This window comes from Lutra lutra, chromosome 18 (assembly GCF_902655055.1).
Source record: "Lutra lutra chromosome 18, mLutLut1.2, whole genome shotgun sequence".
Classification (NCBI taxonomy): Eukaryota; Metazoa; Chordata; class Mammalia; order Carnivora; family Mustelidae; genus Lutra; species Lutra lutra.
In genome coordinates, this window is record NC_062295.1 from 17,473,192 (window position 1) to 17,545,280 (window position 72,089).

At 42.3% G+C, this 72,089-nt stretch overlaps 1 protein-coding gene across 5 annotated transcripts; it reads right to left on the reverse strand.

Moving 5' to 3' along the window:
* Positions 1–591: 591 nt before the first annotated feature.
* On the reverse strand, positions 592–32,233 carry RBBP6 (RB binding protein 6, ubiquitin ligase). 5 transcript variants are annotated; one of them, XM_047712977.1, is made up of 19 exons: positions 32,115–32,233; positions 30,956–31,136; positions 26,163–26,262; positions 23,839–23,875; positions 19,295–19,339; positions 17,118–17,206; positions 16,913–17,009; positions 16,376–16,515; positions 13,598–13,770; positions 11,789–11,892; positions 11,335–11,672; positions 10,182–10,278; positions 9,992–10,070; positions 9,844–9,898; positions 8,423–8,491; positions 6,180–6,542; positions 5,788–5,889; positions 3,181–4,941; positions 592–2,580 (listed from the first exon to the last, which is right to left on the reverse strand). In XM_047712977.1, exons 2-19 carry the CDS (start codon positions 31,119–31,121, stop codon positions 1,011–1,013), a joined length of 5,385 nt encoding a protein of 1,794 aa, XP_047568933.1. In that variant the 5' UTR covers positions 31,122–31,136; positions 32,115–32,233; the 3' UTR covers positions 592–1,010. The 5 variants fall into 5 exon arrangements, with proteins under 5 accessions (XP_047568933.1, XP_047568932.1, XP_047568934.1 ...); XM_047712976.1 differs by having other exon boundaries at positions 31,349–32,226; XM_047712978.1 differs by having other exon boundaries at positions 6,180–6,324; positions 6,403–6,542; positions 30,956–32,226.
* Positions 32,234–72,089: the final 39,856 nt, after the last annotated feature.

Genomic DNA, 72,089 nt, shown 5'->3' on the forward strand with positions numbered 1-72,089 from the left:
CCCTCAGATTGGACCTGGTCTCTTTTCCTCCTAGCTGCTGTCATCTCGATCGCTGTTTATACAGCTGTTTCGGAGATACCATTCTTACCCTAACTCCCCAAACCCTTCCAATAGCTTTTCAATGCCTACGATAACTTCTGAACCCCAGCCACAAAGGAAGAGCCCATCAGTCGAACCTAGTGCTCCTAGACCTGCTGCCGCTTGCTCTTGTCAATGCGGTAGACCAGATGCTCAAGGCTGTTTGTTTTAGCTGGCACTTTATCAAGGAATTTAACATTTATCAGGGTTTCAAGAAGACAGAATCATAAACCACAATTCCTCATCGCTAAAATTTAAGTCCAAACTTCGAATTACTATATATATTTACGACCCTTGATTTTTTCCAACCAATTCTCCAACTAATCCTGATTTCTTACTTCTGGCCACCTACCACCGGCCCACTGATGAAGTTTATCTACCACGTTTACTTCCTAATTTTGTTTATTCGGTGCAACATATACTACAGGCTCAAAGGCTATTTTAAATGAGGAAATGGAAGGGGGAAGAGACATGACACACTTCCTTCAAAAAAAAACCCACAAATATTCGACATTTGAAAAGTTTACTGAAAACTTTTATTGTAATCAAAAAGTGACATAACGGGGTTGTAATGAATTCAGCAAATCATTCTGCTGATATTTTAGAACTGATACCAGCTTTTGCCAGGCAATTAAAAAAATTCAAATGTGAAAATTTCACAGTACGGTAAACTCCACCCCAACTAATTAATGGTGGTTAAAAATAATAGGCCCTAGCAAAACCTCTTGTGTTACATGGTCACAACTCACAATTCTGTACAAAAGTTCGTGTTATAAAGCTCTGATGTAAAAATCAAATAATCAAGCAGCAATATTTTAAGTGCAGCACAGGGTCTTCCATATCATTATTTACAAGGCTTGAATCTCTTTACATTATAACAAAATTTAATACAGATGACTTAGTAATTAAGTCAATTTTTAAAATCTGTCCTTTTATACAGGGACAGATTTCACTTTTTGGTCATCTTTCTCCTTCTCCTTTTCTTTATCTTTGCTCTTCTTTGACTTCTTTTTCTTGTGTTTGTGTTTTTGGCTTTTTTCCAATTCTACTTCAGTGCCCGCATGCTTCTTATGCTTCTTATGTTTTTTATGCTTCTTGTGCTTTTTCTTCTCCTTTTTTTTCTTCTTCTTCTTGCTGTCCTGACTCTCTGCAGAGCTGGCACTACTGCTGTGGCTTCGGGTCTGGCTTCCAGAAGGGCTATGACTTCGACTTGGACTAACACTAGGGCTGCTCTGGCTCTGGCTCCTGGCTGTACCTATCTGGCCGCCTGCTGCCGGGTCCACGCTGTCTTTTGCTTTCTCCACGATTTTCTCTTTCACTTCCTTAGAAACTTTTCCCGAAGTTTCCTCCTCTTTCACAGACACATTGCTTTCACTGTCACTTTCATTATAGTCTGGTTCAAAAGCAGCTTCATCAGTCTCTCTAGTTAAGTCGGAGGAAAGTCGGGAGGAGTGACTTAACTGCGGTTTTGGCTTCACCGCATTCTTGTCAGTCTGCCCAGGAACTTGCTCTTTTTCAGTCTGTGGGTCTGGTGGGTTAAGCACACACGGTAATTTATTGCCACTTGACTCTTTATTGTTCCTTGCTTCTAACGTGTGCTTCTCACGATCTTTACAAGGATTTTTATCTACAGGTTTTGTCTCTTCACTTGGGCGTTTTGTATCATAAGTGGCTTTGTGATCATGAGGTTTTTTCTCTCTTGAAGGACTGGAATTGCTCTTTTTGGAATCTCCTGTTCCTTTTTTGGGCAAATCTCTCTCCTCCCTTGGCTTAGTTTTCTGTCCAGATGCAGAATCTTTACTTCGAGAAGGAGAGTCTTTCCTTCTTGTTAATTCATTTCTTTCCTCTCTACGTTTGGAACTTGAGTATTCTCTGTTGTCATAGTCGGTTTTTTTGTCTCTGTTGGGGGTAAAGTCTTTAGTTGAAGAACCTCGAACGGTATCATGCTTATCTGAAGTTCTTGTCTCTTTGGAAGATTGAGACAGACTTTTAAAATTTCCTTGTTCGTTCAGACGGTCCACGTTACTATCCTTCTCTGGCTGAGTGCTGTTCTTCCTCTTCTCAGGGTTTTCCTTCTCCAACACTGAATGATCTCGATCTTTGGTCTTCCCCTTTTCACTGGATGCAGAGTTTTTTGAACTTTTGATCTCATGCTGTATAAGTTCATGGCTCACTTCCTTGGTGAGTTTCTGAATTTTCTCTGATGACTCACTCTCTTTTTCAGTATACTTGACTGTATTTAACGGTTTAGTGCTGACATTTTTAATAACACTGGCAGGTTTTCCTACACTTGACACAGGCTGTGTGGTCTTAACATCTTCTTCTTCAGATTCAAAGTCATCTTTATCCCATTTGGACTGAGGAACCTGAATCATAATAATAACATCTTCAGCAGGAGCTGTATTGTCATTATTATATTCTTCCATAGTTTTAATGACAGTTCGTTTTGTATCTGTTTTCTCTTCAGATTTCCGCACAGGACTGCCTCCAGTTGAGCTCGTACTAAAAAAAAAAAAAAAAAAATTAAAATGCTGTTAATCTGTGATGAATTTAATGAAGAATTTACCTACTACTGAACACTACTAAGTATAAAAAGGCTACCTTAACCATAAATGTCCTTTTAATGCTCAAAAGCCAATGCCCTTATTCTTTTTTTTTTTTTTAAGTTTTTTTAATTTATTTATCCGACAGACAGAGATCACAAGTAGGCAGAGAGGCAGACAGAGAGAGAGAGAGGAGGAAGCAGGTTCCCCGCCGCGCAGAGAGCCTGATGCGGGGCTCGATCCAAGGACCCCGGGATCATGACCTGGGCCGAAGGCAGAGGCTTTAACCCGCTGAGGCACCCAGGTGCCCCAATGCCCTTATTCTGATAAGAGATTAAATGATTTAAATGTAGGATTGTGTTAAAAAAAAAAAAAAAATGTGGCTCATCCACAAAATTTAACCACCTTCAACTCCTTTCTTTAAAGACAGGAATTAAGCAGCCTAACCCCTTCTTAATTAACATATTACACTTTAGAAGTACAAGCATTGATAAAATTAAAGTAAAGTAAATTCTTTCCCAAAACAAGCATCCATACCCAACCACCCATAATCAGTTACCTGGTATAATCCACAAGCGTTGAGCTGGATCCCTCGGCTCCAGCTACTTTTCGTCTGACCTTTCCTTTGACTTTTTCTTGTTTAACTTTGCTAGATGTTGACTCCAATTTTTCAGAGGGTTCTTTTGTATTACATACATTTTCTGTACTTCCAATTTTCTTACCAGTTTCTCTGTTGAGCTTGATTTTTTTGGCTGGGGCAGTTGATGATGAAATTTTGTCTTTCTCAGGGGTCCTATCCATCTTTTCAATATCAGGTTCCATTTTACGCTTTGGTGATGGTTTCATTATTTCAGTTACTTCTAGTTTAGAGATTTTCGTTGAAGAGGATTCAAAATCTTTATCTGCACCCTTTTCTTCAGTTTTTCTTTTCCTTTTTTCTCCCTTGCTGTCAGGTGGCTTACTTTTTTCACTAGGCTTCTTGGCCTTTTCTTCCTTATTAGTGAGCTTCTCCGATTTGACATCTTTGGAGTAATCCTTTTTTACTTTTTCCTCTTTGACTGGTTTTGTCTCTTGGTGTTCTTTTGCCGACTTCGAGTGAGCTTTCCTGGGGGTACCAATGATCTTTTCATCTTTTTGGGAGGAAGATGATGATTTAGCATTGTCAGTCTTTGGAGTCTCCTCTTTGGCTTTTTTAAGTGGAGGTTCAGATCGAGGAGATTTTTCACGCTCTCCGTCTAGTTTTTCTTGAGGTCCCTTAGCAGGTTTTGCAACATTTTCCTTTTTTGACACAGTAGAGCCATCATTTTTTCGTTTGGTCTTATCACCTTTTGCTTTTGGTTTGTCTTTCTCCCTCTTGTCTTTTTCAGACACCGATTTAAAAGTGATAGATTCCGCATCCATTGGTTCATCTCTAACAGGTGTAGCATCATCTCGACTTGGGAGAACAAACAATGAGTCTGTTTTATTTTCTTCACCACTTGTAGGTTCTCTCGATTTTCTAGAAGTTTCTAACAACTCAGGGTTTAGAAAGCCTTCGCTTTCCTCCCCCTTTCTTCTTTTTCTATGTTTCTTATGTTTGTTTCCTTTACCATCTGCCGGAGCATTTTCACTCTCTTTCTCTTTTGACTTTGTGTTGTCCTTCTGATTGTGACTGTCTCTTGTTGAAAGCTTTTCTGGATAGTTGCCACCTAAATTTCGACTTCTATGACTTTGTCCACCAGCATAATCTTCCCTGCGGCCTCTTGTGAAGGGAGAATTCCTGATATTAAGAGGCAAAAACCTCTCTGGAGAAAAGTTCTCTCTATTTGCTGATGGTCTAGGCTGTGCTCCAGTAGCATAACCTATTTTATAATACTTTTCATACCACTCTCTATATTTTCTCTCCCATTCTCGGTAACGCTCTTTTTCAAATGGGTCTCTAAAGTCAACACTCCTCCCATAATAAGCTTTCATGTCATAAGGTGGCGGAACTTCTCTGTATCTATTAAAATATTCACGTTCTGTTTCCCCTTGAGGCACGTTACGTTTATTGGGAGATTGTCCCCTAAATGCTTGAGGAGATCTTGACCGTGAATGATATCGTCTATATGGGGGTGACCTTGATCTAGATCGATGATATCCATGAGATCTAGACCGTGAACGGTAATTTCGGCTCTTGCCTCTGCCTCTTCTGGGGTATGGAGGTGATCGTGAATAGGAACGAGAGTGTGAGCGGCTAAATGACCGAGAATAAGAACGTGAACGTGTTGAACCAGATCTTGACTTAGAATAAGTATATGAACTTCTTGAGTATGATGAACCACTATAGGGAGATTTAGACCTAAAAACAAAAACAAAACAATAGTTGATAGTTGAGAAATATATACAAAATAAAATATAGACTCAGATTCTAGCATGCTATCCTCATGGTTCCATCTTTCTTTATATCAAATTTCATCTTAGATGATCAAAGAGGCACAGTGACCTCTACTGGAATGGAACAAAGATCAGAGCAATCACTTGTTACAAAACAAAAGTGAAATCTTGACAATTAGAGAGTGAAGCGCATTAATGTACCGTGAGTTATATGAGCCAATTAACTTAACATTAAACAAAATGCCAATTAAGTTTAAATTTTACTTCCTATCTGATTATTTAAGTAGGAGTACTTTCTTTGTCCTATGTTGGCCAGTAGTCTAGCTTTGAAAGGAACCACATTTCAAATGTAAGCTTAAAAAATAAGTCTTTTAAAAACAAACTTCCAGGGAATTTTTATAATTCAGTTTTTCTATCGGTAAATCAATTTGTATTCTACCACTACTTCATTAATTACACAGGTTAATGTTCCAGCAAGAAGCTGTCGCCTCAGGTAAAAGGGTCCTCAGAAATATCCTTCGGCTATTTCTCTCTCTCCTTCCACAAACATTTCCCAATTATTTCATGCTACGAATAACTTTGAGGGACAAGGGCAATTTAATCCCCATAACTGCTAGTTCTACACAATAGAATTTACATTGAGACATTTCAATAAACAGATATTGGGAAATAAGCTACATGTCCATTTCTATAAACCTAGACCGAATCAGAAAAATTCCGTTAAGTGCAATGCTATTTATATCCATAGCTAATCCCTGGATATTCAAAGTCCCATTTGTAATTCTGTTGTGAAGGCTTGCAAAACACTAACCTGGAAAATGAGCGCCTACGCTCCTTTTGAATCTTTTTGTATTCCATCAATTCCTTAGCAAAATCATTTGTAAACTCATCTAGCTTGGACTTTTTCTTTTCCCTAGTAAAATAAAGTTAAAGAGTGAAAGTTAACAAAAACCATTTAAGAAAACTAACAAGACAAATGTAATTAGATCATGAATGAAATGAATGAAATTGCCATTAGTTTTCCACTTTAAAACTATAAATAACTAAGAATCCCTGAGGAAGTTGCTTGTATGGCTTTGGTTTAATTTGTAGGTGATTTTTCTTGCACTAACTGGAAACACTAGAAAATGTTTCCAAAGATACCTGGTTTAATGTTACATCAGAAAATGAAAGTGTAGGAGAATTTCAAATGAAAACACTCACTCTTCTTTTAGCCGTCGTTGCTCTCTATAGAATTCTTCCCTGGACAACGGGGGTGCTTGTGTTGTTGGGATGGTATTTGAGTGAGCTGTCTGCACTCCTGACGATACCCAAGTTGTCGATAAATTGGCCGGAGCTGGAGGAAAGCCTGGAGGAGGGACACTATAGCCAGCAGGTGGCGGCTGGCCGGGAGGAAACTGAGGAGAGAACTGTGGAGGAGGCACACCTGGAGGGAGAGGAAGTGTATGGGGTGGGGGTGGATACAGAGGAGGGGGTGGCACAGGCACAAAAACTGGAGTTGCTGGTAGTGACGGGCCTTGAGTTCGCTGTGATCTTTCGCTGTGGTGTCGTCCACGGTTTATACTTCTGGAGAAACAAATTCCAAGATATTATTCCTTCAAACTAAAATCACCTGAGACAGACAAGTAAGCCTGTCTTTTCTGTCCATAATTACCTTCAAACTTACAAAGGATGGGACAGAAACAACTATTCAAAATAAGCATAGGAACTTATTTATATGAAAACATAATTTTTAAGGCCACTTGGGGACCCAGATGATACAAGTTTACAGGGCCGTCTCCCTACGGAGACACTATATTTAGAAGTTCTCTTTTATGAAGTTCAGATTCATTATCACTCCCCAATGATCTTTTGTGACTTCCTAATCTGTCATTTCAAGGAACTGACAAGGTTAATGCCTCTCTGACCTAGACCATCCCAGAATACCCTTCAGACCAAAACTTTCAATGAAGAAAAACCACTTCCTATAATCCTCTGAGATAGGAAGTGTGGAAAGGATCCTTCTAAGTAGTACTTCAAAATACCTTTGATATTTATAATTTCGTATTTCACCTGACATTATTATATATACCATGAACTTTTCTCGAAGTCATTAAAATGTCTTTAGAAACACAGTTTTAAATGGTTTCATGGTTTTTTTGTTTTGTTTTTTGATTTAAAGTACTTTATATTAACTGGTTACATTTTTATTTTTATTTATTTATTTTAAAAAAGATTTTTATTTGACAGACAGAGATCACAGTAGACGGAGAGATAGGCAGAGAGAAAGAGGAGGAAGCAGGCTCCCTGCTGAGCAGAGAGCCCGATGCGGGGCTCGATCCCAGGACTCTGGGATCATGACCTGAGCCGAAGGCAGAGGCTTTAACCCACTGAGCCACCCAGGTGCCCCTTCTGGTTACATTTTTTAAAAACTGGAAGTAGAGTTTCAGGTGTGCAACACAGCGATTCATTAAGTCTACACCTTATGTGAGGCTAACAGTGTAACCTACTATCTGTCACCATAACACACCATCACAATACCATTGATTATATTCCCTATGCTCTACCTTTCATCCTCAAGAAAATAAGTATGACTCGTGACATTTGTAATTAACAACTAGAAATCGCCATGTTTTATTTCTAAGGGTTGGGTGAAAATAACAGTGTTAGCCAATGTTTCAGAACTGTCCCTCATTGAGGAAATAGTGGCTTCTTTAAAAGGTGGGCTTCTTTCTGTCAAGTTAAAGGTTTTTTAAATTATAAATAACAGCAGCAGCAGGGGTTCAGATTTTAAGCCTCTTTTCAGAGTCTGAATTAGTAAATATTATCTTCTATTAAACAAGTGATCTAGTAACAAAGTTATTACTTAGCAATTCTCAACAGTGCACTAAAGATACCCTTAATATATTCTTGTTATAGAGTTAATCTAGAGGCCCTTTACCCTGGTGGCGGGTGTGACCTAGATATTAAGACCTAGGGCTTACTTCCACAGAATAACATTGCTTTGGTCTGTCCTGGGAAAGAGCCCTGAACAATCTCTTTGTCTTTTCTTTTAGAAAAGAGAAGGTGGGAGAAGATAAAAACAATGGAGTCTAGAAGAGAAATAAATTCAAGTTTTCTTCACGCTTGGGAGGTGAACTAGTTACCTTTCACGTTAATATTGTCTGGGCCTTAATGACTCCCTTCTACCCTCAAAAGAGTAAATGTAAGCTAATACTCTGCTGTGTACTGGGAGAAAATAGTCATTGGGAAGGAGTATTAAAGATGTAGCCTAAATACATCATTTAAAAGACTAAATATAATCTATTCTTCTCTAAGCCTCAAGGGCAACTCCTGAGGACTTAAGTGAGATAAGCATAAACCAAATGACCTTCCTCCCCTGCCACTGCTGTGGCTTTAATTTCTTTGTGTTATATTTTTCAGCGGGTCATCAGATTACAGTTTTTCAAGATGTTTAACAAGCCTACCTGTAGCAGCTTCTCTCCCCCCTTCTAATTTGCTGCGGTGGAGAAACCAGATATCCAAGCTTATTGGAACTGTGCGGAAAGATAAAATGGGCTTGAGTATAACACATGATCTCTTAATGTGTAGACTTTAAGACACATATTTTAACTATTTTAGAAACTTTCTCCTCTCCCCAATCCTCATTCTGAAATTTGTTCCAGATAGAGGAGATATGGGCAAGTATTACATATACTTAAACTATTTTTTTTGATTAACTATTGTGACAATAATTAAACCTCAATGTACAGTATTTTTCATGAGATGGCATTCCATTTAGCATTCTACAAGTGACTGTGAACTTGTTACAGAAGAGAAATAGAGCCCTTTTATCTGCTGCGCACTGCACAACTGAGGAGTAAAACTGCATGGCCCAAGGTCATGTAGCTGTTAAGTTCAGGGGCTGGGATTCCAACCCAAGCCTACCTGTCTCCAAATTCTGTATTCCTTCTGACACAATCTGCTAAGTCTCTCACTTAGCATACTTTTGAAAATGAAAAATCTAACTTACCTTTCAAACAAATAGATCAAAGTTTTAGATTATAAGCCAGTTTACATATAAATATATCAGTCTGTTTATATAGATTATAGAAACAGAAATGATCATATAAAGACCATCCATAAATAAATATACTAATTTTTAATACCACAGACCATCATCAAATACAAAGATCAAAATCCTACAGATTTTAATATGCAATAAAATTTCACAAACACAGACCATTCAAAATGAGAAATTCTGTGTTTGGTAGCCTTAGTATGTGTTCACTCAAATCAAATTTCAAAAATCCCTATTAAGACTAGGAAAAAGTTTAATCTATTAGCACAACAAGTGATTTACTATTTAAAATAGTCTTTCAAAAGAAATACTTTCAATTACGTCTTATCTATTCATTAACTGAGATTCTGTCAAGATCACCATTTGATAAGACATTCAAGTAACAAGAATTGATAAGATTTTATATTTTACCATTTTAAGAGGAGAATTACTCAATTCTTTTAGAAAATAGTTTACCTAATCTTGAATTTATGACACTTTACATAAAAACTATGTTAATATGGCATACAAAAGAGGAGTTTACAATAAAAAATATTAGCAACACGCTAGACTCTAATTCCCATTACCTAGTTCAAAAGCAATCATCTGGAGATTTTTATTTTTATTTTTTTTAAGTATTTATTTATTTATTTGACAGAGAGAGATCACAAGTAGACTGAGAGGCAGGCAGAGAGAGAGAGAGGGAAGCAGGCTCCCTGCTGAGCAGAGAGCCCGATGCGGGACTTGATCCCAGGAGCCTGAGATCATGACCTGAGCCGAAGGCAGAGGCTTTAAAACCCACTGAGCCACCCAGGCACCCCATCTGGAGATTTTTAAACATATACTTACTGTTCCCAACCTGGTCGACCACCACCTGGACGGGCAGTATTTATTCTTACTGGACCTTGGAAACAAAAACAATAGGTAAATATGAAATCGCATGTTAAGTTACAACTGTTTTGAAAGAAAAAAATGTTCAGACCAGAATTTTACTTACCAGTTGTGGGGATCAACTGTCCATGCAATAGTGACTGTCCAAGCAAAGACGGGGTTCCAAGTACAGGCACCTGGTAACCCTGTAGGAAAAAAACATGAATAAAAAGAAACAGTTAAAAAAAGACCCAACAAGAGACCCAGAAGAACAACAGTAAGACAAATCTCCAAATTTAAAAGCCAATCAAACTTACCTTTTCCTCCATAAGAGCAGTAATTGCAATTGAAGAGGCCCCCTTTGAGTGCTCGGGTGCAAGGGCTGCAGCTGGCAGTATTTTACTATCAGAGTCCCTAGAAAACAATGTAGTTTGCAATACATTAAGAAGTCATCAGAAATGGAGAATTAAGAGCAAAAAGTAAGTCTGTTTGCCCACCACCTGCATTAAGGTGAGTTAAATCAAAGTTGATGAAAACTTTTGAGGAAAGTGAGGACTGGACCTTTACAGAGTTCCTCAAACACACAGTGGTAAGTAAAAAAATGGAAATCTCCATAAGCAGTCCCATCTATGATAGCTATGATAGAAACCAGCACGGTTGTAAGAATAGTAAAAGCTTAAAAAAAACAAACAGAAAGTCAAAGTGTGGGACCTAAAGAAGACAGAATTAAGAGTAAATTCTACTTCCAGCTCCACTAGTGAATCAAAGGGGTGATCTTAGAAAAGCCAATGAACCCTGAGACTCATTCCCACTGTTAATCACAGAAAATCAGTGAGAAGTCTTCCATGTACATGTAAAGGACCCAATCCTCAAGATTTTTACTTCAGTAGGTCTGTACAGACCCCTGGCTCTATTTTTTTTTTTTTTTTTAAAGGTGGTTGCTTCTTTAAGAATTTATAAGCCATCAGACTACATGGTCAAAGGTCCTTTTTGTGTCTGAAGCGGTAGGATTTAAGTGAGTTTTCATTGGTCTTCTACCTAATTTTGCTCCAAAACAATTCTACCACCACCAGTGTTTTATCCCCTTTACCGATCCAAACTGTGCTTAGTTCTGCTCAAATCGACTCTTTCTAATACCACCGTTATGACCACAAGTGAAATCTCTTTATGATTCGACATTTAATAAGGGTTGTTGGCAACTTGTATAGTCCTTCACCTTGGGATGCTTAATCATTTACCGAGTGAATCTCCTTCATTTGCCTGTTCCTCCAATAAGAGTGGGTCATCTGTTACGAGGAAACCTTTAGAAGAGGGTTACTTTTTTGAGTCCCCCACCTTACTGAGCACAGTGATTCACAAGGATGATACATACTGCAGGCTACTACAACTGCTAGAGCAACATAACAAGAAAAAAAACTGTACTACTGATCTCACTTGTTTCTGAATCATGAGAGCTGCACACAGCCTTACCGGAAAGGTCCATCTGATTTTTCTGAGTGGACTGATATGGACACTGTTGCAGTTATATCAGGTACAGGAGCTGGGGTAGAAGATGAATTTCCAGGCACAGGAGGGGCCAAGGAAGACGGGTTAGAAGTTAATGAAGACATAGAAGGAGCTGGGTGAGCTGATGAAGATGTCACTGGAATCATAAGAGGATCCTGTTGTCTTGATATTGGAGATCTCATCAGAGGCTGTAGGTTCCGCTGGATGAGTGGTCTAGGAGTCGGTACTGGGGTTGGTGGTGGAGGTAACTGTTTTCGTAGTCTTTTCGTATAACCAGTTTCATTTTTGAAGTTATTAACAGCCTATAGATACCAAACAGAAAAATGCAGGAAAATGTAAGGCTGTATTTACTCAAGTACAGTTTAAACAATCAAAAATTCTTAAAAATTTTTCAGAAAAGGGATATGGAAATAGTTACCTGTCTTAAGAATTTATTGGCGATTAAAGCATCAGGAGAGACGTCATTCTGATGGCAGGTTGGACATGTATGATCATCTGATTCCAAGAGGGCTGTTCTTATACCTAGGTCAAATATTTTAAGTATTAATAAAAGCAGAGTACAAACTCGGTGTTTAGAGAAGGAATTACAAAGACCACTTAAACCTAATCGGTTACATTTCTGTTTCCAAGCACATATGACTAATCATTTCTGAGATTAAGAAACTTAGAAGTCAAATCTCTTGCCTAATAGCACTCCTTGGCTCTAACTTCTACCTTAAAAACAGAAGCCATGAATATAATTTCTTTAAAGTGAGAGAAGAAGCACTCTTTCCTTAATACTATTCTCTTTGCTTAGCTAGTAGTTGGAAGAGTATAGGGGAAAATCACAGAAATAAGGTATAGTCTAGAAAGAGAAAAACTTTACATGGCTAAGAGGCTTTTTAAAAAAGCCTCACGAGGAAAGTAGAGGATAAAAACCAGAAGTGTTATACAGTCAAGGAGGTCAGCGACACCTCCAGCACAGTACATAAAAACAATGCTAAATGAGATTCACCGATTATGCTTTAGTGTAGTAAAAAAAATCCAGTAATAAGTGGTTTGTTAATCTAAGACACACCCTGAAACAAATTGTAAGTGACCTCTTCTTTACCTTGGTCTTCACTAAAGAGGACCCCAAATCAAGATTTATGTTCCAAAGCTATGTTTAGAAATGAAAAAGGCCAGAGGAGAGCACGCCACAGAGAAGCAGTGAAAATTTTCAGAGGATGCCATTTTCATCTCGGTTAAGAAGGGGCAAATTTAGAGTAAGTGCCAGAAAAAAAACCAAATGCTAATATAAATGATCAGAAAAAAAAAGTCAGGGACACCTGGGTGGCTCACTCGCTTAAGCCGCTGCCTTCAGCCCAGGTCATGATCCCAGGGTCCTAGGATCGAGTCCTGCATCAGGCTCCTTGCTCAGCAGGGAGCCTGCTTCTCTCTCTGCCTCTGCCTGCTTGTGCTCTCTCTCTCTCTGACAAATAAATAAAATCTTTAGAAAGAAAAAAGAAAAAAAAAAGTCACAAGTCACCACATGGCAAATGCAGGTGAGAAAGAAGTTCTCAATCACACTTGGGAATTTTAGAATAAGGAATAAACTATTTTTCACAATCCTGCAGGAAAGGGATTTAAGTACCATTTAAAAGTACTTCCAGAATATCTAAGGCCCAAAAAGCATTCAAAATTTTGCATACCATTTAAAATGTACAGGCAACAAAAATCCTACATTTCATAAAACCCCAGTACAGTTACCCTGATGAAAGTACAAGAGATGGTCCATTCTAATAATTAAAAGGACAAAGAGATTGTTGTTTAAAAAAAAATGCAGCAACAAAAACTGTTCTTGCTATTAAATACTCACTTAGGAACTGACCAATTACTGACGCTTCATACTTCATTATTAAAACCTATAATGTTGCTTAGAGCCTCTCCAGGTAAATACACATATTTTCTTTTTTTTTTTTTAAGATTTTATTTATTTATTAGACAGAGAGAAATCACAAGTAGGCAGAGAGGCAGGCAGAGAGAGAGGAGGAAGCAGGCTCCCTGCTGAGCAGAAAGCCCGATGTGGGGCTTGAACCCAGGACCTGGGATCATGACCTGAGCCGAGGGCAGCGGCCCAACCCACTGAACCACCCAGGCGCCCTTAAATACACATATTTTAATTAAAACCTAGAATGTTGCTTAGAGCCTCTCCAGGTAAATACATATATTTTAAGATCTACATCTTTAAAAGTTCAACGTTTCTTACATTCATCACAATAACTGTTTCCACAGCAGGGAATGACAACGGCGTCAGTCATAATATCTTTGCAGATGAGACACAACAATTCATCTGGGATAGGATCATCTTCTTCTGAAGAAGAAGATGGCTCCTCTGGTAAGAAAGGTGGTTTTTCTTTCTTCCCAATTGCATATGCTTCTCTGTAAAAGAAGGTTTCTCTGTTTTAACACTGTTAAGAAGGCGAAGTATTTCCAAGATATGAACATGTTCTACTATACCATAATGGGAACTTATAATTCAGTTCGATGCTACATTTGTTTACACAAGTATAATACCTTCCAAAATAATGGAGTATTACGGACATCCTCCCTCTAAACAACAAAAAGACATAAAACAAAGTCCTAAACAAGTATAACAAAAAGAAACAAACACTGTAAAACTGGCTAACAGAACCTTAAAAATCCACAACTCTAGAACTGAGGACTGGAAAATAAAGGGACATATTCGGTGCCACAAAATTATGTTTAAGTGGCAGAGACAGGATTTGAACTTAGACATGACAACACCCTAACCACAATTTTCTCTATCCTACCACGTTACTTGAAAAACAAACAAACGAAATTTCCCCTCCACAGTCCAACAGTACCCAGAACATGTGACGGTATTAGAGCGAATGCCATACCACAGGAAATAGAAATTGGTGCTGACATTACAAAATTAAGGGGGATACCTCAAGGGAGACAGGACGCTAGCAACCACACCAGTATCTAGAAGTAGCCTACAAAACCAGTGATCTACTTATCAATCAGCATTTTTAAAGAGAGACTTATCTATTTATAGCCAACTAAGAAATATTAATGACTTAAGTGATCAGAGTATGTGTTACAAAAACATAAAGTAACACTTCCATCATTTGGGGTCCATTTTTTGGTAGACGTGCATTCTGCAGAAATGCTGTATATTTAATATATCAAAAAGAAAAAAAACAATACACTATTCTCAAACTTGTCAACTATTTCGAACACCCCCATCTTCTCTGTAATCAGGCAGATTTATAAAACACAGGAATGCCTACATAAATTCTTTCTACCTCATTTAGGAACAGAGTGTGTCAATCTCAACGCTGGAAATGAAAGGATCTCAGCTGTACGGAGTAGGGTACCTTAGGTGTGTTATTTGTGTTGCAGTTGCTCCATAGACATCACCACGATTCCAGAAATAAGTATCAATTTGCTTATGCCCCATTGTTCCCAATTTGTGAAAGAGGAGTCTCCCACTGCCCAAAAGAGAGAAAAGAAAGAAAAAAAAAAAAAAAAGAGGAGAACAGAGGATAGAAAAAGAAACAGAAGAAGAGTCTGAGTTGCTTATCAGTGGTGTTAGTGGAGAGGGTGAAAGCTTCATTTAAAATATTTGGGCTCCCATTTTCCCCAGTATTTGCTGTGTGTTTGGCACAAATGGGCTTTTGTATTCCAGCATTCAAAAGCAATGAAGTTAATTATTAGTTAGGGTTCACAAGGGTGGTGTTATTTCAACACAGATTTCTATTTAAATACTTTTACTTGTATATATTAAGATGAAGCGGTCTGCTCTTAAATTGTGTCTGTAAAAATCATCCATTTCAACCTAAGTTGTTTGGAAATATGTATGAAATGTCTGAATTAGAAACAGAATAACAACAGACTGCTCTACGATGAACCACAAACACAGGATGGTGACAGAGAAAAAACAGATGGGGGTGAAACTGAGAAAGTGAACAGGGCTGGGAGTTTAGGAGAACATTCATTCCTATCCGAGAACTAAAACGAGGCACTTATTACTAAAGCGCATACTCGAAACCACTGTCTGCTCCATACCATTTCCACAGCATAGCCGTCTTTCTCCCATCACCCTCACCTGCTCACTACACTGCATTTCAACAGGACAGCACGAAGCTGAAGAAAACTGTTCTGTACATTTTCCCTGTGTCACTACGAACACTGCCAGCTGTTCTCTAAATTGAGGTTTCTCAAGATATGTCCTGAGGACATGCTCGCTTCATAACCCACTGGAGGAGTGGTTAGAGGAACAATTAATACCGTGTTCCATATTACGTGATTTCTCAGCTGCCCAGGGCAGCCAAAAATGTAATTATCAGTAAGAGCAGGTAAACTGTGAAGTTATCTAGTTGAACCATACCACTAGGTGTTCACATCTATCCATTTCATTAAAACTGACCCAGTAAGCAAAATCTGAAAACCCATTCAAAATAAGCATGAAGCTGTAGCATACAGCGCTGTAGCTCTTCTAATGGCTTATAAAATAAACCATATTTTAAAATCTTAACACTCTCATGGCTTGTCCAAACTTGTTCAAGAGGACTCAGTTTTTTATTTATTCTTGGCACTTATATTTTGCCTTGACATCTTGTAGAACGTTTACACTAACGCCTTTTGCTTCTCAAAAGGATTAAGGTATTTGTCTTCTTCACTTAAAAAATGTAGATAGCATATAAGATTATGTGGGAGTATGTATGTGAATGAGGAAGAAAGCAGGGTATGACAGAAACAGAAAAAAATCAGAAGACTACAAGGGAAGTGGCACTCGGTGATAACAAAAAACCCCAAACCCATTTTAAATTTGCATTTAATGGAGCAGACTGCAGCCTTTCATTCTTCACACAGAAATGCAACACATGGAGACTAACAGTATTGCTATACAATGCTCACAAGTAATCCACATCGCCACGTCACGAGCCTGAGACTACATAAGAGTACTGGCGCCTGGCCGGACGGCGGCCTCCCAGGTCGCACCTCCTCGCATACTTACGCATCTATAGTTGGTATTGCGTATTTTCCAGTGTTGGTAAGCATTGCACCTTTCATGTTAGGGTCTTTCACCTCCATCATAAAACTTCTGGGAATACCAGTGCTCTTTTTAATCCTAGGACCAGACTCAAAGTTTTTATCCTATTTGGAGGGGAAAGGAGAAAGGAGGAAGAAAGCAAGCAGTTACATTTACTTGATATTAACTACCATGCAGTACTCATTAATTGCTTCTGTTTTTTGGTAGTGCTTTCCACACATGACCTCATTTAGTCTTCACAACAGCCACGTGAGGGAAATACTGCTATGAGCACCTCGGTCATCCAGAGAAGAAACGACAGGCCTGAAGCATCAAGTAGCTTGCCCAGGCTCACCCAGCTATTAAGTGGCAGAGCCAGGGTCTGAAGCCTGGCAGTTTGGCTCCAGAGCCTGTGCTCATTTGCCATTGTTAATAGAGAAGGCAGTATTCACAAGAAAAATACAATGGCTAAGAAATAATTAAGAAAAATAAGGTGTACCAGGGTTTCTACTTTGGACTTACCCCATTTGTTGGGCAATTCTTAATATAATGGCCAGGTTTACCACAACGAAAACACGTATAAGATGGAGGTGGTGGACCTAGAGGTTTCTTCATGTAACTGAAAGGGAAAAAAAATTACATGTACACAAAAACTTGAAAAAATGCTTGATTGGGGGGGAAAACCCACCCCAAAATACCTATTAATATGAAGCATTTATGGACTTACTTGATTGGGTCGTATTCATGGCCAGATTGCGACATCATTGCTTTAATTTTATCTTCTTCAGAAGCATTGGCTTCAGCCAGATTGGCAGTCTGTTTAACAGGTAATTATTTGACACACACATTAGAAACACATTTAAGACCACACAGCCAAAGACAACACCACTCATCCTGTAAAGAGCAGTATCTGATCTTGCATAAAACCTAAAACTATTTACATGTATAACCTAGAAGAGGCACCAGGAGTTCCTTAGGTCATTACATGACGTTTGGGTGTCTGCTGTGCTGAGGAAGGTCATTCTGGGGGCACTCAAACCTTAGACCCTGTTTGTACCTTACATTAAGATTTGCATATGACTCCTCTAAGAGTTAAAAACAGATTACGGAAACACTTGATATTTTAAATCTTAAAAATAATTCAAGTGTCACAATACAAAGACTTAATACTTACAACTTAGAGGTAGGGTTGTGGGTAGAACAACTGAACATATTATGCAGCTGTTACTAAGCCAGAAGGCTCTTTAAGTAGTAGCAACAGTTTCAAATTAAGTGCAATGCACATGCAACTGAGCATTCGAAATTTTAAATCCAACTCTCCAAAGTTTTATGAACTTCATCACATACTGAAGAGTCTAGATATAAGCAGGGTCTAAGAGAGTGAGTCCTAGTAACTTTAATCTTCAAGCATCTAGCACTCACATCAGTCATTCACTGGGTTTTATCTTTACATTCATCCACAAAACAAGCAACCAGTTTTAACATTTTATTGTAATTTTATATACAAAGAATGCTTAACATTAACAGAGCTTAGAACAACAGCAACATTTACAGAAAACTGGATTACAGATGTTGAACAACTAATTTGTTTGAACCCAAACATTAATTTACAAATAGTTAAAAAAAAAAATCCCCCAAACCTCCAAAATTCCCCAACTGCTTCCCACAAAGAAAACAATGGTAGGAACAGACCAAAACTCAAATATGGTCCTTACAGCACATAAGAATTAAAACCATGAACTATAAACTGCTTAAGAGGTTAACTCTATGCTAGACCACTTTGCTTTAGAAAATTGTGAGAGAGGATGGGTTTCAGCCCATTTTGTGTGTCAGAATCATCAACTTTAATGTTTAGTTTTCCCGGAACAAGAGCTTAAAAGCTTATTTGTTACTAGGACATTTTTGGGAGATACATTCTAGGGGAAAAGGACACAACCTCTAACAAAGCCAAGGATAAGATAGGGACAGCACTAATGGAAAATCCATCCAACTCATTAGGTTAATCTTGGTTACTTAAGTTTGGTTTTACATTTCTGACAGGAGGGAAAAAAGATTTTTGGAAAACTGAAGACTTCCTTCCTTCTTGGTCCTAAAAAATCTGTCTATTCTGTAATATATGTCTTCTTCCCTTTTTTCTTTTTTTAAAAGGCATAATTTGCAAGCTACATCTATTATTTTAAAAAGTAATCCATCACTAGTGCTTTCCCAAACAAAAGTACACATTGTTGAGCAGAAAATGCAAGCAATTTTATCGCAAAACACGACATATACAATTATTTCAGGAGGTAACAATTTGCCCCTCTGCCAAACATACACATTGGTATATTCCTGCAAACAGCTTTATACATTTACACAATTCATGTAGTCTGTGTTCAAACAAATTAGGTTGTTTAAAACTTTTTCTAATGCAGACAGACTACAAGTCTATAGCATAAAGAAACAATTGTAACACATTTAAAATGTTGACCTTCAAGGGATCAATTCAAATATTCAAGAAATAACTGTGCAATTGTCCATATAAAGGAAAGCTTCTATTTTGGCTGCTTAAAGAAAGTCCACATAATTTACAGCCAAAACCAGGAAATTCCTCCAGAACTTTGTTAGTTTCCAATGTATAATTAAACAAAATGTATGAGGGGAAAAAAAAAAAAAGTAAGGGTAGCTTCATGTGTTTCTTCGGTCTTGAAGATGAACACCACTCCAACATTATGGTGAGGCTGCCAAAATACTCCCCCTATCTTCTCAAAACGGCAACTACTCTTTACAGGATAGTAATAATGTGTACAATGTTTTCACAAAATACATCCTCCCCCAACCCCTCTTCAAACAACCGTTCCACATTAAAAAAGAATACGATGTTAGAAAAAGATTTATATTTTCAAGAATATATATATATATATATACCTTTGTAAGCTGGGCCAGAGAAATAGACGCAGAAGAGTCATCAATCTGTTCACAAAAAATTAAACACACATTCAAGTTCCACACTGAAAACATCTGAAAGTGATCATTTAGTCCCTACTGCCACTTAATGTTCAAATACTGGGCATTTTCTTAGAAGTTTTCTAAAGAATGTTTATTATTTCCAGTTTTGAAGCTGAAACTATAGCTCACCCTGCTTTACCCTTCTCTATGTATTTCACACACAGTAAAAGGCTAAAGTTGAGGGAGACTCAATTACAAAGAATAAAAGAAGAACAACAGGGTAAAGAAAAATGTATCACAGAAAATGTGTTCAGAGCAGTGACTAAATATTAAAAAAGAGTCCCATGTCTATCAGTGGTCTCTAAATCGGATAATGCTCAAGACAATGTACACTAGATGAGAGAAGAATAAGAAATCTAACTTTTCTGGAATGCCATTATAGAACACTGTAAAAACAAGCAGCTCTTTAAAGGCTCGGATAATTATTTAATAAAACAGCTCCCACATAACTGCTACTTTTTTCTCTATTTTTGAGCATATACTGTTCATTCTGAGTAAATCTGTTTATTCTCCCATACAGACTAAGAATGGCTTTTTGCCAAAGAAACCATAGCTTTATCAAGGAAAGGTGTTAAGCCAAAAAAAAAAGGGAAACCAAAGGTAGCCTGTGACAAAGGCAAACAGGGCTCTCATAAAAAGATGGAATTTAATGTGTGAAGAGAGTTAATCAAATGGAGCAAGCATTATATGCTGAAGGATATAAGGATTTTTAAAATGTATTTTCAAACGGGATATTAAAATTTTTTTCACTTATTTGATCCCTGAAGTGGTTTTAGTATCAGTTTTTTTATAAAAGTGTTTATGTGTGTATATGTGTACACATGTACACACACACACACACGTTTAACATTTAACTCTAAAGATACTATTCCCCTGTAAGTGTGCCAAAATGAAAACATTATTAGCTTCCTATGTAGTAATCCAGTTGCTTATTCAACAGGTTATAAATTTCTCATGCATTTTGGTCAGAACTCTTGTTTAAAATGGAGAGGATGTAACGGGATGTCTGGATCAGAGAAAAACAACAACAAAGTGAGTCTCTGTTAAGTATTTTTCAAATATTCCAGAGAGCTAAGAGTATTAAAATAAAAGCAGAATGACTGAGAGCCCCAAATAGAAATGTTACAAGTTTCAATGAATTAAGTTCTTACAACAATGCCCACCACAGAAGGAGTTCAATAAATAAAAGTAATGTTGGCTAAATTTAAAATATAACTTATAAATATCTTAGAGTTTTAAGAGTTACTTTAATGGATATTACTACTGGGATGCTTATTTAAACAAAAGGTTCTTAGCTCCCTACTGAGGGGCGGCACTAACTCCACATTCCTAATACACAACCATATAATCCACCAACATGTTCTTATTCTCATCTAGCTTTTAAGTGCTCTTTCGTTACAGAACTAATCTCAAAGGGAAGCTTAAAGAGAAAAAAAAGAATACACAAATATCCTATTTTTTATCGAGAATAAATTCTGACCATCTATTTTGAAGAGGGTTACATTTTATATCAGCTAGGAATTATTTGAATCTAAGTAACAAGAACTGAACAAACTACTGTCAAGCATCATCTATGTTTCTAACCAAAGAAACAAATTAATAGCCTTTCAAAATAAATCCATTACTATCTAGAATATTAATACTCATCATTTCGTTAAAAAAAAAAACTTTATTATAGCTGGAACTAAAATACACTAACACTTTTTGTTCTTCCCATTCCTAAAATATAGCTGTCTTTTGGTTCTTACACTGGGCTTTCTCGTCGTGTTAGTTTTCTGCCAACTTGTTTTAGTATCCTATAAAGTGGTTTCAGATACTCAGTGGTATCTACATCGCTTTTTTCCCCCACCAATCATTCTAGCACCTTAAATACCTTAAAATCCACAAGGAAGTAAAATTTACCAGAAATTGAGAAAGGAATCCAATTGTTTCCTGCATATAGCAAGGTACTAGAAACTGAGTGAAAACTGCTGACAAGAAATGACCAGAAATTTGCATGTCCTAAGCATCAATAAATGCATTAACTAATGATTTAAAAAAATGCACCATGTTAAAAAAAAAAAACAACCTAGTCTTAAAAAAAACTGATCAGTGCATACTGTGGACATCATTAAAATTAACCCACTTCCCCACATCTAATTTATGGTCTTGCTTCTGGGAGAAAGAATCTGAAATTTTTTTACGCCATCCATACTTGCTTGAAATTAAAGGATCCAACAAAATGCAATTCTGATATTTAATAAGCAAGAAGAACATCCAGCTTTGCAGTACCAACGTGGAAGGATGACTAACTAAAACAAAGCTAAGGAATATGGATAGAAATAGCCATCCTTGATCGCAATTGGCTTAGGTTACCAAAAATGTACACACATTTACTTCTATTAACTAGAATTAGAAACCTCATTTGGTGGCTCTATCTTGGCTTTTGTGAATGTGTACAGTAAAACAAGTGATATGTAAAATGGGCATTAATAATGCTTCATGAATATATTCTCATCCTAAATGCCAGCAAATGTATCCCAAACAAATAAATGATGGGGATATTAAATTATTAAATTATCTAGTGTCTTCATTTCAGACATTCTACCTAAAAATTAAAGCCACTTTTAAAGTATCCAAAAAAAAGGGAAAAAAAAAGAAAAAAAAAAAAAAAAGAAAAGAGAAACCTAAATAAGCATAAAATAAACTGCTTCTTGTATAAGTGTAATACAGACATGCCAGGGAACACACAAGGCTAAAAGAATGTTAACTTTATTTATGAACATGTGATTTGTGTTTATACACATGCTAATAAACAAAAAGGAAATAACTGTTTTCAAGAAATAAAACTTCATCTGAATTAATTGAAATACTATATAAAAGTACTTTATACAAAATGTGTTACATTAACTACTACAGTCACCAGGATAGTCACTCTAATTTGTGCTAGCATTTGGATACATAAAATCAGTTTTAAACCAATCACCAGCAAAACAGAAACTTGGACAGTTTTTTACAGCATTATGCTTTAAAAACCAAAAAACCAAACCAAAACAACAACAACAAAAAAACAAAAAACAAAAAAACAAAAAAATAAAAAAACCCCAAAAAAACAAAAAACAACAAAAACCAAAAAACCCCATATACCCCAGGGGCGGGGGGGGAACCCCCAAACACTAAGTTTTGATCTTTGAATCACCATACTTAGTTCCATGAGAACTAAAGGCCATATACTTTAGAGAACAAGTCCAAAGTTAAGATATTCTATATTATCATGTTTAAGATGCAATGATCCAAGGTTAGTGAAATGCCTGATACACAATTAAAGATCAGTACTATTTAAAAAGGATAAAGTGAAACAGCAAGCAATACCCTTGAATTCTAAATCAAGATTTCAGACATCTTGTATTGTGTACAGATCAAGCCTCAGCAGTAAAATGTTTCGAGAACCATCAAGTTTACAGAACCCAATTACTACAGCCCTATGCTCTGAAACAAGTGTGTCACCCCACAACTTAGGAACACTGCTGCTGCCTTTTACTTAAGACCTCCAAGTCAACAGGGTGTCATATTTAAGCTATGATCATAAAAATTAAGATGTTATCCTGGTTAAGGGGAGTCACCTCTGATGAGCTACAGCTTTCAATTAGCTTACAATTAATGGAGCATTTAGTATCTTTATGAGAGAGAAATATTTCAATTTGGAGAACTAAGCAGGCTGGAAGTGGAAGACCTTGTAGTAAAATTTTAAAACAAAGTACTCAATTGTATAAATCATCAATGAGACATTTATATACTCATGGGGGCCCAATTTCAGGTCTTACTTTATAGTGGAGATATAAACGAAGAATAAAAGCTTGAAATTGCCAAATAAGACAAAACTAAGTAATATAGCTGCATCAACTCTGGAAAGCTCCTTTCTATATGTGTCTGAACTTGGAGAAAGCATCAAACTTTAACATTAGCTTTGCATATTGCTAATGCATTTTTTAAAAGCCATCCATCAGGCAGGAAAAAAAAAACTAACAAAAACTAAGTGATACAACGTGAAAATGGCAAAATATACACTCCAAACATTTTTTTTTATTGCAAGAAACAAAAAGCACACAACAGCCTGTACATACATACAAAATACTAACTATAGACAGACAGATGTAGAACATGTTATCATGTTCATTAGTGTAAAACCTACACGAGCTAAAAAGAATCATACATTAACTGTACAACACAGTGTCATACAGGGAGGATGCTATCATATTTAATATGAAACAGTGTTTTGGGGGGGCACAAATTACCCATTTCTACAAAGTGTGCAAATTATGCCACATATATCCATATTCAACTGAGCTGTCATCAAAATACATTTTATTTACAATATGTACTATGATCAGTTGGATATTAAGTTCTAAATGATTTACTTCACTGCTACATTATAAAGGTAAAAGCAATGTGTAGAAAAAGTGTGAGATTGTGTTTTTACATACTGCTTTTGAAGTTCCCATCACTGGTTCAGTTCGACTTCTAAAAAATAAACAAAAATGAAAATAATATTAATTATGAGTAGGTATTTATGGATTTTTGTGCTAAAACAGCTTAATATATCTCTCATCACATATCTTTATGAACACAAATTTCCTTTGGTACAAAGATTTAAAAACAACCAACTTCCTAATATGTACACTACTAATAGTTTAAGACCTATTTGTGGGATATAAAATAAAACAAAATTCTATACTAAGAAATTCGAGAATAGGTGTAACCTGCCATTTACAACAGATGTTTTCCCACAGGTAGTATGAAGGTCTTTTGTTAAGAAACATTGTAGCTATTTCTTAACAGACTGAGCAACCAAGTTACATTATCCTCCCCCACCCTTTTCTTAAGATTTTTATTTATTTATTTGACAGAGAGAGACGCAGGAAAGAGGGAAAACAAGCAGGGGGAGTGGGAGAGGGAGAAGCAGGCTCCCCGAGGAGCAGGGAGCCCGATGTGGGGCTCCAGCCCAGGACCTGGGGATCATGACCTGAGCCAAAGGCAGCCACTTAAGGACTAAGCCACCCAGGAGCCCCTCCCTGGTTTTTTAATAGGTAACAAAAATTTTCATGTATCAGATCTTCTTAAATGAAGACCACTCACTGTTAGCATTTATAATTGGGACCCCGGAGAAATTGCTGTGCTCCAAAAACTAAATTTCAAGTCCAGAAAGACAGGTTGATAGTAACTTTAACTTCTCAAAACAGTCTCAAAACAATGACTGAAGATTAAATAAGAACTTCCAGAAATACGCAATACAGTCTTGACAGTTTATTAGTTCAAAGAATGAGCTTGATGGTTGTGAAGAACTGAACAAATTGATTTTTTAAAGTACATAAAAATAAACCTGAGGAGAAATTCTTTTACAAGTTCTCACAGGAAAGGGGACAGGGGCTGAGTTGTTAAATACAGCACTTAAATGCTTAATTGAAATTTATGCTATCCTGACTACAGAGAAATGTTAGTGTGCATCTGAAAGGAGTTTCTAAGTTTACATGCGATTTGCAAGTCGTGGGATAAAAATGAAGCATTCGTTTTCTAGTATTTGCTCAATAAACTCAGAGGCATTTTATGAGGCAAAGAGATTACAAAGGAAATCTCACACAGTTAACACACAATTTTAAGAGGCAACTTATTTTCCCATGTACTTCGAATAATTCTCTCCCTAAGTTTCTTAGTATCAAAAAACAAACAAAAACCAAAAAAACTGAATGTTTACTGTTTTTTAAAAAGCATTTAAAGTGTAATTTCACACTAAATACTTGGAATTATTCCCTCATTTCTTACAATTACACAAAGTTAAAAGCACATAATTCATTTGGTTTTTCTAAGAAAAAGAAAGTATGCAAGTTTTTAAGCTGTTGTTATACAGAAGATATTACACAAAACGATCCCCAAGGGCTAGGACATGGAATATAACTTCATAGCAAACCAATGACAATTAAGTTTAGAATGAACACTTGCCCATATGAAGTAAAGCTCCAAGAAATGACTATTTTACCTCAATTCCAAGAACACATTCCATTTCCTACGAATGGCAAATTCCACAATTTTTCACTGGCCAAAAGCAGAATTTGTCAAAATTTCAATTAAGGCTACCTAACTTCTAAGTGAAAATCACTACTCTTTTCACATTATTATAATTCTAACACCGTTAAAATTGCAAGGAGGCAGGGAACGTTAAAAGGTATGTTTTAATCCTGTGTCTTTTGTGAATTCCTTAAGCTCTAGACTGGTGCTAAAATACTGCTGTGTTCGTACTCCATTAATGGAGTCTACCATGGGCCAGGCACTGTTTAATTCTTCCAACTCTCTTCTTGAGTTAAATATTCATATCCCTATATTATTTTGAGAAGTCTATTTTGAGGCTTTAGATAACTTACCCAAAGTCACAACTGGTGTAAAGCAGCTACTGGAGTCAAACCTAAGCCTGATTCCATAAATCCTATAAACTCTACAGCTTCCCAACAAAAGCCCCTTATTGAGAAACAAATGTTAGCATTACTGAACACTCTGGATACTGTCAAAATATTTAGAACAAGGCTTTTAATATACTTATATAGCAAAAACTTCTTCCTGACAGCTCGTACTACTAACTACAGCTTAAGTTAACTGGGGGAAGAAACCAGGAAGAAACAAACCCATCCCCACAGTTTCAAGGATTAAGAAGATATACTTATTAAGGTAATGACTTCTATTCTAAAATACTTCTTTCTCACAAGATAAAAAAGTCTATTCTGAGAACTTAAATACATGAGATCTGATAAATACTTACATAACATACGTCTTGCTTGTAGATTTAACACCTCCAATAGGAATTCTTCTAACAATTACAGATGAATTCTTAGGAATTAGAGCATTATCATCAGTATATTCTGTAAAAAAGATAGAGAGTTGAATTTCTATTTGGCGATTTGGAGAAGTCAGTCCTCAAGAATTAGAAAACTTTAGCCAAACATAAATTTTATGGAAAATGAACTTAAATTTAAAAGAACATTAATCACTACATGTTCCTTGCATATGGATTACTGATACTGTCAGAACAATAGAGATTCTCTTCAAAGGACACCAAAGACTGTCAGCAGGTTCTTGGCTCTAGCGCTCCTACTTTTGTGGAACCCCAAATCTCTCAGTAAGACTAACTTATTCTTTAGTTTATTTAGCTAGTAATGCTAATCATCTCAACTATGAGAAAAAGGTGTTATTTAAATTATTTAACAATTATTAAGTTATTTAAAATGTCCCCTCCTAGCCCCTCACTCAACCTGAGTTATTACTAAAAACGACAGACTAAAGAAATTAAGACACGTTCTGAATAGAGGAAAGAGTTTCATAAAAATAATTAGTAGTGGGATGCAACTGTGGATAGAATATTGATTTAAGGCCTTTCTAAGGAACATTTGAGACTTAAAGAATGAAAAACTAGAAAGATATGCAAAAAAGCTGGACAAAAAGTGTTTCAGATAGAAAGAAAAGCATGTGAAAAAAATAAAGTCCAGAACAGCTGGAAGATAATGAAAGGGAAGAATGAAGGATAGAAAAGTACAGATCACAAACGGATTTATATTTTGTTTATAAGTACAAGAAGTCACCGAAGATTTTCAACAAAAATGATGACAATTTGATTTACATTAATAACAAACAAACAAGATAACTTTGGTATCTATGTGGACGATGAACCCACAGGGGAACAAGAGTAGAAAGAGGGTGACCAATAAGGAGGCTGCTGCAAAGGCCCAGTAAGAAATGATGATCTGTGCTGGTATGTGACACATGAAGAAAGGGAGAGAATCAGAATGTTTTGAGGTAGAAGTGGTAAGGCTACCAATGGATTAAAGGAGGGTAGGGAGATGAAGGAAAAAGAGCAGTCAGTCATAAGAAACTGGGTTCCTGGCTTAAGCCACCTGGAAGAACAGTGATGTCACTGAGAACAAAAGAGGGAGGATAAATGGATCCTATTTTTCTACTCTTTAAACTCCGTATTACTTGCAATACTTCTGGAAGAATGAAATTAAAAGAGAACCTGGACCAACTAACTTTAACTATGGGTAAAAAGCTTTCCTGAGGAAGGAATCTATAAAATTACTAAAAAGAAAAGTAGATAGATATGAAAATGTACCCATCTCTCCCAATCACACAATCAGGTTATCAGGGTTCATTCTTCTAAGATTATGGAGTTTACTTGCTTCACTTAAGTTACTCAGCACCAAGTGGCTGACTACCTCTGTTCTTCCAGTTATTTCAATTTATCACACAATGTAAGCATTTTAAGTTTAATACTCTATTAATTTTAATCATAACATCATTAGTTACTTCCTGTTACAAACTAAATTGTTCAAAAATGGGTTCTTATCAGTATATTTCAAGTAGCAGACTACATCTCACAGGTATCTAATCAATTCAATTCAATTTCCTAGACCTGTTAGAGACTATCATCATTACCTTGATAGTTCATGATAGTTCCAAATTTCAACCAAGATCTGAGTAAGAAAAACTGAAAGATGGGAGATGTTCAAAAAATAAATTCTAAAACAAAACTTGCTGTCAAACATTTGACAAGGACTTTCTGAATATGTAACAACTCTTAAAAACATTCAGGGTAGCTTTCCAAGACAACTTATTAATTTGATCAGACCAGTACTGTGTCAGACTAAAAGTCACGTGCCCCAACACCAGATGCTCTGATTGACCTTTAAGTACCTGAATTACACTGGTTACTTCCTACCCTTAAACTATGTTACTAAGTAGGCTGTTAACTTCAAAAGACCCTTTCCAGGCGCCAGTGTGATTTCCAATTCAAAAATACGAAGACCATGGATTCCGGAATGAAAAACAAGATGAATCTGACAGATGGAAAAAGAGAAGACTCTTCAAAAAGTCTACTTCATTCTCAGCTTTCAAATCTTTCACACAAGTTCAGAATGAAGGTTTTTGTTGTTGTTGTTGTTGGTTTTTTTTTTTTTTTTTTTTTTTTTTGGAGGTGGGAGAGAAGGTGAAAGGTAGGGAAACAAGTTTATATGGGAAATCTGTATTAAAAAATATAGGAAGATCATTCAGGATTTGTTTCGAAAGGAGCAAGATTCTTAAATCTAAAACATAAAATTCTGACCCATGCTTTTTGATGTAATCAAGATTTAAGGGTCCTAAACATGCACAGATTCCCAAAACTCTAAGGAATGTCTTTACAGACATGTGATATACTGGGTAATCTAAACATTAATTCAAACAAATTAAGTGATCCAGTTCAGCATCCTTCTCCTAGGCAACCCCCTAACTATGAGGCTATGAATATTTTGTACTCTCGAATTCACTGGATGGTGCTAAAACCCAGCCCATTCTTACTCAGCCGCCTGTGACACTGGATGCTATTTCCTGTAAAACTCATTAAGTGACTATCCCTCTGCACGACTATCAGTATTTTCTCCTCCCTTAATTTGAGGACTGCACAAAATGCACATTCTCTCCTCAGAAACTCCTTCTCTTAATCTAACATCAAAGGTTTCTTCAATATAGACCGTTCACACAAACATGTTAAAAATAATATGCTGCTGGGCAGAACACCTCCCTAGCTTTCAGGGCTTGTAAAAATAATACATAACATAATTTCCTGGCTTAGAAAAAAAAAATAACACCATGTCACAAAACTCTTAGATTTTTGGGCAAGATGTCCATCAACTATAACTTACTGCAATCTAACAAAGTTGTACTCAATTATCAGGTGGAGAAAATGGACCAAGTCTATGATAAAATCATTTAATACTCCTGAAAATGTAAATCCTGCCTAAGTATAGGACTAAAATTGCCTTAATATTGCCTAAATATATATATTTTCTTCCTCTCATTTATAAGTGTCATAAATATATCAGTATGTCCTGAAATTCTTATAAACCCATCTATCCTGTAAAGTGTGGCTGCAATATTTAAGGGACACTTTTGGTGACCTTAAAGAAAAGAGTATTTTCTTTAAGGTTTTTTTTTTTAACACTATTTTAAAAAGCTGTTTGACTGTTCATGACGACCAGCAATTTTTCCTCTCCTTAAATAGAGGATTCTACACATAATTATAATCACAAAAGCTTCCTGTGGAGTATCCCTTAGGTATGACATTTTAAAAGGGGGTGGGGGCAGTGGAGAATAGTCCTTCATGTGTTACCATGTAAGCAAATGAAGTTCATATTTAATATTTTTGAGTCATGCCAGTAATGCCAATCCTTAATACAATTATATCTGGATATAAATGGGAAACAACTCTTTTACATGACAAGATTCACTCTATTAAAAACTATAAACTAGGAGTGCTGGCTGGCTCAACTGGTAGAGCGTGCAACTCTTGGTCTCTAGGTTGTGAGTTCGAGCCCCACGTTGGGTGTAGAGATTACTTAAAATTAAAATATTTAAAAAACAAAACAAAATCCAAAACCCCATATAGGCTAGAAGTGAGGGACCCCCCCCCCCCCCGCAATTTCAACTAAAAGAATGTAAGTCACACCTTAAGAAAAATTTAGTGCTTGATAAAATACCCTAAGCTAATTTGAACTTCTTTATTTCTTCCCATCCCAGACTGATCTACTGAAAACTACACATCAGCATTACAGTACTAAGAAAAAGAAACCAAAACAAATGCAGAACCAGAATCTGCAGATACTATTCATCACAGTCGTATCTAATGTTAAATTCTCGACATTATTAAATGCTTTTAAAAAGGAGAAAGAACTTAAACATTCCTATCAGTGGCTTGTTTGAAACTCATTTGGTAGCAGCCTACTATTCTCCACATCCAAGTAACATAATCATGTAAATAAAGCCTAACAATTACTACTTTAAAAAAAGAAAACCCTTTACTAAATTGCTACTAAATTTTAAGAGTAATGTGATGAACTCAGAGCTCAACCACTTAATTACTGTATTACTAATTCTGGTATTTACACACAAAAGTGGTGACATCAGAACACATCAGGTTCCAAAAGCAATTCCAACATTAAAGACTAGCTGGATTAAATCCTCAAAAATATTTACGTGAGGATCCCTGCTCCACAACACACGCAACTCCAAAATAAAGATAAATTAAGTACAAAAGGACTGGAAGAAAAAGGAGTACATAAAACCTGCCACTGAACTCCAAACCATTGTCAGGTTAGAAAGTTAGGGCACTATCTCTACTGCTGCTTTAACAAGTAAGAAGCCTCCATATGCTCTCCTCCCCTCTGATGAAAAACAAGCTCGAAAACGCCACAAGGCAAGCACCCCCAAGAACCTGGATGACACCCCTCACCCTCTCCCACCGAAATCCTCATTTTAAATAACATTTGAGAAGAATAAACAGACTTCCACGTTTTCACATTAGCCTGTTACCGATGATCCCACCTACGCAGACATCATACCAGCCAGTTAAACTCCCAGGACGACCGCTGCAACCCCTGGATCTCAATGAAAGTTGCATCCAAAGTATTAGAATGAACAGGCCCCCAAGAGACGTAATGGCGGTTAGCCTCCTGCCAGGCAACCAGTATTTAGCACAACTACTTATCTATCTTCAGCCAGCAAAGCTGGAGCCCATGTGGCTCTTACCTTCTTTCGTCTGCGCGTTGGTGATCTGCAGGTCGCAGTCCGCAGCTTTCAACTTCTCTCTCCCCATAATCTGCTTCTTTAAATCGCAGAGGGAGATGTGGAGCCCATCAAAGGTGACGGTATCATAGTTGAGTTTAGAGGAAAATTTATAATGCACACAGGACATGGTGCCAAAGGATTCCTAAGGTTCAGCGAGGAGACGTGGACACTCTCAATATATGTATATTTATAAACTTAAGAGCAAAATATGTACACACACAAAACACTCAAAAGACACCGAAGGACCCTAAGGCCTCAGATTAAATACCCCCCCAACCACAAGCAGGGGGTTCGTAAAAACAATAATCCAGAACCCCCCCCCCGCCCCCCACGATACTCAGAAGCACTTCATACGGGAGGAAGCGGACGAGGACGGGGAAAGGGGAAATCGAGAATCCGCCAACGGGCACAATGTCACCCGGCTGGGTCCCCCTCGCTCATGCTAAGGGCCGGCAGGAGACGGGGGGCAGGCGGTGCAGTCAGTAGCGGTCAGTCCACACGTTAGAGTCCGAATGACCCCGCGGGGTCAGGGGTCCATAGCGAGGCCGCACCTCCCGGTTGGTCTCTCTTTCCGTGGATTGGGGTGACCCAGGCCCCGGGAGAAGGTTGGGGGAGAGGGCCTAGGCCCGGAGTCCACGAGCGGCCTCTCGCCTCCTCCTGGCTTCCGGACGACCGGCGTCAGCTTCCCCAGGCCCAGGCCCCCCCACACGCAAACCCCTGTCGCCTGCTCCCCGGAGGCCACGAGCGGCCCGCGGCCTAGGCCAAAAACGCGCGGTCGGCGGAGGAGAGGCCTTCCCGCAGGCCGCCCCCGGCTCCGCCTCCCCCCCGCCGCCGCCGCCGCCTCGGACACAAAGCCGGTACTAGGCCTCAACTAGGCCTCGAAGCACTTCCTCACCACCCCGGGCCCCAGCCAGCGGCCGGGTGGCTTTGGCGGACCCTGGGGACGCCGCCGAGGCTCCCCGACGCTTCCTCTCGCCGTGTGCTCCGCGCTTCTCTCGCCTTTCGCTCCCGTCGCCTTTCGGCCCCGAATCGCGAGAGGAGGCCCGGAAACCGCCGGGCAACGCCAAAGGCTTCGGGGCTCTCTTTTTGTTTCGCCCCCCTGCCGCTCTCGGGCCCTCACCCAGCGCCGGCGACACCTCCAAGCCAGGCACTATGGCGGACGCGGCCTGGCTTCGGGCGAGCGCCCCACTCCGGGGTCTCTTAAGCAGGGATTGCACGGGCGGCGCGCGCGAGGCGGGGCTGGCGTGCGCGGATAGGCGGGCCGGGAGGCGGGGCCCGCGGCGTCACAAAGCGCACCGGCCCGCCCACGTGACCCCGCGCTTTGTGACTCGGAGCGCGGAACCTGAACCATCCCGAGAACGGAAGGAACCATCTGCCTCAAGAGGGAGGGGGGCGCCGCGCGGAGGGCCGGCTCACCGTGCGGCTCCGGGGCGGGGTGGTGGTGGGAAGCTCGGATTTCAGCTGCTACGGTGCTTGTTAGTCTCCGCCGCAAAGTGGGGTGTCCAGGGATGGCCGGCTAACTCCCCTTCCCCGCAATCCCCACCAACTCCCCCCAGTTCCAGTAAACATTATGGTTGCTATGCATTGAACTATGGTTGCTATGCAAGCGCCCCCTAGCCTCCCCTTCCAACAAACCAGCCACCTTCAGCTCTTCCTAAGTGGAAATTCTGGAGCAGCCCTGGCTAGAACTGACAAAACCACCACTATAAAGATTTACCGAGCTCTAACTGTGTGCTAGGCCCAGGGCTGAGCCCTTTGTAACACTGCCAGGCTTGGAGCCCAGTTGTCGTGGTTGGAACCTTAGCTGTGGGGGTCAAGATTTAACGCCTCCGTGCCTCAGTTTCCTTGGCTGTAAACTGCAGTTTAAAATTGTACTCGGTCTACGGGTTTGTTATGGATTAAATGAATGAATATGTTTCCATTGTTTAGGAACATGCCTGGCGTATGGTTCAATGTGTCTCACATGTAGCTCAGTAAATGTCATTTTAACAACATCAGTAAAAACCCTAAAGTGGTCAGCCCTACCATTATCTCCGATTCATAGACGGAGCTATGCTAGCAATGGAGAATTTTCCGAATTCTCAGAATCAGGGGAATGCCTGCTTTGCAGCAGTGTCCGAAATCCCATTCCTAATTGTAAAAGAAGGGAAATATGCCAAGACCCCCCTCAGGGGACTGGAGATCATTTTTTCCTTGGGGCATAAAGAAGTTATTATAGCATCCATAAAATTCATACTATAACAAAATAACATTCATAAACTGTAATAATCACTATAATTTACAGTGCATTTTCCTCACCCTCTCTGGATTTTTACTGGCTTGGGCTCAGAGAAGTTAGTCACTGAGAACAAGACCACACAGCCATGATGGGGCCAAGTTTGCCTGGGACTTTCTAAATACCTACACCCAATCCTTCCAGAAGGTGGTTTAAATCAATCATCACCTTGTCAGGAAAGTCTTCCTAAGGCGACTTTATTCAAATAGGATGGCCAACGTTCTATCTCTCCCTCTTCCTAATTTTCTTCGAAACATTTGTTACAACCTGACATGGTATATATTTATTTTTTAATTTTCTGTCCCCACCCCACCCCCCACACACAGCTGAGAACAGGGATTTTTCTCTTTTGGTCATGCCATATACCCAGCTCTTAGAACCCCAGCCTGAATAGAGTAAGCACTCAATTAAGGTGTTGAATAAATACATTTTTATGTGATCTATAGAAATACCATGGCAGTAAGATTTTGGCAGATCAAGGCAGCCCCAGAGACACAAATACAATTTAACTCAATCACATCATCAGCATCAGTGCTTTCCACATATAACAAATTTCTCCCACCTTTCTCTTTGGTAACTAACCCAAATGTTCCTGTCTTGGGTCCATTTCAGAATGGCTGCTTTTCTTGAAAAACCTGTGTGAACCAAAGGGGGGAAATTATATCTACCGAAAGAAAAGGGGGACAGGAAACTGGGGTATTGCATTGGTATTCACGCCTCTAAAGTGGAAAATCTATATTCTTTCATTGGTCTTTGGCTAATCCCTTCACACTTAATTCAATGATAATTTAGTCAGCCTGCTGGGACTCAAAGGAGGCCACATCCTCAGGATAGAGTGAATTAGACTCCTGCCAGAGATGAGTGTGTAACCTTGGAAAGAATACAGTCAGTGTTGTGATTTGGTCCAGTGGTTCTCCTCAGCCAAGAGTCCTTTACGGAGTCCTTTTTGGAGCCCTCACGCTGTATCACATCCAACAGGTCAAAATTCACCCACAACCTGCATTAAATGAGGTTGTGATGGGATTTAATTCAGTTGCTTGCTTCCTTGACAAAATGTTACGTTTGGTTCCTTTCGTGAAATTCCTAACTGAATCTAAACTTTGTAAACTTCTGTTGGTGATACGGAGTTGCCCTCCCTGCCGCTGGTCCCCTTACTCCCACGCCAATATTCCTGTAAGCCCTGGAAAAGCCTTTTGTACTGCTCCTGCTTTTCCAAACTTCTTTTTGTAGCAACTCCTGAGCTCCCACCTCCTAGAATTTTAAACCTTTGTCACTCACAAGTCCACTGTATCCTCACATCCCCACCAAACACATTCATAGTAGATCTCCTACCTTATTTTAGTGTGCCAACATTTCAGTTTCGGAGAACAGAATTGGGAGACCCAAGACAGCCTGCCAGTCCCCTGCAGGGCCCTTGTGTTAGTCTCCAGGCTCTGGAAGTTAGAATGAGATCTACCCAACCCAGGTGTCTTATACTCATAATCTAATCCCTCCAAGTGTCCCAACAGCAGGCAAGTCACCAGATTGTGAGTCTGGCCTCCATGTTCTCAGCCCAAATTCACAAAAGATAGATCATTTTTTCACTTTATAACACTGATGCATCCTCCCCAGATGGTTGATTGCCTTTATATTTTCTTTATTTAATAGTGAAACCTACAAAAAGTTTGGCATTTTTATGTAATAAGATCCATCAGTCTTTTTTCCTCATGGTTTTTACCTTTACTTGTATGTTGTAAAAAGTAGTTCCTAGGTACTCAGCAACCACCTTAGATTTTTATTTGCTTATGTTTCCTGCCAGTTATGTATGGGTATCATGATTTTACTTTATTTTACTTTTTTAAATATTTTTTTAAAAATTTTATTTATTTATTTGACAGACAGAGATCACAAGTAGGCAGAGAGGCAGGCAGAGAGAGAGAGAGGAGGAAGCAGGCTCCCTGCCGAGCAAAGAGCCTGATGCAGAGCTCAATCCCAGGACCCTGGGATCATGACCTGAGCCGAAGGCAGAGGCTTTAAACCACTGAGCCACCCAGGCACCCAGCATCATGATTTTACATTAAACTCTGTAATCTGGGGGCACCTGGGAGGCTCAGTGGTTTGCCTACTTGCGATCTCTCTCTGTCAAATAAATAAATAAAATCTTAAAAAAAAATAAACTCTGTAATCTGTTTGAATTGGTTTGTGTATAGGGTATAATATAAAGTGAAGACCATTTTCTTCCTTTTTAAATTGTGAAATATATTGTTAATAAAGGAAAAAAAGCATAAAATATGTATTTATGGTTTGGTGCAAATTACACATGTGTCTTCTAAGGGGAGTTTCTATCTTTTGTTTTTTAACTATTTATATTTTATGATAATTTATGACAGATTGAATGATTTTCGTTTTTATAAGATTTTTGCAACATTTTACTTGAAATTTTTCATCTTCTCTTCTTGGTAACATTTTACTTTTATTTATTTATTTATTAAAGATTTTATTTATTTATTTGACAGACAGAGATCACAAGTAGACAGAGAGGCAGGCAGAGAGAGAGAAAGAGGAGGAAGCAGGCTCCCTGCCAAGCAGAGAGCCCGATGCAGGGCTCGATCCCAGGACCCCGGGATCATGACCTGAGCCGAAGGCAGAGGCTTTAACCCATTGAGCCACCCAGGAGCCCCTACTTTTATTTTTTTTTTTTAAGATTTATTTATTTATCTGAGAGAGCGAGCATGAACAAGCAGGGGGAAGGGCAGAGGGAGAGAGAGAATCCTGAAGCAGACTCCCCACTGAGCAGGGAGCCCCACTTGGTGGCTTGATCCCAGGACCTTGAGATCATGACCTGAACTGAAATCAAGAGTCAGCAGCTTCACTCTCTGAGACACCCAGGAATCCCCTTGACAACATTTTAAAACACATTTGATTTGTTTAAAGCTAAAGGTTACTGATTGATCATAGGAACTGATTTTTTGAGAGCAACCTGGTTTCCCCATTATTCAGTCATCCATTCATTCAACACTTATTCAACTTGACAAATTAAGAAGGTTGACCATATATCATATGTGGGAGATGGGGATCGATGGGATCCCCTATGATCACTGGGGGGTTTGGAACAGTAATTTTGGAAACGATTTGGCATCCTCTTGCAAATTTGAGCATTCTTGTACCCTATGAATCAGTCATCGCACTCCTTGTTATATATACCCAAGGCAAAATTTAACCCACGGACTTGCATGAGAATTTCATGGGAGCTCTCTTCTCGGGAGCAAAAAGCTGAAACTACCCAAATGCCCTTGAGAGGAGAATGATGGTCTATCAGACGGTGGAGTATTATGCAATAGCTAAAAGAAATAAAATAACAGTAGGGGTGACGACATGGCAATGGGATCTTTTTAGCTGTTCTGGAATCAGAAAAGCAAGTCTCAGAAGCTGACATACCATACCCTTCCTATGAATTTCAAAAATAACTCAAAGCAAACAATGCATTATTTAGTGAAGCAGACAAATGTAATGCATCTGAAAACTGGCAACTGGGACACACAACTTTCGGGACAGGGGTTACCTCTGAGATGGCAGAATGAGACAGGTGAGGAACCCCGAGGGGATAGGAGTTAACTGGCAGTGAGCTCGCTCTTGTGTGGGTTCACAAGTAGTCATCGGTGTACTGAAAATGGACAGATAAAGAATACTTAAACTGAAAGGGAATCACGTACAGAACAATAAGAGGTCACAAGATTAAGAGTATGATTAAGCCATTGATGTGTCCCTGAGGTTTCATCTCTCCTTTCTTCCCACTGTCAGCAAAGACTCTCACAGTCAGACAGGAAAAATGAAGTCATTTTCAGAGCAACAAAACATAGGCTAGCTCGCTAGACTCTTTGGCAGCCCTGCATGCCGTAACTGTAAATAAAACTCGAGTTTGGTTCTAGTTTTCCTGTGTTGAGATCCGGGAGGGAAGCTGGCCATCAGACTCCTGGGTCCTGGGGACCTGGGGCCATAGCATGCTACCAGTGATCTCTCCTCATCCAGTGACTTCTTTTTTTCTTTTTCTTTTTTTAAGACTTTATTTATTTACTTGAGAGAGAGAGATAACGAGAGAGAGAGAGAGAGAGAGCACCAGAAGGGAGGAGAGAATAGAAGTAGGCTCCGTGCTAAACAGGGAGCCCGATGCTATTATTGGAGGAGGGGTCGATCCCAGGACCCTCAGGGCTTGATCCCAAGATCTTAGGATCAAGACCTGAGCCTAAGGCAGATGCTTAACAGACTGAGCCACCCAGGCGCCCCTATCCAGTGACTTCTAATTCCACTGCACTGCATAAAGGTGGGACTTGAAACCAGGAATGTTTTGAAGGGGCAGGGCCTCATAAAAGTGCCACGGGACATTATATATAGAAAGACACGCGTCACACTTGCTTCTCCTAGAAATTCAAGGGCTCTGGGTAAACACAAAGGAGGAGCAGTAATTGTGTGAGAGAGCGGAGGCAAAGCACAGATCTCTGGCCAAAGCCCTTCTCTCTCAGGTTAATGTGACCGATTTATTCATTCCCCCAGATATAAACTATATGATGAATGACCAGGGATACCAGGCACTGTGCTGGATTCTGGGCACTCTGTGGTGAACAAATCAAAGCCCCTGCCGGCAGGGAGTTTACAAGAAGTAAAGGATTTTAGCGGCTCCTAAAGTTGCTGTGTGATTTTGGGAAAATAACTTAACTTCTCTGGCCCTTGGTTTCCTCCAAGGTCCTGTGTGATTGTGCTTGATGTAGTACTCTGCCGTGATCATCTTGACCATTCCTCATAACTTACACTTCATTTTGCACCGAGTCCCACAAATTATGTAGCTGATCTTGGTTTCTTGACTTGTGAAACAGAGTTAAAATAGTACCTTCCTAGAAACAGAAACCAAGGGTTATGGGAAGGGGAAGTGAGGAGATGATGCTCAATGGGTAGAGAGTTTCATTTTCGCAAAAACAAAAAAAGAACAAAAATGTTCTCGAGATCTGTTGCGTAACAATGTGATTATACTTAACACTATGGAACTGTACATTTAAAAATGGTTAAAATGGTAAATTTTCTGTTATGTGTAAAAAAAAAAAAAGGACCAAAATATAATACCTTCCTTAGATAGTTGTTAAGACAGAGTCTGGCACAGAAGCACCAGGTAAATGTTGTTTGGAAAATAAATTTAAGGAACACTTGGGTGGCTCAGTCAGTTAAGCCTTTGGCTCAGGTAATGATCTCAGGGTCCTAGGATCAAGCCCCACATCAGGCTCCCTGCTCAGAGGGGAGTCTGCTTTTCCCTCTCCGTCTGTGGCTGCCCTTGCTTGTGCTCACACTCACTTGCTCATGCTCTCTCTCTCTCTCTGTCAAATAAATAAATAAAATCTTTTTTAAAAATTAAAAAAAAGAAAAAAACCTTAAGTGGCAAATGCTAAAAAGGTTTCTTTGTAGTTGAAATGCTTCCATCTTGGATAAAGAGAACAGAACAAAACCTATGGCTAGCATTTGCCACTCATTTCTTGTTCACCACTCTGTGTCAAGTACTTTTTATCTAGACTTCTTTAATTCCCCTCAAGAACCTGTGAATAGGTCCCAATATTATCCCTATTTCATAAACGAGGCAGTGAGATTCAGAGAGGTGAGATCATGTGCTTGAGGTCACAGAGGAGCCTCAATTTAAAAAGGGGTGTGCCTGAATGGGAAGGGCATCCTCTTAACAACTGACTCTGTTTTCCTGCCAAGGCATCCTTCGGAGGGGCCCGGGGAAGGGTGTCCTCCCTTCAGGTACTGGGAGCAAAGCTGGTTTGCTGTCAACAGACTGCCTCCTCCCTCTGTCTTCCACTTAACCTCTACTGTCTCTGGGCCTGTGTTTTTATCTGTCTCTGCTTCCAGATTAAGTTCCCAGACCTCATTGTCTGCCTCCTCTATGTCTTTCCTAAGGCACCTGGCAGGTGCTTGGTAATTATTCGGGGAGCCCAAAACCAACTCTTGATAAGTGGTTCTGCTTGGCTTCTCCAACAGTAACAAGCTTGGTAGATTAAAGCAGGACAGTGGCCTTGAATGTCCCCCCCCCATCCTCTCCAACCTCCCTCGAGGAAGTGCATATGGGGACGCCTTTCAGGCTTCGACGGTGCCCCTCCCCTGCTCTGCCTCCAGGATCGCTGGTCTGTTAGACGGGGCTATGTGCTTCACGTGTACTGTCTCATTTCACCTTACCATGACCCTGTGAAGTAGGTCTGATTCCTTCCCTGATTTTACACAGGAAGAAAAACAGGCTCACAGTGGGGAGCCCAAGGTCACACAGCCCAGAAGTGAGGCCAGGGTCAACAGTGGGGAGGGATGGAGGGAGCCAGGTTTTGAACCCAGTTGGTGAGTTTGCTCTCCCCGCCAGGTGTTGCTGGTGGCATCTGTTACACCTGTGACCATCTCAGGTGCACCCTTTGCCTTTGGTTTGCTGGCTTTGCTCCTGGAGGACACTGGTGGAGGGAGTGCAGGGGTTGGGAGGAAGCACCGATGGCAAAGGCTCTCATTCATCTCCTAGATACTTACAGCACGTTCTAGACATGGATCCTGATAGACTTCTGCACTCGGGACACAGCAGTGACCACGGCAGGCAAAGTTTTGCTTTCCTGGAGTTTCCATTCTAGAGTTCGATACAGTAAGCACCTGGACAAGCAGAGGGAAATAGCTATGGAATGTCATAAGTATTGTTTTATACAAATGGAATTATTTTATTTTATTATTATTATTATTTATTTATTTATTTGTCAGAGAGAGAGAGAGAGGGAGAGAGAGCATAAGCAGGGGGAGTGGTAGGCAGAGGGGAAAGTAGACTCCCCACTGAGCAGGGAGCCCAATGCGGGACTCAACCCCAGGACCCTGGGATCATGACCTGAGCCAAAGGCAGACACTTAACTGGCTGCACCACCCAGGCATCCTGGGTATATATCCTGCCAGTATTATGAAGAAAATAAAACAAGGTTAGCAAGATGGAGAGTGATGGGGGAGGGTTGAGGAGTGGGTTATAAAGCAGATGGCCTCTGTGAAGAGGTGACACTGGAGTTGGTATTATGAATGATAAGAATGAGCTAACCGTGTGAGCTTCTAGGGGAAGAATGTTCTAGGTGGGATGAATAGGAAGTGCGAGAGTCTTCAGGCGTGAGCCACCAGAGTCAAAAGGCTGGTGTGGCTCATTGTAGATCATGACAGGGAGTGACTGGGCTCAAGCCAGAGAGATTAGCAGGGGCCAGATCATGTAAGACTATAAAGCCCATTTAAACAAATTTTAATTTGAGAGAGGAATGTCCTAGAGGGATATGAGAACTCAGAGCCATCTTGTTTTTAACGTTCAGGGCAATGCGACTCATGGGTTCCTATGATCCACGTTATAGCTGAACTATGCCTTCTGACACAGTCCAGGAGTATTCTAGTATCCTGAAGGGGCTCGGGATAACATGGTGTTTTCAGGTGGTTTATTTCAAAGACAGAGGTTGGGTGACGCATCCGCCATGGCTCAAGGCGTCTTTCCCAGTGGTCCCATGACTGCGGTTGTGGCTTCAGACTGGAGGAGAAGGATGATCCCAGGGACAGCCATCTCTTCCTGCAGCTCCTGGAACCTGTTCCACCTGTCACACAGGCTGGTGGCATGGCTCTGTCAGGAATGGGTCAAAGGTAACCCTAATTATCTAGTCCTATGACTTGGTAGAGAGCCAGTGAGTCAGGAAAAGGAAGACAGGGAGGGGAAGGGAATGCCTGCATCCCGGCACTGACCTGTGCCAGAGCACAGAGCTTGCTCCCAGCGCAGAGGCTGGAGAGTCTGACTCGACAGGTCTTCGCAGGTCGTGCTGGTGATTCTGAGGCACGGCCAGGATGAAAGAGCCACCGCATTCTAGGGTGCATGCGGCAGAGGGCACGGATGTAGGCTCCACACAGCCTCTGTGCAAAGCCCGGCTCTGCCACATGCTTCCAGGAGGGGCACTGAACAAGTGGCGTCTGCCCCCTGTGCCCCGGTTTGCTCACCGTCGAATGGAGCTGATGGTAAGAGCACCTCATTCCTAGGCTGTTGCAAGGAATAAAACACCCAAGGGCAGTTCCTGCTCAGAGTAAGCCCCACGTAGACATCAGCCTCCGTGGTGCCACTTCATTGCCCTTCAGAACCACCTTGTAAGGAAAGTATCACAATTATTCAGATTGACAAATGAGAACTGAAGTGAAGTGACCTTTCCAAGGTCAGAGCGGAAGTGTTTTACTTCAAAAAAAAAAAAAAAAGAGAAAAGAAAAGAAAAGAAAGAAAAAACAAAACAAAACAAAACAGGGAGCCTGGGTGGCTCAGTAGGTTAAGGGTCTAACTCTTGATTTCAGCTTAGATTGTGGTCTCAGGGTCATGAGATCGAGCCCAGCGCCAGGCTTCATGCTGGGTGTGGTGCCTGCTTGAGATTCTCACTCTTCCTCTCCCTCTGCCCCCACCCCGCTGTCTGCGGGCTCACTCTCTCTCTCTCTCTCTCAAATAAGTAAATCTTAAAACAAAACACCAAAATAAAATTCATTCCCAAATGTTCAAATGATCTGAGATTCAAAGGATCCATAGCTAGCACCCATTGCGAGGCAGGCAGGATGCAGAATAACACTTTCCCTGCGGGGTTGTCTGGAAGGTGAAATGTGGTAGTTCAAGAGCAAGGCAAAATTCCTCTCCCGGTCATGGCTGGGTAACTCCTCACAGATGGGTCTTGCACAAATAACAACGATAAACTCTGGACGAAAGGCCAAAAAAAAAAAAAAAGCAAACAAAACCCACAAAAAACCCTCCACAAAGTCAAACTACCTGCAGACACTGGGGAACGATCAAAAAACAAGCTGGTCCTAGAGAGGTGTCGTCTCTTGGAAGACAGGGACATTACAGCCTGAATGTCCTGTTTTCAAAGGTAGAGCAAATCTGTGCCAAGAGAGGGTGGCCAGAACTTCCAGGATACCTGGTTTTACCAGCCTGGGGAACTGGAGGACAGGGTACGTGCAAACACAGTCTCTGGACGCTGAGTAGCAAATCCTGGAGAAGGAAGATCCAGGAAAGGGGAGCCCCAAATTCTATGTACAAGCTCTGCCCACATCTCTAGCAGAGCACTTGAATACAGGGCTAATGCTAGGCAAAGTGAGCCGATGACCTCAGCGGCCACTCACCCCTATGGAGGCAGTCTGCAGTTCAAGTTTAGCCACATTACTGCCCACTTTAAAAAAAGAAGAAAAAAAAAAGAATGAGACAGGCTGTTATATGTGGATACACGGTGGAAGGGTATTCAAAATTCATAGTTAGGTGCAAAGCAAAGACTGGTGTATAATATGCTTCCAAACTATGTGTGTGTATACATATGTATACACACGTTTGTATATGCAAATGTATATACACATAGATGTATATACCAGCAATGTATATACAGGTAAATGTTTAAACATGTAAATGTAGGGGCGCCTGGGTGGGTCAGTGGGTTAAAGCCTCTGCCTTCGGCTCAGGTCATGGTCTCAGAGTCCTGGGATCGAGCCCCGCATCAGGCTCTCTGCTCGGCTGGAAGCCTGCTTCCTCCTCTCTCTCTGCCTGCCTCTCTGCTTAATTGTGATCTCTGTCTGTCAAATAAATAAAAAAAAAAAAAAATCTTAAAAAAAAAAGATTTTAAACACGTAAATGTATATACATATACATGTATCCATACATACTTGTATGTATCTAGAATGTTTCTGAGAAGCAGAAAGAATCTACAAAGTAGTAACAATGATTGTTTTCTGGGAAGGGAAAATAGAATTGAGCGGTTGACCCAGTGATGTACAGAAAGCACCACTTCCCCCTGCCTTTTTTTTTTTTTTCCAAGTCAGATTCATTGAAGTATAATTTACATACAGAAAAATTCACTCCTTTTTAGTTTACACCTGTCTGATTTTTTTTATTTATTTTTAAAAAATTTTTAAAAGATTTTTATTTATTTGATAGACAGATCACAAGCAGGCAGAGAGGCAGGCAGAGAGAGAGAGAGAGGAGGCAGGCTCCCTGCTGAGCAGAGAGCCCAACATGAGGCTCCATCCCAGGACCCTGGGACCATGACCTGAGCCTAAGGCAGAGGCTTTAACCACTGAGCCACCCAGGCGCCCCACCTGTCTGATTTTTGGCAAACACATCCGATCACGAAGCAACCACCGCAGTCAAGGTATAGAACGTTTCCATCAGCCTCCAAAATTCCTGTGTACTCCTTTGCGACCATCGCTCTCTGCCCCCAGCCCCTGACACTCATTGACCCGTTTTCTGTTCCTACAAATGGGCCTTTTCCAGCTTATTGTGTAAAATAGAATTATATAGTATGTTACCTTTGAGGCTGGCTACTTTCACTGAGCATATAGCATCTGGAATGCTTCCATCTTGCTGTAATACCAGCGGTTCATTCCCTTCTGTTGCGGACTCATTTTCCATTGTATGGAAGTACCATGGTTGGTTGACTCATCCTCGAGTATTTGGGTTATCTCTTGTTCTGGCAATTACCAATACCACTGCTACGAAATTAATGTGTAGGGTTTTTCCACGAACATAAGTTTTCTTTTTTAAATTTAAATTCAATTAATTAACATATGGTGTATTATTAATTGCAGAGGTAGAGTTTTACGATTCATCAGTTGCATATAACACCCAGTGCTTGTTACGTCAAGTGCCCTCCTTAATGTCCATCACCCAGTTACATCATCCCACTACCCACCACCCCCTTCTAGCCATCCTCAGTTTGTTTCCTAGAGTTGAGTCTCTTGTGGTTTGTCTCCTTCTCTTATTTTGTCTTATTTCCCCTTCCCTTCTCCTATGTTTGTCTGCTTTGTTTCTTAAATTCCACATAGGAGTGAAATCATATGATGATCAGGTCTATCTCTGATTGACTTATTTCACTTAGCATAATACCCTCCGGTTCCATCCATGTCATAGCAAATGTTAAGATTTCATTTTTGATGGCTGAGTAATATTCATTGTATATGTATACACCACATCTTCTTTATTTATTCATCTGTCAATGGACATCTGGGCTCTTTCCATAGATCGGTTATTGTTGACATCACTGCTATAAACATTGGCATACATGTGCCCCTTCGGATCACCATATTTGTATCCTTTGGATAAATACCTAGAGTGCAATTGCTGGGTCATAGGGTAGCTCTATTTTTAACTTTTTGAAGAACCTCCATACTCCACGAACCTTAAGTTTTCTTTGGTATCTTGGTATTTGGTATTTTTTGGTATTTCTCTTTGATAAATACCAAAGAATGGGTTATCAGACCAGATGGTAAGTGTATGTTTAACTTAACAACAACAACAACAACAACAAAGGCCAAACTGTTTTCCAAAGTGGTTTCATTTTGCATTCTTACCGGCAATGGAGGAGATGTCCATTGAGTCCACAGCTTTGTCAGCACATGGCATTGTCAGTCCTTTTTCCTTTTTAAAGCCATTCTAACAGATATGTAGAAGTATCTCACTGTGTGTGTGTTTTTTTTAAATTATTTAATTTTTTTTTTTTTTTTAAGTAAACTCTAGCCCCAATGTGGGGCTTGAACTCATGACCTGGAGATCAAGAGTCACATGCTCACCGACTGAGCCAGTTAGGCGTCCCTTCTTGTAATTTTTTTTTAAAAGATTTTATTTATTTATTTGACAGGCAGAGATCACAAGTAGGCAGAGAGGCAGGCAGAGAGAGAGGAGGGGGGAAGCAGGCTCGCCACTGAGCAGAGAGCCCGATGTGGGGCTCGATCCCAGGACCCTGGGATCATGACCTGAGCCGGAGGCAGAGGCTTTAACCCATTGAGCCACCCAGGTGCCCTGTCCCTTCTTGTGATTTTAATATAAATTTCTCCAGAAGTCAGTGCTGTGGAGCAACTTTTCATGTGCTTATCTGCCATCTATGTGTCTTCTTTCCTTTACAGCATTATTGAGATATAATTCCTGTACCATAAAAGTTACCTTTGAAGCTTATACAATTCAGTGGTTATGCAGTCATTACCACCATCAATTTCAGAACATTTTTTTCACCCCCAAAAGTAACCCTGAATGCTTAGCTGTCATTCCCTTTTCGTACCGGCCCGTCTTCTCTCTCTGCCCCAGCCACACCCCAACCAATAATTTACTTTTCTCTATTGATTTGCCTATTCTGAACCTTTTGTACAGATGGTATCATATGTGGTCTTTGGCGTCTAATGTTCTTCACTTGTTTTATTTTATCTTTTGATTGAATGTTCAGCCCCCTTGGGGAGAGGATGCTGCTGATGGCTGCCCCCTCGTGGACTCCCGCAGGACTGCGTCTACCGGATTGTGAGAAACCCCCTCGGCGGGCTGAGCTCTTTTCTTTCCTGCGGGAGGGCGAGGCCTCCGCTCTGTCTTAGCACCTGCTTCCCGTAGGCAACACACACACGGATAATCCTCAGTAAAGAAATGATACGCCTACCTTGACAGCATAAGTATACTCTTGGGGACTGATCGAGGTCAGCCTGTACCATCCCAGCTTTGGTTACTCGTTGGGGTTGGCTATCAGATTGAAAAGACACGGCAGGCTTTAATCCAGTGCAGTTTCTCAACCTCAGCGCTACTGACGTTTTGGGCTGGATAATCTTTTGTGTTGGGGCGGGGGCGGCGGGGAGGGGGGGGCGTGGCGCGGCTGTTCTGTATGCGGTAGGATGTTTAACAGCATGGTTGGCCTCTATTCCTTAGACATCCTTCCCCTAGTGAAAGCCCCAGGACCCGTGTACGTAGCACGTCTTGTCCCCTCACGCACAGAGCTGCAGTGACAAGAGCCAAAGCGAGCATAAACCACCCTTAGACACAGGAGCCTCTGCCTTGATTTCCTCCCCCATCTTTGATGCCGTGTTTATCCTGTGGGCTGAAGCCTTGCAAGCAGACTCAAAGAGCCTCTGATACATGGGGCATTCCCACAGAGCAGAAGAAACGGTCACAGCACTCCCTGTTTATCTTAAATCTCTGTTTTCCGAAGAAACTGCGCTGGGAGAGCTCAGACACTGGCATCCTGGTTCGGGGCTGGGGGTCGGGGTGGGGGGTGGGGGGATGCCTTAGCCTAGGCCTGAAGCTAAGCAACACTTTACTTCTCTACATAAACCATCCCTGGCAAATTAGAGTTCGTGTATTAAGTGTTTCCCCTCCCTGCCTAGATGCTGTTCATGCCCCACCCTCCCCCACGGAAACAATGCAAAACAAAACTAGGCCTCTGTCTGCCAAGACCTGCCCAGCCTCAGGGGAGCCTGCTTTCAACTCCCCACCCACTCCCTGATCCCTACTTCCCAGATGAACTTCATGGGGGTCATTGAAAATCTAGGCTTCTGGGATGCTGGCAAAGTCTTACTTTGCCCCTCTGCTGTATATTACGTATATTGTCCTGGTTATGAGGTTATGGTACATTGACTATATCTAGAAACATTCGTCAGCATGCTAGAGACATCCTGAAATGTTCCCCTAAAAGAAGAGTCTGGGGAAAATTTCACAGGCCACGATTCCCCTCCAAAGACACCAAGATTCTTTCAAGACTTGCGTGGCTTCTTACATGGCAAAGTCGTCTAGAACATTGGCAGCTGCTGGAAATGTACTGGGGCCAAGGAAATTCTGGAAATCTCAAAGAGTTGCCTTTTCTACTTGAAAAATCCCTCAGAGATCCTTACTTTACCTCCCTCCCAGGACCCTGAAGTAATTCAGAAGAAACAAGCCGTCTCTTCCCCACAGTTTATGTTTCTTAAAAGGTAAGTCGTAAACTTGAATTTACTGATGGCCCTTGGGGAGACGGTACCTGGAGTGGAGTTGTCTCCAGCAGAATTCCTCCAGAAGCAGATCCCGCAACAAGGTTGGGAGTACAACTAATTTATTCAGCAACTGATCCCGGGAAGCTCCAGTTGGGGATTAGAGTCATGAGACAAGGGAGGGAAGGAAGCCAGCCAATTAGGAGTGTTTTATGGAACAGGTTATTGCTGTGGGCAGCTGGGGTGTAAACCCTGCCGGGGACTCTGGGAGATTGTGTAGAACATCCATCATTCAGTCATCCTGACCACAAGTGTGGATCCATCCACATTTTAAAAACAGATTTATTTATCTATTTATTGGGGGAAGGGAGAGGCAGAGGGAGAGAGACTCTCAAGCACACTTCTGCCTGACCACGGAGCCCTACTTGGGGCTCCATCCCACAACCCTGAGATCAGGACCTGAGCCCAGCTCAAGAGTCCAATGCTTAAACAACTGAGCCACCCAGAAGCCCAGTCCACCCATTTTTATCAGCCGTTGAGGGCATGCCCAGCCTCTCCTGCCGATGGACCAGGTAGCCTCGGTGGCCAGAGTCCCAGGCAAAAAATTGTAGCTGCTGGCACTGGAGGAGACTAATGTGACAGCTGGTCACCTAGATTCCCTCATGCTTCATATTAATTCATTCTCCACTCTGTCTTTGTCACCTGTCCCTCTGGGTAGTGGCCCATTATAACCATTTCTTTAAAAAAAAAAAAAAGACACCAAAAGGAGTGTAGGTGGGATGAACTCCCTCTCCGCTGTTTCAGTTGGTCCTGAGGTCCTAATTTATCTTCATTATCCATTCTCAAGTCTCCTCAACTTTTGGCCAGCAATTCTCTTCTCATAAACTTCCTTTAATTGAGATATAAGTCACAAACTATAAAATTTGTTCATTCACAGTGTACAGTGTCATGGTTTTTTTTTTTTTAAAGATTTTTTATTTATTTATTTGACAGAGATCACAGGTAGGCAGCGAGGCAGGCAGAGAGAGAGAGGAGGAAGCGGGCTCCCTGCCAAGCAGAGAGCCCGATGTGGGGCTCGATCCCAGGACCCTGGGATCATGACCTGAGCCGAAGGCAGAGGCTTTAACCCACTGAGCCACCCAGGCGCCCCCAGTGTCATGGTTTTTAGCGTACTCACAAGGTTGGGCGACCATTACACTTGCATCACCCCCAAAAGATACCACTAGCTGCCCCTCCCCCACTTACTTCCCCCTTTGTCCCCCACCCAACCCCTGGCAACCACCCACCTACTTTCTTGTCTCTGTGGCCTTGCCTCTTCTGGAATTTTCCTATCCAGGGAATCAGTTGATGTGTGGTCTTCAGTGTCTGACTTCCTCCGACTGAAATAATATTTCCAAGGTTCATCCGTGGGGTACCATGGATCTGTACCTCTTTCCTTCATGGCTAGATGATTCTACTGCATGAATATACTATTTTATTTGCCCATCTAAGATGGACATTTGGGTTGTTTCCACCTTTTGTCTATGATGACCAATGCTGCCGGGAATATTTGTGTATGAGTTTTCATGCAGGCAGGTGTTTTCCTGTCTCTCGGGTCTGTACCTAGGAGTGGAATTGCTTCGTTACATGGTAACTCATCATTGAACTTTTTGAGAACCTGCCAAACTGCTTTCCAAGGCAGCTGTACTATTTTGCATTCCCACCAGCGATGTCTGAGGGTTCCGATTTTTTTTCACTTTCTCACCAACACATGTTCTCCTTTTTGGTTATGGCCATCCTGGGAGGGTGGGAAGTGCTATCTCATTTTGGTTTTGATTTGCATTTCCCTGAAGACTGAAGATGCGAAGCATCTTTTCATGTGCTTCTTTTGGCCACCAAGTTTGCTTATCTCGTGGCTTAGCCCCAGTCTTCATCCCCGGGGCTCTGAGCCCCCAGTTTCCATGCCTGGAGGAGGCTGGGGTTGCTGTAATTGCCTCCTCACAGTGAAAATTGGGCATGGGAGCCCAAAAGGGCACCCCAGCAAATCCTCTGAGTTTCAGAATCCTCCTTTCTATCCTCATTATGTAGCAGCTGTCCTATGTCCTGGTGATAATGGAAGTCAATTAGCTCAGCTAATACAGTAACTGCTTTTTCTGTCTGCTGGGCTACTGGCTTAAGGAGCCCAAATGACCGAGTAACAGCTTAGCTTTAGGTAAGTGGAATGGTTAGTGTGACATGTGGTGGGAGCAGCCCTCCCCCTAGGAATGGGGGCCTTTAGTTCAGCAGAGCTTAAAGTTGCAGGGAGAGGAAATACAGATTCCCTAAGTGGGTCACTGGGAGTGATGGCGGAGGGGTAGTGATGCTATTCTTGGTTCTCAGACCCATGCATTATAACTTAATGATAGGGACACACTACCCTATAAATGGCTACTGGGGCAAAGTACATACTGCATCTGGAGGGACAGCACCTAACCACCGTCCCTCCTCAGAGTGTCATCCCCAAGCTGGTATCTTCGCTGTGCTTTCAAGAAGCAATTTCGGGGCACCTGGGTGGCTCAGTCAGTTGGGTGTCTGCCTTCGGCTCAGGTCATGATCCCAGGGTCCTGGGATCGAGCCCTCATCGGGCTCCCTGGTCAGCAGAGAGCCTGCTTCTCCCTCTCCCTCTGCCTGCCACTCTGCCTACTTGTGCTCTATCTCTCTGTAAAGTAAATAAATTTAAAACAAATCTTTAAAAAAAGACAACAAACATACTCTTAAAAAAAAAAGAGGCCATTTTAGTTTATTAGATAGGCAGCTTCTGAGTGAAATGGAATATCATGTCCATGGTCGCCTCTCTGTCATCATAAAGTGGGAGTCCCTTGACTTAAGAGTTTGTTACCCAAGATCCCATGAGAGAAAACCAGACACTCTGGGAACCTTTAGTTACCAGTGCTGGCCAGCGGGGGAATGGAAGGTAGACTAACCCATGCTTGGAATCCACACGGATCCTGGTAGGGAGACATCACTGCCCACTCCAGGATAGAAATGGTCCAGTGCAGTCAACTTGCCACCCACTGACTGGGTTCTTCAGGGACGCCGCGGTACTGAGGGTTTAGTGTCAACAGATGGACAGGACAAAGGTCCAGCAGCAGCAGTGGGCAGATCAGCCCTGGTGGGAAAGAGTGTGTGTTGTTGAATCCTTGCCGAGCCTCCAACTCTACCACTTTGTCATTCAGTTCAAAGGCTCACTGAGATGGCACAGTCATAGCTGAATAAAGAGGCCTGCCCATCTCCAGGACGAGTTGTCCTGTCCACTCCATTGTCCGGTTGCTTTCTTTTGATGGCTGCTCTGGGATGGTTATGGACCTGAGGCGCAAGGATCCACGTGCTTGGGGTCTCTCCCACAGACCCATCTACATCATTCTGCCTCAATATTTGCCTGATATGATCTTGCTCCTTCAGGGCTGCTGACCCATCATTTAAGCCATTCACCACCACCAAGAAGTCAGCGTATGTCCTTAACACGGGCTGCTTCTTCTCACAAAGTTGATGACTGGGTCTGCTGCCTGGAGCTCTACCCAGTCTTTTTCTTTTCTTTCTTTTTTTTTTTTTTTTTAAAGATTTTATTTATTTATTTGACAGAGAGAGATCACAAGTAGACAGAGAGGCAGGCAGAGAGAGAGAGAGAGGGAAGCAGGCTCCCTGCCGAGCAGAGAGCCCGATGCGGGACTCGATCCCAGGACCCTGAGATCATGACCTGAGCCGGAGGCAGCGGCTTAACCCACTGAGCCACCCAGGCGCCCTCTACCCAGTCTTTCAAAGCAAGGATGTAGTGCAGGAGAAACACATTTTCAGCTCACACCAATATACTGAGCCAACCTATCCATGAGCTTGGCTGGTATTTTCTCTTTCTCTAGCAGGTATGTAGGAAACCCTTCCTCAGGATCAGGCATGAACTGAGGAAGAGTGTCAGAGCAATAGAGGTGGATACAGGGAGATCTGGGCCACATGTTTGTAAAACCTAATTGAGTCCCCTGGACCTGCTCAGAACTGATCCCAAAGGTGTCATTCCCACTGTACCATGAATTTCTGCCTGGCTTGCCCAATTTTATGACCTGGTGGGCTCAACAGTAGCCAGCTCATGATGGGTGTCCCATGGTGAGGCAGTTGGTCTCTACTAGAGCCCCATAGCATGCTAGGAGCTGCTTTTTCAAATGCTTAACAGTCCTCTGCTGCACATGGCATAGACTTTGTCCAGGACCTTAGGGGTCTGCGCTTCAAGTCTCCCACTGGGGCTTGCTGGAGATTCTGCACGGTCTCACTTTCTATCACGAACACCTCTAGGCCACGGGATCTGCCATGCTCTAGGGCTCAAATTGCAAATCCACTTGTACTGTGCCAACTCCAATGCAAAGCCCTATTTTTCTCTGGGCCTAGGTCTTCTTAGTGATATGAAGTGCAAGGTGCAGTGTCCTTTCCTTTACCTTGGAGGGGACGCCTTGCTATGCCCCAGACCAGCGGCTGGAAGGAACACCTTGCTGATACAGCAGCTCCTGAGTCTTTGCAGGGTTCGTCTCCTGTCTGGTGGTATGGCAAAAGCTCCAGAGATTTCGCACTTCCTGCTCCCCAGGCCTGAGGAGTATGGCGTCCTTGGGATAGCAGACCAGAGCGATACTCTGCGGGATGTGCAGTAAATCAAGGTCCCTTGGGACGACATGGTGACAAAGAGTAGGGGAGTTGGTATAGCTCTGGATCAGGGGAATTGAATGACTGCTAGGATCCTCCTTTCTGATGGGAATGGAAAACAACTCGTCTCCCGGGTCAACAGATGAACTCTTTGGAGAGGGGGTGTTTGTGCTGGTGAAGGTTTCCAAAGAGCAAGGGGCAGCCACTGAGGGGTTGTGATCAGGGGAGTAATATTACGTTTGCTCTGTAAAAGGTCACTTGGGATTCTGTATGGGGGGATAGATTGGAGGAGAGGTCAATCATAGATACCTTAAAATCTCAGATGTTGGGGTGCCTGGGTGGCTCAGTCGTTTAAGCATTCGCCTTCAGCTCAGGTCATGGTTCTGGAACCCCTGGAATCAAGCCCTTGCTTTGGGCTCCCTCCTCAGTGGGGAATTGGCTTCTCCTGCCCCCTCTGACCCTCCCCCTGCTCATGCTCTGGCTCTCTCTCAAATAAATAAATATTCAAGGAACAGCTAAGAGAAATAGCGAAAGTCTAGCCCAGCTCTGGACTCTAGGTGCTGTCCTTGTTGACCCCGTTTTTCTCTTACTAGCCACGCAAAGCATCCTCATCAGTATGGGGACTCCTAGGATGTAGATGGGGAGGTGCTTGGGGTCACCTGTGTCACTACATAGAGAGCGCCCACCTTCAGAAGAAGCCGACACTGGAAAACTGAGCCATGAGGTTTGGAAAGACAAATTCCCAAAGCTATTTTTTGAACACCCACAGCCTCTGTGCTGGCGTATCCAGTGACGCGAGCCTCCAGCGCACCCCCCCCCCCACCCGCCCTTTATTTTTAAGCCAGTTTGAACTGGGGTTCTGCCATTTGCAACCAGAGCCCTGCCTCTTACAAGGTTGCACCAGAAGGTATGGGAGGGGAATTGCTCCTGCCGTAGGATGGAAGAGCAGCAAACCCTGGAAACGGAGCAGGCTCTGAGGGAAGTGCTCTGAACTTGACTTTGCCACTTGTTAACATATGCATATGTAGGAAGATCGCTTTAGGATCAGCTGTTGAAACTAACGAGGGGCTGAGTCGAAGCCAGGTGCTCTAACGTAAGAATCCAAGGGCTCAGGAGCAGATGGGGGCAGCACAGCAGACACCCCGATGCCCTTGGCATTCACCATTCCATTCCACGACTGCGCCCTTCTTCAAGCGGCTGCATCTCAGCCCGATGCTTCCTCCTGAACCAGGATGGCTGGGGAGTGAATGCCCTGGGGCAGCCACTAGTTTGCTAGCTGGATGGGGTAACTTTGAGAGGGTTTTACACCATCTCCCACATGTCCTCAGTGGGGCCAGAGCCCCACTTGCCCACAGCAGTAACCTAATCAGGAAAGCACCCCTCATTTGCTTCTTTCCCTCTCCCCTGTCTTACTTCCTGTGATGGATCGAATTGTCTCCTCCTGAGACATAATGTCTGCGTTGAAACCCTAACCCCTAGGACCTCAGAATGTGACTGTTTGGGGGGGAGTATAGAGTCTTTAGAGAGGTGATTACGTTACAATGAGGCTATAAGGGTGAGCCCCCATCCAGTCGGACTGGTGTCCTTAAAGAAGAGGAGATTAGGACACACAGAGACACCAGGGGTGGGGAGGGGTGTGCACACAGACAAAAGACCAGGTGAAGACATGCCAAAAGGTGGCCATTTGCAAGCCAAGGAGAAACACCTTAGAGAAACCAACCCTGCTGGCCCCTTGATCTTGGACTTACAGCCTCCAAGACTGTAAAAAAGTAAATAGTGTGTAAGCCCACTCCACATGCGGTATTTTGTTCTGGCCACTCTAGCTGACTAATACACTTCCCCATTCCTCTCCCAGTGCCTTCTGAGATTGTAAGGGCCTGCTTAGCCAGAGCGAGCCATTTTGTTGTTTATGTAGTAAACTTAGATTGACACCCCCCCCCCCCCCCCCCCCGAGGAACTTACTTAGAAACAAGTCTGGGAAACCAGTAAAATATGATTGACCAGCCCCTGGTAACAGAGCCCATATACCAGGACGTGTCAGGTCAGGGGGAGGTAACAGAGCCCAGAATACAAGGATGAGTCAAGCCAGGTGGAGACATCCAATCAGGAAAGCACCTCCCTAACCACCCAAGAATGTGGGTCCTGCCTTTTGGGCGCCAATTCTGACCAGAGTGATAGGCTAGTTCAAATAGGTACTATAGGGTGAATTGTAATTCAGTTGGTCACCTGTGTGTGGCCAGGCTCGACCACATGGCCTTTGCTCTATATAAGTTAGTCTGTGAGGCTGGGAGGGGTCACCTCTTTGCAAGAGATGGCCCTGACCGGTCAGTTTGATTCTCGATGCTTGGCGTGAAATAAAGCTTTGCTTGACCTTCGCTTTGTATCAGTCTCGCTCTTTTGACCATGGACCCAACAGAGATCACTCCCCAAATTATCTGCACTCACATCCCATCTCTGGCCACCAGTGAGCAGACTACGGGGTACATGGAGCTCTACACATCGAGCTCCAACACCCACAAGTCAGGCAGGAGGTGGTAGAGGACACCATTCAAAGTATGGGATTCAGAGTCAGCCAAAACTAGCTTCAAGTCCTGCCTCTACCATCTCTTGGGCGAGCTGCTTAACTGCTTTGAAGCCTCAGTTTTGTCTTCCGTAGAATGGCAATACAATGGTACCCACCTCGTGGGACTGCTGTGAGAACGGACTGAGAATGCACGCGGACTGCTTACTGCCAGGTAGGTCCTATTCAACAAACAGAGGCTGACCCCAGGTGCGCTAACATGCAGCAAACCCAAGCCCTCCAGCTCCGGGTAACCGAAGAGGCAGCCCAAGGTCCCAGCTGACTGCAAGCAAGCCCCCAGAGGAGGCTCCGTGGATGGAGTACGGGGACAGAATCGTGACATCCCTCTCTTTGCTGAATTTCTAGTCCAGGTGGGAAAGTCCAGCGCCCTGAAGTGAGCTGTTTCCATGGCAGCGGTTCTCATGTCCTAGAGAGAAGAGCATTTGAGTGGGGAGCAGGGGACCTCCATTCTGGAAATAACTCCTTAGTCTCTAGGTTCCTGTGGGCAGGGATCTCATGTTTTGCTTTCCACCGATTGCGAGTCTAAGGTAGTGCCCAACGCAGATTGATATGCTTTGAATGGAGGACCAAATATGACTTTGGGGGCGGGCCCTCTAGGCATAAAAACCTCCATCAGGGTGTTTGGGTAGTTGCAGTGATGTAAGCAATGGTCTTCGTAGGCAGGATTATCTGTCTGAATACAAATGATGGCTCTCTCCAGCCAGGCACCGTGCTTTGTGGGCAAAGAAGGTTCTGGAGCCAGACAAGTTTGGAGGCAGATCCAGCCCTGCAACATTTCAATGACTGGACTTCGCTACGGGATGTAACTTCCCCGTACATTAGCACAATTCAGCATTTAGTGAGCTCTCCGCAAAGGCTGCTCAGTAAAGCCCCTCGCTGGGTCTCAGTCTTAGCCTTTCTGCATTGGAGCGGCCACGTCGAACGTTGTGTTGTTTTCTATTTGACCACTAGAGGTCAGGCTAACCCCAAAGTTCAAGGCCCCTCAACCCAGCGCCTAGAGGCAAAAGCAGATGTGCGCTGGGAAATGGGTCGGATGCCTTCCAAGATGTGTCTCTGTCCCTGTTAACCAGCACCTGGATTTTATCACTTAGGCTGAGAGGATGGGGAGTTCCCTCTTAGGGCCAATACAGGTGAGTTACTTCTGAGAACTCAGGACAGGCACACCTCTCCTTCTTTTCTGTCTGTGGCTCTTTGGGGGTCATACAGACATAGGTTCAAATCCTGGCACGGCAACTTGCCAGGTGTATTATGGTCTGGGCAAATAGGCCCCTTGATGAGCCTCAGTTTCCCCCTATGAAAGACCTAGAACCGTGTTCACAGGTCAGTTTCCATCCTCTCTGACTCCTCTTCTGTCTCCGCTGGAATGTGAATTTCTAGAGGAAGAGCCCTTCTTGTTTAGTACATTCTTTCTGATGGCTAGGGCAGGGCCTGGCACATAGTAGGTGCTCAGGGAATAGTTATGGGTGGTTGCCTGAGTCTCCCCACTGGATGTCCCTTAAAGTGGAAGTGTCTCTCCTTCTATATTCTCATGGAGAGTGCATGATTTCAGTCATTTCCTAATGACTGTTAGATCATTCATTCATTCATTCATTCATTCCAAAACACTGCTGTACTTCTATTCTGGTAAGTTCTGGGTCCATGAAGAGGTATAAGATGCTTGCTCTTGAGAACTTCAAGTCTACAGTGAGACGTGCTGGTAACAATAAGTTCAGATCTCTGTGGTCTCCCTGCTGCCTTACATGTCTCTGGATGTTTCCTGGGTACTTGACCCTTTCCCCTTAGAAGCAGAACTCTCTGTGGCCTCATCTGCTATGGGAAGAGTCCCCAGGGCTAGACAGCCTCAGCAGGTACCTCACAAGTGGCAAGAATTATGAGATGATGCTCTGGAGAGATAGTCATGCAGAGACTGGCTGGAGTCCGGGCTCCTGTTTGAATGGAGAGGCAAAGCAGAGCCAGACTTTCCCGGTCCAAGTAACCTGCTAATGCTCCTAAAATCAAGGGCTCCAAAGCCAACCACACTCAGATATTTTTTATATAGCCTTAGATCCTAAAATACAAATGCAGGCATTATAGCTAGTCACACCTGTTTGTTTTAAGGTCTGCAGGCTTCTGTAAATTAGGGGGAGCCTGGGGACTGCAGGGAAAAATTCTCATCACAAAAGGGTGTAGCACAGATCCCAGAGGATATAGCCCCAGGCGACCCCCCACCACCACCACTAGGAATCTGGAGCTCGACCATTCTTCGAGAGCCGTCTGAATGTTCTGGTTCATTGAAAGGTGGGAGGTTTGACATCACCAGGTTGATCAGAAGGACCTCTAGCATTGACTGAGGCAGGTATGGGCATTGCTCCTGGCAATAAACAATCAGCAACATGGCATCTACTGCTGTCCTTACCGGACCAGGTACGAGGCCTTTCAGCCACGATGCTGGGCAAGAGCTCACTCGTAGGTAAGAGCAAACACTTTGGCTACCCTTGCTAGGGGTCAGGCATGGCTCCAAGTCCTTGTATAAATTAACCCCCATGGCAGCCTTGCAAGGTGGGCACTGTTATCAGCCCCATTTCCAGAAGAAGAAAGCGAGTCGCACAGATCTAAGTCATTGGTCGGTCACCACCCCTCCCTCTTGGATGTTGCAAAGAGATGAAAGCAGTGGTGCCTGTATTTAGTCTGGAGTATGACTTTCTTTGGCCTTTGATCCTACAATCTCAGCCGTTGTTTCCATTGTTCTCTGGTTTGCTGCCAACAACTTTCTCCCTAAGGCAACGGGTTGGTGACTCATGTTCAGTTGCTTGGGGGCTGGGGTGAGGAACTGCCTCAGAGTAACAAGAAACTGAATCTATCCTTCTGTCTCTGTGCGTCCTGCTCCTTCACCCATTCTAGTTCCCATCAGCCTCAAGCCTTGGCGATGGGGTTTAAGACTCTGGGGCCTTCCCAGAACTGCCCTTTTGGGTGGGACGCCCTCTCCCTCCGCAGCTAATGGAAATACGACGTGAGCCACACAGGTCATTCGGAACTTTCTATTTACCCACCTTAAAAAGGTAAAAAGACACCAGTGACCTTTATTTTAATAATGTTTTATTTAAGCCAGTGTGCCTAAACTATCGTTGCTTCCACATGTTCTCAGATGACAGATTCATTACATTCTTTTCTTCATACTAGATCGTGGAAAACACGATGTAGTTAAGTCTAAATGAAGATATGACTGTAAGTATAAAATACACTGGTGTGTATTACAGTCATATCTTCATTTAGACTTAACTACATTTCAAGGGCCTGATAGCCACATGCGCCCAGTGGCTGCTTATTGGATGTAGCAGCTCTAGAGTCCAGGGAATGTCCATTCTGGAGGGACCGTGCTAGGGTGGCTGGGGTCGTGGATGTCAGCAGGTGGCTCTCAGTCACAGCTCAGCGTTGATCTCCAAGTTAATCCCTCCTGGAGAAATGAGCTTTGCTCTCTTTTAGTGGAGAACATGACTGTGGTTTGCAGATTGCGGGATATTTTCTGGAAGGCAATGCTAGGCCCTGACCCAAGTTCACTTAACACATGGGGAGCAAGGCAATATTTACTCATGGAAGAACTACTTCTCGAAAACTTCATTGGTTCAAGATCCCATTTAAATGCTGTTCAAGGTCCTGGGGGAATGGGAGCAGATTCTCTCTAAGAGAGAAGACTCAGCCAGTCTGCAGAGAATTCCCTTCAAATCTTCAGCTGAGGGATGATCACGTGTGCCTGTGAGGACACTACTGGAGGCCAAGGAAAGACACCCCCCCCCATTAGAATCAGGTGGAGCTGACACTGGGTCAGGCACTATTTGTGTCCTTATCAACCAGAAGGGGAAGAACACCAAACACGTAGGATATTGAGCAGAATCCTGACAAAGATATTGCCTCAGTAGTCACCAAATTAGCCCTAGACTAAAGACTGTTCTGGACCAGCTCAGCAATCTTAAAAGCAGGCCTCAAAAGATTCAAATTGTTTGCAGTAAGTAATGGCACTATTCTAAAACAAATCCCCCAAATATTTAAAGGAAAACAAAAAATTTCAGCGCTCGGCAATGTGGAAGTCACAATGTCTGGCATCCAGTAAAAAATTACCTGGCACGCAAAGTAGGAAACTCTGAGCTATAATGAGGAGAAAAATCGATCAATAGAAACAGATCCAGAAATGTCACAGATGATGGAATAGACAAGGACATTAAAGCAGCCATTAGAAATACACTCCCATATGCTCAAGAAGGGACAGGGAAGCATGAGCATGTTAACAGGAGGCGTGGGAGATATAAAACAGACCCAAATCAAACTTCAAGATCCGAGAATCTCAAGGAAACCCAAGCAAATCTTGGCTCCCACACTTGCTGTGTAACCATGGGCAAGTTAATACATCTGTCTGAGCCAGATTTCCTCATCCGATGCATAGAAACTAATGTATATCGAGCATGTGTTCTGTATCAGGCACTGTTCTAAGACCTTTCCATGACAAAACTATGTAGGTGCTGTTATTACGGCCTCCGTTTTACGGATGGGGATAACGGAAGGATGAGGCACAGAAAACTTATGTAACTTGCTGAAGCTGGCAGAGCTCAGAACTGGTCGATCCAGGATTCAAACCAGAGCCCAGGCTCTTGGCATCCATATGCTTCTGCCTCTCTCAATGCCATAAGACTGGGGAAATGATTGCATTTGCTGCATAGGCTTTAAAAACTTTTAATTTCATGTTTTTTTTTTTTCAGATTTTATTTTTAAGGGGCGCCTGGGTGGCTCAGTGGGTTAAAGCTTCTGCTTTGGGCCCAGGTCATGATCCCAGGTTCCTGGAATCGAGCCCTGCATCGGGCTCTTTGCTCAGCAGGGAGCCTGCTTCCTCCTCTCTCTCTGCCTGCCTCTCTGCCTACTTGTGATCTCTGTCTGTCAAATAAATAAATAAAATCTTAAAAAAAAATTTATTTTTAAGCAATATCTATACCCAGTGTGGGGCTCAAACTCACAACCCCAAGATCAAGAGTCGCATGCTCTACCAACTGAGCCAGCTGGGTGCCCCTAAATTTTCAGTTTTATTGAAATATAGTTGACAAATAAAGGGGCGCCTGGGTGGCTCAGTGGGTTAAAGCCTCTGCCTTCGGCTCCGGTCATGATCCCAGGATCCTGGGATCGAGCCCCACATCGGGCTGTCTGCTCAGCAGGGAGCCTGCTTCCTCCTCTCTCTCTGACTGCTTCTCTGCCTACTTGTGATCTCTGTCTGTCAAATAAATAAATAAATAAATAAAATTTAAAAAAAGGAATATAGTTGACAAATAAAAATTGTAAAGGTGTACGTGATGATCTGGTATTTGTACACGCTGTGAAAGGATTTCCCCCACCGACTTCCTGAACTCACCCATCCCCTCACAGATTTATCCTTTGGGGAGCAGTGGTGAGAACATTGAAGATATACTCTCTTAGCAAGTTTCGATTATGCAAGAATACAGTGCTATCAGTTATGGTCACCACGTTTTACATTAGATCCTCAGACCTTCCTCATCTTACATTTGAAAATTCATTGGCCCTTTGTGATGGTCAAACCAGACACTGCATGTGAACGGGTTCACTTAGCACAGAGCGTTTGTTCACAGCAAAAAATAAATGAAAGCCTCAGGTAGATTCAGAATGGCTGGCGTAGGGAGAGGTCAGATCTGTCAGGCATAGAATGAGCATTAACACTGGACCCACCAGCCGTGGGACGGAAGGTTCAGGAGGTCACAGCCTACTCTGGCCTGTCTGTAGGCACTTTGCTTCCCTCACGTCCCTTCAATATCTTGCCACATCTCCTGCTCTTCCCTTGGACGGGAGGAAGTGAATGAGGAGGTACAGGTTCCTTCTCTTTTCTGTTTTACATGGGATGGGCCAGTTATGGTCAAGGAAACTGAGCAAAGAAAAGTTGGTACTGAAGGTTCTTCATGGTCTTTGCTCTTTTTTTGAGTCACCAAAATGGTATATTTTTGTTTTGTTTAAGGATATTTTCAAATCTCAGAAGAAGCACACACAGGCATGTTGAGTAATAGATGGCCCAGTGTAACTGAGCTTCCAAAGCGTTCTTTGTTGCTTTCTGAGAGACTGACTTGGTTTTGGATTAGGTTGATGGAACTTTAGTTTAAGCTGTGATCGGATATGATATTTCCTGTCCAGACTGATCCCTGGGACAAGTATTAGGAAAAAAAGCAGATCTCCAGTTCACTAAGACTGTAGACATCAATTAATGGGTTGGGATTATCTTTGTTATGTGCCTATTTGTCCGAGTAGCTTTTTTTTTTTTTTCAAAGTTAGGTTACTATCAAAATGTTACATTTATTTACATTTATTCCTTCCAAGTTCCTTTTATTATCTCTTATGACAAAAATAATACGTTCCTTGTAGAACATTTAGAAAATATAGGAAGATGGAAGGAACCACATCACAGGGAATCCAGCATGCTTTAAATTTGATGTCTATTTTTTCAGCATTTAAAAAATGTTTATTTGGGACGCCTGGGTGGCTCAGTCGGCTAAGTGGCTGCCTTCAGCTCATGTCATGATCCCAGCGTCCTGGGATCGAGTCCCACATAGGGCTCCTTGCTCAGTGGGAGCCTGCTTCTCCGTCTGCCTCTGCCTGCCACTCTGTCTGCCTGCGCTCACTCTGACAAATAAATAAATAAAATCTTTAAAAAAAAGTGCTTTAAAAAAATGTTTCTTGGAAGAAAATGAGGTCACACTCTTGAAAACGGATGGATCATGGATATCTTCCTCAGCCATGGTTTATTCTTCTGTAACATAAATTTTTTTGAGTGGATCTATAATAAACATACAGTCAGGTTGCCATTTAATGCAAATTTGAATTACACAGTTTGAAACAGTAAGATATAAAATATTAATTAAACTTTGTTTTATGGGCAAAATCTGAAATAATGTGAATTCTGCTTTGCCTTTCATTTTTGTGGGAAATTTAATCTTGCATAATGTGAGTTTTGCATTCTGTGAGATCTTCAGCAATACAATCCCTTGCGTAAAATATGACTGTCCTCTACCACCACTGATTTAGCCCAGAGCCCTGCTGATCATCACTTATTACCGCAATGAGCTTCTCTGAAGATAAATCTTTGCACACATCCATAACGATCTCTTTAGGAAAAATTCTTAGACATAGAATTGCTGGCTCAGGGCTTCGATGCACATTATCAAAATCCTGTCCCAAAAGATGGTATCCACATTTCACTAACAGGTACTTATATCATGCTTGTTATATGCCTGGTGCTACTCCGAGACCTAGGAATCCTCATCGTGGTGATGCACAGTAGCTACTATTATTATCATCCCCATTTTACAGATGAGGAAGCTGAGTCACACGCATGGGTCCGGACCACAGTGCTAGTAAGTGGTAGAGCTGGCTTCTGAGTCCTAGGCCCTGACCACTGGGATTCTCCGACATTCAGAGCAGCAGAGGACAACAGGGTCATTTCTCTGTGTGCTTTTCCACAACAGGTAATATGTCTCTGCTCAAAGGGATTTTGAGTCTACTGTTTGACTAGGGAAATTGATTCAGCAGAAGATGGTTTCTGAGCAGTGCCACCATGAGAGAGAGAGAGAGAGAGAGAGAGAGAGAGACAAAAACAGTTCTAGTTCTTGGTTACTGATGAATTGTTGGCCTGTTTCATTTCTTTTCTAAGAAGCCCCATCCCAATAATGTTTTGGAAGTTTCCCCTACGCGGAAGAGATCTCTCATCTTTGGTCTTTGGTTTTCATGTAACAAATGTTCCTGGGGTCCACCTGGTGTGTCCAAGGCTCTGCTCACATCACCAGCATTCTGGGAATGGCTCCTAAGCCACGTGGCCCTCTTCAGCTGCCATCTGCTGTGGATGCTGGCCCTATGCTTTTAGGACTCTGTGGCCTGCCACTGTTCCTGCCCAATGCTTGCCTTATTCACACAATGCGGTGAGTGTTCAAGCTGAGAAACTAAGAAAGAGGCATAAAACTCTAGATATGAACCTGAGATAGACAGTGAGCTTATTTACTTCACCCTGAGCTCACCTGCGGGATGACTAAGACTTTTCCAAGACCTCTAGACCCTTGTCTTAGGGTACAAATGCTAAGCTGCTAAAACAAAAACATCTAACCAAAAAACATGGTTTAGAAACTAGTTAATTCTCTCTCATGTTAACAGCTCCAAGGTGAGCAGTTCTGCTTGCTGGGGTGACCCTAATCTGCACAGTCTTTCAGGGACCCAGTTTCCTTCCATCATGTTGCCTTGCCATGCTAAGGGCATTAACCGTGTAAGCATGGTCAGGGCTGTCAGCCCAAAAGGGAAAGGACATGGAGGAGCCATGCCCACTGCTTAAGGCCTAGGCACACAGTACCTCCCCCGGAATTCCATTGGCAGGAAGGAATCACGTGATAACACCCAACTGCAAGGGAAGCTGGGAAATGTAGTTCAGCTGCATACCAGAAAGAAAGAGAGGGTGCATTTATGGGAGAGCTCCATAAGAGTGGCTCCTATGGACCACCAAGCAGGAGACAAACCCAGTTGGGTGTCTGTCACTGCACAGTGAAGTTATCATGATACTTAGCTTTCTCGTTGCTTTTCCTATACTATATTAGTGGGTGAATTCAAGAATAAAATATGAAGGGCACCTGGGTGGCTCAGTGGGTTAAGCCTCTGCCTTCGACTCAGGTCATGATCTCAGGGTCCTGGGATCAAGCTTCACACCCCGCTCTCTGCTCAGCAGGGAGCCTGCTTCCCCCCTCTCTCTGCCTGCTTCTCTGCCTACGTGTGATCTGTCAAATAGATAAATAAAAAATCTTAAAAAAAAAAAGAATAAAATATGAGATGCCTGGGTGGCTCAGTCAGTTGAGTGTCTGGCTCTTGATTTCTGCTCAGGTCATGATCTCATGGGTCCTGGGGTCAAGCCCTGCCTGGGGCTCCGTGCTCAGCAGGGAGTCTACTTGAAGCCTCTCTCCCTCTACTCCTAGCCCCATGCATGCATATGCCTTTCTCTTGCTCTCTCTCTCAAATAAATAAATCTTAAAAAATATATATATAAGGCATCTGGAATTTATTTAGACTCAGTACACCAGCCTTATGGGATCTGGAGACTTACTCCAAAAAGCATGTGTTAATTAAAAAAATAAAATAAAATAAAAAGCATGTGTTAAACTTCTTGTTTACTCTGACTCAAAAACTAACTCATGGTTTAAAGTTAGAGCTAAGGGGGTACCTGGATGGCTCAGTTGTTAAGTGTCTGCCTTCAGTTCAGGTCATGATCCGGGGGTCCTTGGATCAAGCCCCGCAGCAGGCTCCCTGCTCTTTGGGGAGCCTGCTTCTCCCTCTCCAACTCTCTCTGCTTCTGTTCCCTCTCTGGCTATCTCTCTCTGTCTGTCAAATAAATAAAATCTTAAAAAAAAAAGTTAGATCTATATACAGGCTTTGGAGACAAAAATTTTTAAATGAGCAATCCAGTCCATTTACCTACCTTCTGTGTCACTTTGGGAGTGTTACTTAAACTCTTGAGCTTTAGTTTGTTGTGAGGATTATAGAAGCATGCAGACAGAACTGGGTAGAAATCATGGCTTCTTTGCCTTTGCCTCAGGTCATGATTCTAGGGTCTTGGAATCAAGCCCCGCATCGGGCTCTCTGCTCAACAGGGAGCCTGCTTGTGATCTCTCTCTCTGTCAAATAAATAAATAAAATCTTTAATAAAAAAAAAAAGAAATCCTGGCTTCTGGGACACTAGACAGTTCTAATTGATCTGAATCCTGGCTTTCCTGGAGAAGAGGGTAGTACCGTCTCTCTCACTGGGTTGTGTAAATAGTGTATGTCCTAAGCATGTAAATGCACAGTGGCTCACAGTATTGAGAAGTTTGGGATGCGATCTACATCCAGGCTCAAACAAGTGGGACCATCCCGACTCTCTTTCTCTGTAGGTCAGCTCCAGCCTCAGGCCACTACTACCTGGAGGCAAGACAGTGGGGACAGATTCAGAGGAAGAGTGAAAGCCGCTGTTCCCCTACACTCCACTTCAAGTCCCCATGGGCTCTGATAGGTTATGTACCTCCAAACTTCAGTTTGAGGGACAAGGTTAGCTGATTGGCTTCAGCCAGTTGGGACCCACTCCTGGAGCTAGGGACGGGGTCACCCCCAAATAACTCTAGGGCAGTCATATAGTTCCTCTGACGGGAAACTGGGTTGTAGCTACCAGAAAGACAGCCAAAACAACAGATGTCCACCACAAAGAATGTGTTTGAAGGATGAGTTAATTGGGCCTAATTACGGCCCAATTTTGATTTGTTTTTTGAAATTACGAACTGACTTTTTCCGATGATAGATGAACTAATCATGGGTCTGGCAGTCTTCCTTTGTAGCCTCCAAAGCTGACTTCTCAAGCTTCCTTTTCTTGTGTTGCCTGTGCTAGTGAATGTTTTGCTCCCCCATGGCATCGTTGGTGTCTTTCTGACCCGCAGGATCATCAGACACCCCCACACCAATGGACTGAAGAGCATCCCATAGCAACTCATGTAATTTTGAACTTGTAGTATTTTCCTGTTTTGAAAAAAAATTTTTTAAAGATTTTATTTATTTATTTGAGAGAGTGAGCAAGAAAGCACAAGCCAGGGGGAGGGGGCAGGGGAGAGGCAGAGGGAAAAGCAGAGTCTCTGCTGAGCACAGAGCCCAACCTGGGGCTCAATCCCAGGACCCCAGGATCATGACCTGAGCCAAAGGCAGATGCTTAACCCACTGAGCCACCCAGGTGCCCTGTAGTATTTGTCTTTGAAACAATAAACTTTCTGTCTCCAAAGCCTAGAGATACATACATATATATCACAGACTTTGAAGACAAAAATTGTATATACCTAAAATTACATATATATGTACATATATAAGTTTACTCTACTTATCCATAGTAAACTTGTGGGGTCTTCTTGTTTGTAAAATTTTGCAGTAAGAATAGATGCTTTCTAAGTTCTTTTCAGCACAAAGACCCTTTGGAGATACAGTAGATGGTATAACAACCTCAATCATAACCAAACATAATTATCAAGTAATCACTGGACACTGCCCTAAAGTCTAATATATACAGTATTTTATCTCATTCAATCTTCACAACAACTATATGAGGTATAAACTATTATCAACCATTTTTAGCGATAAGAAAATGGAAGTTTAAGGAAGTCACACAGTTCAAGGTCACATCATGGGTTGTGGCTAGGAACTGGAATTCAGGTTGGTAAGATTCTAGGGTCTGGGCTTCCCGTCACGCTGTAGTATCACTGGGCTTCTGCTGGGGAAGAAGACTCAGATTGGGGAGTCGGAAGAACTTGGACTTGTATTTTGGATTTGGCACTGTGTGACTTTGGGAAAATTACTCAACCTCTCTGAGCTTTAGTAAGATAAGGAGGAAATTATAAAAACTACCTTATGGGTCAAGGGTTAGAATTAGGTAGTTGAACGAATGAAAGTAAAATTTTTGGCACATTGTAGGTACTCAGCAGGGATATCTATCGTAATGAACCACTAAACTAAGCCAGTTAATAGAATATAATAGTACCAGCCATACAAGAACCCTGGGACTGAGTCCCTGGCTTCTTAGTCACCCCTCTGAATCCCCACCATAAAGAAGTATGTTTGTGGAAGCAATCTTCTTTGACAAAACTTTGTTTCAAACTGCAAAGCATACATTTGACCCAGACGATTGACACGGCATGGAGCAGTGGTAACATTTTGAAAATATCCATACCAGCCAATGCTGTTTTGAAAACAGACATGTTCTTTCTCTTTCAGTCATCTGGGTCATTTCCCCTATTAAGGGAAACCGTAGTCTACCGAGGCTAGCTCAGGAGATTTGTTTTCCCAGACAGGAGGAGGGGTAAAAAACACCTGGCAGCGTAGGATAGGGAAGAAGATGGATAGGATGCCTGGGGGCGTTCTGGACCCCCATGAGAGGGAGGGAATTAGAACAAGCGTCTGCCTTCTGGTCTTGGGGGGCGGGGGTTGGATGTAAGAGGCAGAGAGGGAGGCCCAGGGGCCAGAAAAGTGTGTTCCTTTTCCTCCCTCTGGACCCAAACTGCTAGGTCAGTGGAGGTTGTGGATTACAAATAGCCTGAGGAGTTTGGAGGCAATGTTAGGGCAGTGGCTTTGGGGCCCTAATCCCCATTCAGGACTGTGGGATGACCGTGAGTCATACGGAGCTCTGCACCGAACTGGAGAGGCCGCATTACCATTGGTGGTGTCATGAGCTCACGCAGAGAGGGTCTGGCCCATGTCTTGAGTGTCAGTCAATTCCCCAGTGCCCGGGAACATTCCAGCATCGCCCCACCGCCCCCGTCATCCGAGGGACAAAAAAGCGCAACTCAGTGTGTTAGTTGTCCTTTTATTACAAGGTCAAAATGACCCCGTAGCCAGGAGTAGCAGGGAGATGGCACTGAAGTCACAACCAAGTCCCAGGGGGACCCACAGAGCCAACAGGAAACGAAGGTGGATCACTCCTAGGCCCCCAGGAGTATAACCCAGGTAGGAGGACTGACTGTGAGTTCTACTAACTTGGTCATCAGCAGTAGAGGCCCTGAGAAGTGTCAGTGATGATGCAGGACAAGGGACATCTCTGTGGAGGGCAGTGAAGATCCCAGAGACAGTATTAGGAGTATCTAATACTCTATCTATCTATCTATCTAGATATGTAGATAGGAGACCTCCTATCTCCCCAAACCCCTTCATCAGAAGGTAGTGTAAGAATTTCCATGCACCTACATGATGTCTCAACAGGGAGAATGAGTGGAGAAGAGAGACATAGGCCCAGGAGCCAATCTGACCCTTAAACTGAATTAAATTTTTATCCAAAAGAAATCGAACCTAGAGAGAGACTGCTCTGAAAAGTGACCGAGTTACCGGAATCAGAAGTTAAGATTTCCCCACCTTTGCCATGGGTGGGATGAGCACTCACCAGCAAGACATTTACAGACAAACCAGAAAGCTCATGCTCTGTACACAGAGTTGTGGTGTGTAGCACATGCCATTGGCCATCTGGATTTTAGGGGTCCTTTTTCTTTCTCTACAGTCATTTGTTCAGGGAAAAGTGGGTGTCTCCCCCAGGACTCAGGAGCAAACACGGATTAGTCCAAACTGGTCGCTGTGCCCCATTCCCTTGCCAGTGCTGGGTTTAGACCGGGCGTGTGCAACTCTTCTGGCCATTAAACATGGGGCCATCCACTGCGGGGTGGGGGGGGTGGAATCTGGGAAGATCTTCCTTGTTGAAAAGGAGAGACACACGGGAGAGAAAGTCTCCATTCTGGTGCAGGTAATGAGTACAACTACGACAGGTAACTTGGGACTGGGGTGGAGGGTGAGGGGTGAGGGGCGAGGGGCAAAGGGGTAGGGGTGGGGAGAGACGGTTGGATGAGGACCAGCAGACACACTGTTGGGGGAGGATAAGAAGCAATTTTCTTATTTCTGGATCTGATGCAATTTCACGGGTATTCATTACACGATTTGTTAAATTGTACATTGTGTGTTATGCACAAAGAGTGTTCCTATTTCTCAACAAAATGTCGAATAAAAAGGAATATTAGATGATGCTGTTGAGCTCCTGAAATGATCCCCCTACCTCCATTCTCAGTGCGTGAGACAGTAAGTCCTCCAAGCTAAAGCTATTCGGGATAGGTGTGTTACTTGCAGCCAAAAGCGTCCTAAATGAGGCAGAGTGTAGGTAGATCTTCGACCTTGCTCCTCTTGCTTCATGAATGTGTCCATGTGATTCTGAAAAGGGAAATGGTGCCATCGGTCATTAACTAACATTGAGAACCACTCGGATGACTTCCTTCGGGCAAGCCTTATTACCAGACTCTCGAACCCTCTGGAAAAACGGCAGCCACAACGTCACATGGTAGCATCTCCTCTTCAATGTATTTCCTCAAGGAACAGATGAAGCCACACTTGTTAATTCTTCTTGAACATGAACAAAGGCGTCCTCTCTGCCCTTTTAAAATGTATTATTAAAATGTAAAAAATATGTTCCTCCTAGAGTTGCCTGGAAAGTGAACTGGGAGCAGTTAAAACATCAAACTCACTGCTGTTTTTTTGCTCTAACTGGAATCACCTTTGCCCTTTTCTATGGAATAAAGGAAGTCTTAGAACATAAAAGCATTTCCAGAAGAACTGGATTTTAACCATTGAGCTGACCAGAGAGGGAAGGCTCACACCGACTCAAGCTGTATAATTTGGCTCTGTTTTGAACATTCTGACTTCTCTCTGACTTTGCAAAATTGTATCTACTTTGGTTGAGCTTATTTTTTCCCCTAATCAAGTAACATTTCTTGGAGTTCAGCATCAGCCATGCCTGGTGACTTTGGGCAAATTAATTTCAGAGTAATTTACTAGCTGGAAACAAAGAGGGAGGGCAGGGGGAGGAGGAGGAGAGAGAGAGAGAGACTCATCCTTCCAAGTACTGTTTCCATTACAAAATGTCCCAGAATTTCATATTCAATGGATCTGGGATCCTCCAGCCACGTCTTTCCTTTTGGAAGCTCTGTGATGTTCTACGGGAACTTCAAGGGGATGAGGTGGAGGCTGGGAGGGATACAAAACTGCCACTACTTCAGCACTGCTTCCAGTGCAAGTTATTATTGGTTTTCGACTGGAAACTTTGAAAAACAGCTTTTTGGAAAAAAGTATTTCCATTTTGAAAAAAAAAATTGAGAACAACAGTGTTATGTAAGAACAAGCAGGCACACACAACTCAAATATTATTATGTCCTGACCATTTAGTGTGATGTGGGTCTCTCATAGAAAGTGCTTTGCAAAACAGGTGGTAGATAGGATTTGGCTTAAGGGCTGGGAGTTTTCTGAGCCTTGCTCTGCGTCATGGACAGAAAGGGCCAGACCCGAGCAACGATATGGATATACCCTTTTTTTTTTTTAATTAAGATTTATTTATTTTAGAGAGAGAGCATGAGCAGGAGGGGCAGCGGGAGAGTGAGAGAGAGAATCCTCAATCAGACCTCCTGCTGAGCACAGAACCTGGCCAGGGGCTCGTTTTCACAACCCCAAGATCATGACCTGAGCTGAAACCGAAAGGTGGATACTTAACCGACTGAGACATCCAGATGCCCCTGAATTGATCATTTATTTATTTATTTTTTCCAGGCAAAGACCAATAACTTTATTATAGTAACATAACAATGACACTGAATTGATCATTTAAAAGGCCAGGATTGTGGGGGCACCTGGGTGGCTCAGATCATGATTTCCAGGTTCTGGAACTGAGCCCCGTGTGGGTCTCCCGGCTCAGTGGGGAGCCCGCTTCTCCCTCTCCCTCTGTCCCTCCCACTGCTTCTGCTCTCTCTCTCTCTCTCTCAAATGAATAAATAAAATATTTTAAAAAACAAAAAAAAATAAAAGGCCAGGATTGATGTTGCCTCTGGAATGCAGGGAGGGGGCATAGAATTCAGAGGGGGCACACAAGGGACTCTGGGGTGTGGGCAATTTTCTTATTTCCGGATCTGATGCGATTTCATGGGTACTCATTACACAATTTGTTAAATTGTACATATGTGTGTTATGCACAAAGAGTGCTCCTATTTCTCAATAAAATGTTGAATAAAAAGGAATATTAAGAACCACGCACCATGCTATTATGCTCCATTAACTGATTGCAAACCCTTTTCTTTGGTTGACAAACATTAACCTTTATTTCTAGATCATTCTTATTAGTCAACTCATTGGTATTCAGCCCCGGCTGTGCACCAGAATCTCCGGTGGAGTATCTCTTTCCCCAAAATGCGGATGCCTGAGACCACCCTCTTTAAGATTTTGATTGAGCAGATCCCAGTCTGGGGCAGGGGTGGGGGGGTGGGGGGGTAGGGTGAGCGTCGGCAGGCCACACCAACGGCGACTCGCCGCTGGCATTGAGAACCTCTCATTCAAACCACGAGATCCTGGGTGGCTCAGTGGGTTAGGTCTCTGCCTTTGGCTCAGGTCATGATCTCAGGGTCCTGGGATCAAGCCCCATATTGGGCTCTCTGCTCAGCAGGGAGCCTGCATCCCTTCCTCTCTCTGCCTGCCTCTCTGCCTACTTGTGATCTCTGTCAAATAAATAAAATCTTAAAAGAAAAAAACAAAACCACGAGATCCTGCTGCAATTTCCGCAGCGCTCCCCTCGGTCGCACACTCAGCCCCAAATATTCATCCAGACTGACAAGCTGAACATTTTATTCTTAATTGCACTTGCCTTGAAGTGAGTTTCCCTTTGAGTAAAAAAGTCCGTTCCTATTCGAGATGGTATCTTATCTGGCGTTTATTCTAGCTTCCTCTCCACCCAACTTCGAAACTGCAGCACCTTGAAACTGCCTTTTTTTAATACACTCATTTCCTTATTTTAAAGCCAAGTGCACATTCTTGGCTCCTTCGAGCCAATCCCGTCCTTCCTTTCTCCCCTGCGCTGGGGCGGCTGGCCACCCACCCGGGAGGAGATAAGTGCCTGTTTATCCCTAGCCTTTGTTTCTGGGCTCTAAGTCAGTTTCCTATCACAGGGAAACATTCCTTCCACCCCTCTGCTGACTCATCTTTATCAGCGTTTACTGGAGAATCTTATCAATAGCCTTTTGAACAACTACATAAATTAAATTTATCCCTCTTATCCTCCCTCTTTTTATTTACCCTTCCGAACATCTCTGGCAACTGTAAAACCGACTGACTTCCTCTTGGACTGCACTTCCCCATAGGTTTGGAATAAACATTTAATTGTTTGTTCATTGGAAGGCAATCTCCACGTCTGCTAAAGTCTGGGTAACCGTTAAGTCCCTATTCGCCTTGGACCGTCCTGCTTTATGCTGGTGATTGTTTAAAAAAAAAATATTCCCAGTTTGGATGATAAATTTTATGGTTACCTTATTAAAATCCTTGCCGTATTGTTGAAAGAGAACCAGAGGAAGAGTCAGGAGGCCTACATCCTCATCACTGGAAGGCCACAAACTAGCTGTGTGGGTGTGATCATTATAAATCCTGACTCTCAAAGTGTGGTCTCCAGACCAGGGCCATCAGCCTCAAACTGGGAGCCTGTTAGATGTGTGCAGTCTTTGGTCCCACCCCAGACCCACTGAACCAGGATTTGCATTTTATTTTTTAAAGATTTTATTTATTTATTTGACAGACAGAGATCACAAGTAGGCAGAGAGGCAGGCAGAGAGAGAGGAAGGGAATCAGGCTCCCTGCTGAGCAGAGAACCATGTGGGACTCAATCCCAGGACCCTGGGATCATGACTTGAGCAGAAAGCAGAAGCTTTAACCCACTGAGCCACCCAGGCACCCCCAGAATTTGCATTTTAATGACTCCCTGGTGATTTGTTCTGGTTTTTGAAGCACCGTCCTAAATCTCACCGGGTTTCAGCTTATTAGTAAAATAAAAACTGTCTAGCTTCCACATGGCATTAAAAATAATATCTATGCGTTCAATTCACGGCATTTTAATAACAAACCCACAGGAACAACAGAGAAGTACATTAGAAACATGTATTTACATGTAGTATGGCTTGCTTTAAAAATATAAGTGAGTGAATGGAATCTACTGTACAGAGTGCTAGAAACATCATTTGGCTGTCATCAATGAGAAACATACCTGGTTAAGATGGCTCTCCCTGGGAGGAAAAAAAAAAAAAGATGGTTCTTCTCAGAGGGGGTGGTTGTCCCAATTGGGGCAGCTGTGGGCAGCCATTGCTTATAGGAGCTGGGTATAGTGTTCCTTGTCCAAATAAAAAGTACTTGGGTAGGCCATGAGTAGCAGCTAATATATATCTTACTAAATTTGATGCATTGTTTTTAAATAATTACTCTTTATAGTGGTAACTTTTATAAAATCTGTGCTAAGCACAGAG

Excerpts from the sequence above, each read along its gene's own strand:
- RBBP6 (XM_047712977.1), bottom strand. The coding sequence starts at position 31,121 with ATGTCCTGTGTGCATTATAAATTTTCCTCTAAACTCAACTATGATACC. Across the intron at positions 17,010-17,117 it reads CATGAATACGACCCAATCAA|TTACATGAAGAAACCTCTAG; the intron begins GTAAGTCCATAA and ends TTTCCCTTTCAG. Across the intron at positions 6,543-8,422 it reads GGGGAGAGAAGCTGCTACAG|AAGTATAAACCGTGGACGAC; the intron begins GTAGGCTTGTTA and ends TTGTTTCTCCAG.